The sequence below is a fragment of the Bufo gargarizans genome, chromosome 6, assembly GCF_014858855.1.
Source record: "Bufo gargarizans isolate SCDJY-AF-19 chromosome 6, ASM1485885v1, whole genome shotgun sequence".
NCBI classification, from domain to species: domain Eukaryota; kingdom Metazoa; phylum Chordata; class Amphibia; order Anura; family Bufonidae; genus Bufo; species Bufo gargarizans.
The window spans coordinates 115,257,339-115,318,286 of NC_058085.1; the positions used below are offsets into that span (position 1 = coordinate 115,257,339).

The 60,948-nt window shown below is 42.8% G+C and overlaps 1 protein-coding gene across 2 annotated transcripts; it reads right to left on the minus strand.

Annotated features, from left to right (window-relative positions):
* Positions 1-16,971: 16,971 nt before the first annotated feature.
* CDK5RAP3 (CDK5 regulatory subunit associated protein 3) lies at positions 16,972-57,361 on the minus strand. 2 transcript variants are annotated; one of them, XM_044299639.1, is made up of 14 exons: positions 57,290-57,361; positions 43,527-43,572; positions 42,507-42,638; positions 41,527-41,627; positions 39,950-39,998; positions 31,304-31,482; positions 28,158-28,294; positions 23,192-23,339; positions 23,028-23,117; positions 20,656-20,740; positions 19,553-19,641; positions 18,816-19,021; positions 18,518-18,689; positions 16,972-17,105 (listed from the first exon to the last, which is right to left on the minus strand). In XM_044299639.1, the coding sequence occupies exons 1-14, from the start codon at positions 57,293-57,295 to the stop codon at positions 17,040-17,042; spliced, it is 1,506 nt and encodes a 501-aa protein (XP_044155574.1). In that variant the 5' UTR covers positions 57,296-57,361; the 3' UTR covers positions 16,972-17,039. The 2 variants fall into 2 exon arrangements, with proteins under 2 accessions (XP_044155574.1, XP_044155575.1); XM_044299640.1 differs by lacking the exon at positions 57,290-57,361 and having other exon boundaries at positions 42,592-42,638.
* Positions 57,362-60,948: the final 3,587 nt, after the last annotated feature.

Sequence of the window (60,948 nt, forward strand, 5' to 3'; positions counted from 1 at the left end):
ACAAAAAATACTTTTTCTATGCAACATGTTTTTATTGTGCTAAATTACTAAAATGTAAAACAGCTGATTATTTGGTATCGCCGTCTTAATATCGACCTTTAGAATAAAGTTACTTTTAGCGTGCAGTAAAACAAAAATAGCACCAAAAGTATTAATAAAAGCTAATCCATTAATTGTATATACTCCAAAACACATCCCGCAAAAAACAAGCCCTCATATAGCTACATTGGTGAGGAAAGAAAACATAAAATGTAGGGTACTTTCACACTAGCGTTTTTCTTTTCCGGTATTGAAATCCGGTAAAGGGTCTCAATACTGGAAAAAAAAACTTCCGTTTTGTCCCAATGCATTCTGAATGGAAAGCAATCCGTTCAGTATGCATCAGGATGTCTTCTGTTCTGTCCCTTGTATGGTATTTGACCGGTCAGTATTTTTTTCAGCCAAAATTCCGGAACACTACCGCACTTGCCGGCATTAATTTCCATTGAAATGAAACCAAGTGTTCCGGAAATTGCCGCATCGCCAGATCTGGTTTTCCGGTCTGCACATGCGCAGTTCTTTCTAGCTTTGAAAAAATTCTATACCGGATCTGGTTTTCCGGATGATACCAGAAATACGAATCCGGTATTGCAATGAATAAGTCTACCGGATCCGGAAAAAATATATATCCGTTTGCATACGGATTTCCAGTTCCGGCAATGAAACTGCCTGCCGACCTTGGAATGTAAAAATAAAAAAATGCAGTTGGGAGCCTAAACTAGAAATAACTTCTAGAATTGCGTTAATATGATTATTGTAAAACTGATGGATATAACCATCAGAGATACCAACACCCATCTGGTGAATAGACTAGCTACTTATGTTTTCCATCAATTCATGTTCATCAGGACCTTCACCAGATGGCTGAAGAAGACTACCTGAGCGTCCTTACACTGTTCTCACAGAGAAAAACCCCTTACAAGTGGATGATATAGTAACCATCGCTTTCAGTAAACCCAAAACTGGATCAGCTTACTAAAACCATGGAATTGCAACAGAGGTAGCAGCATTCTGTTCAAGTTCAGCGGATCTATAAGATGGAGGGACCTGCATTTGACGTGTTGAGCGTACATAAACACGCTGGGTGAACATGCCAAACATTGATATCTTGAAAAGGTATGGTCACTGGGGGAGATTTACTAATCAAAATTTGCCAGAATTCTGTTGCAATATGCACCAAAAAATCCTGGCGTACATGCTTTACAACACATTTATTTATCAGTGTTTTTGGCTCTTTCAGATACTTTTGCGAGTCATCAGATAAGGGGCCTGGGGTTAGCGAAAAGGGGGCTTGGCGCAAATGTGGCGCTGTATGCCAAAACAATGGCACATTTGTTTTAGTAAACAAAGCCAAGAAATAAGTGGTGTAAACTTAGACCAGACAGTATATAGGTCTGCCAAATTTATTAGCCAGCATCAGCCATATGATAAATTTGGCACTGTCTACATTTACATTGTCTCACCTTTATGGTGCATTCGCATGACCGTATCCATTTTGCGGTCCGCAAATTACGTATGTGCAAAATACGAATGCGGTCTGTGTGGTGTCCTCATTTTGTTGTGGACCTATTGGCTTTAATGGGTCAGCAGTCCGCATTTCTATCTTTTGTGGAACAGACATATGGATGTGGACAGCACAAGACAGCATCCATATTTTGCAGATCGGCAATTTGCGGACTGAAAACTGGATATGGTCATGTGTATGTACCTTTAGTCTGTAATTAGTACATGTGGACCATTGTATTTACTCCTGTGCAAAGGCTTGCACTTTAGTATAGTGAAGCTAATGACAAATGCCTATGAATGATGAGGTCTGACCTTTGCATGTCCCATGGATCAAGGTCCATCTCCAGATCCTGCAGACCAGAAACCAGACTGTAGTTCCTCAATATGACAGATGCTCTTAAACATAGAAAAAGACTACAATCATAAACCATTTCACAATGGAGGTTCCAGTGTTGGATCCTCCTAGACACACACAACAGAATAAGGACGGTCATCTATTATATATAATATCTACATCCCAGAGTAAGGGCACTCATATGTACTATTTATCTAGTTATACTTTTTAGGCTGTGGCAAGATGCGCTCATCATGTTCTAAAATGATCTTGCGATGCCTTAAAGGGGTTTTCCAGGTCTTTAACACTGATTAATATCAGATAATTTGGGGTCCCTCCACTGATCCGCTGTTTGAAGAGGCAGTGGTACTGTAATTGGGATGAAGCTGCAGTACCATTCATGCATTGCCGATTACACAATGGCGATGTGCCTGTTCCTCATTGATGCATTTAGGAAGCAAAGGCTAGCCCATCTGGTCCAGTCCCACAGAAGAGCTGCTGCAGCACAAACTGCTGAAAAAGTTAAAGGGGTATTCCCATCACAGACAATGGGGGCATATCGCTAGGATATGCCCCCATTGCCTGATAGATACGGGTCCCACCTCTGGAACCCGCACCTACAATGAAAACGGAGTAGGGAGAGCTGTGGATGAAGGAACCTAGATTTTCCGGGGTCCGTCAACCACCAAGCGCTGTTCCCATAGAAGAGAATAGGAGCGCACCGCGCACGCACGGCCCCTGCTCTTATTCATTTCTATGGGGCAGATGGAAATAGCCGAGCCAGCGCTCGACTATTTTCGGCGTCCCCATAAAAATGAATGGAGGGTGGCCGCTCCGTTCTCATTGTAGGTGCGGGTCCCAGAGGTGGGACCCGCACCTATCAGACAATGGGGGGCATATCCTAGTGATATGCCTTCATTGTCTGAGATGGTAAAACCCCTTTAATGCTGCCTGTAATACAAATTGTGCATGGCAGCTTGCTGCATACCCACAAACCGTCAATGCTGTCTACAGAGGAAAAAACCTCGAATGGTCACATTAGTATCAGCACTGGACCATGGAAGACATAGAGCCAGGATGCAGCATGGGAGGAAAGCGTGATTTCTGAACAATGTTCTGTGGGAAACTTTGCGTCCTGGCATTCAGGTGGATGTTACTTTGACACGTAGCATCAAGTATATTGTTGCAGTCCAAGTACACCCCATAATTTTTTTGATTTTAATGTATGTTCATGAGGAATCCAGACCTCAAGTTGTGTCCCTAGCTAGGACCCATCTCTAAGACATCCATAGAGTGGTTTCACACTACATTTTTAAATATGCTTTTTTGTTTTTGTTTTTTTTTTAATAAAAAAACATCAACACAGCCAGGTATTACATGCTGGTGAATAGGGAACATTTTAGTGTTTTTTGGTCCCTCCATTTTCTTCAAATTGTAGGATGCGCTAGTTAAAACATTGTACAAACATTTATACATAAAAGGCCTTGTAAAAAAAAAAAAAACATGAATTTATCAGCGTTTTTACAAATCAAATAAACACCCCTTCGCAAAAAAAATGGAGTGTGGCAGTGCCCACAAGGCTTAATAGGAAATATGGACTGAGTTTGCCATGACTGGACAACCTCTTTAAACCAATGTTTCCTCCATCAAAACTAATGAAAGTGAAACGGGTTGTTTTGTGACCTGCAAGTTGCCGCAAAGTTGCCATATACATATAGGGATGTCTCAAGTGGGGTTCCCCCCTATAAAGTCAATATGCAATAATAGAGAATTTAGATAGGGGTTGTCTAGAACAAAACTTTTGCAAGCCAGCTGCCAGGGTGAGACTGCTAAAAAAAGAACCCTATAAAGCTTTTGAATAGGTCTCTGTTCCAGTCACTGCTTCCAGAACCCACTGGACCGGAGGTGTGATGTGGCACCTACATGCATCTGGTCTCAGTGATGCCATAGCAGTTAAGTGCAGTAAAGGCACACATCACCACCGAGGCCAGTGACTGGCCGGCAAAAAGTGGGGACCAGAAAAAGTGGAAATGGGAGAGGCTGAAACTAGGACTCATTGAAGAGGTAAGGTCATTTTTTGCAACCTCATCTTCCTCAGCTGCCCTGTAAAAGTATTTTTTCTGTTTTAGACAACCCCTTTAATTAATGGCTGATAGACCTTATAGCCTAGTTACTTAATGTATGTGCCAACAGATATTTGCCTTAGGAATATCCTCATATAATCCTTACAACAGAAATATATTTTGGCTGATGTTTACTCCTCATATCTCCCCATTCAGCAAGCTGTAAATATTTTTTGCCTATTCATCCATGGTCTATTATGTAATCTGTTCCTTGTAAATTAGGGCAGTAAATTCCTCCCATATTTATGTACAATATACTCACACGCACCCATGAACATAAGATAGACCGAGGAGCAGACTGAGTCAATAGAGGGGGGTGGAAGGGACAGGGAGGTTTCGCATTCTGTCTGCAGCTCAGTTTTGTTCTTTGACACTTTCATTGTTCCCTACACATCGCAGTGATGGACACACCAACAATCCCCCAATAGGAGAGGTGCCAGCTGTCAGCCCGGGTCAGGAGGCACCGGTGACAGACTTGTCACTGCTTCAGATGCTGCTTTGGTTTCATAGAGACTGCAAATGATCAACGTGAGAACTAAACACAAGTGTAAAACAGTACTGGTCATATATCAGAGGGCCAAGAAACAGTGCCGATGCTTTAGTGCAGGCACGTTATGCTAAATTTTGACTATTGCTTATTTCAGGGACTAGGTTCACACTTTCGTTGACGTTTCTGTGTTTTCGCACAGTGAATGTCGATGGCGTCTGACTTACCATGAGGGGCATTGCATTTTGTCATATTGATGGCAAGAATAGCACAGCATGCTGTGCTATCCCAGCCATCAAATGTGCCAGAACTGTGGTTGGAGGCTCTGAATGTAGCCTGCAATAGCAGACTGAACACGGAAAAAATATATACAAGTATTATTACCAGGGGTGGGATTCAAATTTTTAACAACAGGTTCCCTACTCAGCGGTGGATACGCAGCGCGTCACGAGTCATGACACATATTTACATACACCATATATATGCAACACAGTCACGACATATTTACATACACCATATATACACTACACACAAATACACTATATATACACTACACACATACCACTCAACTTTTAAAAAGCCTTAGGCCCCCTCTTTGTTATTACTGTAATGGCCCCCTCTTTATTATTATTATAATGGCCCACTCTTTATTTTTAATGTAATGGCCCCCACTTTATTATTAATATAATGACCCCCTCTTTTTTATTAATATAATGGCCCCCTCTTTATTGATAATATAATGGCCCCCTCTTTATTATTAATATAATGGCCCCCTCTTTATTATTAATATAATGGCCCCCTCTTTATTATTACTGTAACGGCCCCTTCTTTGTTATTACTGTAACGGCCCCCTCTTTGTTATTACTGTAACGGCCCCCTCTTTGTTATTACTGTAACGGCCCCCTCTTTATTATTATTATAATGGCCCACTCTTTATTTTTAATGTAATGGCCCCCACTTTATTATTAATATAATGGCCCCCACTTTATTATTAATATAATGGCCCCCTCTTTATTATTAATATAATGGCCCCCATCTTTATTATTAATATAATGGCCCCCATCTTTATTATTATTATAATGGCCCACTCTTTATTTTTAATGTAATGGCCCCCACTTTATTATTAATATAATGACCACCTCTTTTTTATTAATATAATGGCCCCCTCTTTATTATTAATATAATGGCCCCCACTTTAATAACAAAGAGGGGGCCATTACATTAATAATAAAGAGGGAGCCATTACATTAATAATAAAGAGGGAGCCATTACATTAATAATAAAGAGGGGGCCATTACATTAATAACAAAGAGGGGGCCATTACATTAATAATAAAGAGGGGGCCATTATATTAATAATAAAGAGGGGGCCATTACATAGTGGAGTACCGCTTAAAAAAGCTGCTCTTACTCTGTGGGCAAAATAGATGTGTTTCCCTGTGTGTGGCCACCTTAAATATTGTCATCAACCCCATCCATAACTCTTGTTTGGCTAAAAGAATCTAAACATTGGGTCAGGATGAGGGGAAGGTGGAGTAGGCACCTGCTTAGGAGAAATAATTAATACTTACCTCTCTCCTTCACAGCTTGTGGCATCCTGGTACAGGCGGTCACCAATGCCTCGCTCACTGTGCCTTCCCGCGCCGCGTCATCGCGTCATCTCGCGAGATCCGCCGCAGGAGGTCACAGTGAGGTACGTGACTAAGTCCTGCGTCGCACCTCAACTGAAGCCGCTCCCCCGGCCCCTCCTCACTTCGCCTGCCCAGCTGCCCTGCACAGTGCGCGTCACACAGGGCCTCTCCTCTCGGCTTCCGCTCCGCCCCCACCCCTATAGCTACGCCACTGGTGCAGGCGCAGCTGCAGGACCGGGTCGGGATCCCTGCTTCTCACCGGTCCTGCGAACCGCCTGTAATTTTAACAAACGGTTCGGCAGAACCGGAGAGAACCGGCTGGATCCCATGCCTGATTATTACTATACAATACAAAAGGATATTTCCACAAAGCATGGACATCTATATCTACCTGAGTTTAAGTGCAATGCTTTATGTTTTTTTTTGTAGACCGGCTATGCTCATCCTCCCCAGACACTCATGTGACAAAATTTGTTGGGTTTAAATACATTTCTAATAACCCCAAAGTTTTATATTTATTGCATCAATACATTTTATTTTTTTGATTTCTAAGCAGTAGTTACTCACATGTATACATTTTAATTTGATTTTTTTTTATAGCATTTTGCCCATTTACTAATTTTGTCATTAGAGCTGCATTTACAACCTCCCAAGTCAACCATAGCTCCTCCCAAAAATGACATCATCTCATGGACTCCAGCCTGACCTGTGAGCTATCAGACACAATTTAGGAGGACCTGAAGAGAATTCATGAATAAGGCTACATGCACACGACCGTATGTGTTTTGCGGCCCGCAAAAAAAACTGGATACCTATCCTTGTCTGCAAACTAGAAAAAAATAGAACATGCACAATTTTTTTTGCGGAGCAACGGAACAGACATACTGATGCAGACAGCACAGTTGAAATGAATGGGTCCGCATCCTATCCGCAAAAAAAACGGATCGGCCACGGAAACAAAATACGGTCGTGTGCATGAGGCCTAAGGAAGAAAGTTCCTCCTTTTTCCCCTGATAGTGTTATTCTTGCTCAGGGGCTCCAATACCAGACAATCTAAGTGGGCAGGAGTGGTACTTTTTCAATAAAAAACTAATTAATAATAATTTAATCTCTATACTATTATAATAATATAATCTCTAACAACTCTATTAATATGAACATACAAGGGACACAAATATTATTTACTGTCAGTCCTGATAGGTATTTTACTATATTGCATTAATTTCATTTTAGATCCACAGAGAATTATGTAAATGTTGAGAAATCTGTATCAATGGGTATCACTTTTATAAATGCCATCTACTACTCAGTAAAGTTCTCTGTAAAAAATTATTCACCTTTTTAGCCTCTTTTATGACTGTATCAGGCAACTGCATATCTAACAATCCCATAATATTAACAGAACAGAATCAGTACAAACAAAATGATATCCGTAATAAGAATATATATATATTAGCCCACCCGCGCTCCCAAACACTACCAGGACTCGGTATCCGTCAGATGATCGCAGCTAAAGTCCCTGCCACAGTCTGCTGCTGTGACTGTTAGGTTCAAAATATCATCAAGGTCTGATTTCAGGATATGAAGTCAGAGTAGGGACTAGCGCAGATCTGGATGCCTATATGGGTTGGGGGTGATTTGGTTTGTATGTCAGAGAAGCGTCGCTGACCTGCTTCAGATGGTAATCTATGTAACAAGTAAGCGTTGTCATTAATGAGGCTACAAGTGATTACCTGTATCAAGTGGCGATCTGTGGATAAGGTTCCAAGTGGTTAATTCTGCTTTAGATGGCGATCTTTACAGAGATGTTCTTCCTGTTGTTGGATCCGGATAGGTTCAGGCTCAACCTCGAGTGTGGGTGGCGCTCCGGCCGGTAGCTAATCCACTCACACGAGGGAACCCCAGTTGAAGTCCGGGAACTTCGGCGTGTGACGTCACCGCACTGTGTATGGAAGCCTACAGGGGACACAATTAATCCGACGCGTTTCTGAGCCAAAACGGGCTCCTTCGTCAGGGATAGTAAGGTGTGTCTCTCCTGCAGATAAATAGGCTACCGTTCCCATGACAACCACTGGTTTGTTTGGATCAGGAATATTTAACCCTATCTGTACTGTTTTGTATTTAGATTTAATTTAATCAAATGCAAACAGTTCAATCTCTTGATTAAGGCCATATGGGGCCAGGCTGTTTAATTTAAAGATCCATTTGCTTTCTTTTCTGGACATCTCCTTTATGTAATTGCCACCTCTCTTGTTAATGGGTACTTTTTCAATCCCTCCAAAGGTGGATCCATTAAATTTGCTTGCATGATACTGTGTATAATGGCGGGATAGCGGATGACCCTCAAATTTTTTGTGTATGTTTCTCACATGTTCTCCAATTCTTATTTTGAGTAGTCTCTTAGTCCTACCCACATATATTTTCTGGCACGGGCATTTTATATAATATATTAAACCTGCCGTATTGCAAGTCATGTAATGGTTGAGTTTGAAGGTAGACTCTTTTGTCTTAATTTCTGTAATTGGGCCTTTAATGGATTTATTACTCATTCTGCAGTTTGCGCATAATTTGCACGGAAAAAATCCCTTTTTCAGGCTGCATTTATTTGTAGGTAGTTTTTTTGTTGTTGTTGTAGTGGCAGAGGGTGCCACCATATTCAGGAGGTTGGGTGTCTTCTTGAATATAAATTTTGGGAGCCCTGTCATCATTTCTCCAATTTGTTTGTCTTGTCTTAATATTTCCCAATGCCTTTTTATGATTTTTTTGAAGGTAGATGCACCTTCGCTATAGTTGCTGATAATAGGGATGTCGATTATATGTGGGTTATTTTCATTTGTTGTTTTCTCAACCGGTTTGTTCTGCAGAAGTGCGCATTGATCCAAATTATTGATTTGCTCTGTGATAGGTGTCAATTTTCTTATATCATACCCCTTATCTATAAATTTTTTATTAAGTTTCATTACTTCGACTTTGTAATCCTCCACGTCAGTGCAATTTCTCCTAGCACGAATGTATTGACTGCGTGGGATATTGTTGAGCCAGGTGGGTAGGTGGCAACTATTCAAGGGTATGAAGCTGTTTGTGTCAGTTGGTTTATGATAAGTTTTTGTTAAAATTGAGCCATTTGAGATGGATATGGTCAGGTCCAGAAAGTTAATCTCGGTCCTGCTCCAGGTAGGACTAAAATTCAGATAAAAGTCATTTTTATTTAGATTCGTTAAAAATTGTTCTAATAAAAGTTCATCTCCCTTCCATATAAAAATCACGTCGTCTATAAAACGTTTCCATAGGACCAGATTCGCACCGATCCCGCCCGAGGTCTGGTAGGTTAGCTCCTCCCACTGACCCATATACAGGTTTGCGAAACTCGGTGCGAATCTGGTCCCCATCGCGGTCCCCCACGTCTGTAGATAAAAGTCGGATCCATACTTAAAATAGTTATGCTTCAAAATAAAAGTGATGCAGTCACCGATAAAACTAATTTGGTTCTCTGGCATCAACCTACCTTTCTTCAGAAAGTGTTCTGTTGCTTTTCTTCCTTTTTCGTATTCGATGACTGTATAAAGTGAGGTAACGTCCAGGGTTCCTAAAATGTAATCATCTTTCCATTCAATGTCCTTCAAGATCTGTAAGATGTATTTAGTGTCTTTAAGGTAAGCCGGTAATTTTTGTACATAGGGTTGTAGTAAAACGTCTACATATTTAGATAAATTGGTTGTCATGGGAACGGTAGCCTATTTATCTGCAGGAGAGACACACCTTACTATCCCTGACGAAGGAGCCCGTTTTGGCTCAGAAACGCGTCGGATTAATTGTGTCCCCTGTAGGCTTCCATACACAGTGCGGTGACGTCACACGCCGAAGTTCCCGGACTTCAACTGGGGTTCCCTCGTGTGAGTGGATTAGCTACCGACCGGAGCGCCACCCACACTCGAGGTTGAGCCTGAACCTATCCGGATCCAACAACAGGAAGAACATCTCTGTAAGGATCGCCATCTAAAGCAGAATTAACCACTTGGAACCTTATCCACAGATCGCCACTTGATACAGGTAATCACTTGTAGCCTCATTAATGACAACGCTTACTTGTTACATAGATTACCATCTGAATCAGGTCAGCGACGCTTCTCTGACATACAAACCAAATCACCCCCAACCCATATAGGCATCCAGATCTGCGCTAGTCCCTACTCTGACTTCATATCCTGAAATCAGACCTTGATGATATCCGTAATAACCCTGCAGGCCCCATCAGCAGGATAAAATGTATCCTGGGGGAGGTAAGGGCCTGCTCACATGATGCTTCACTATCCATGCCAAACCCAGACAGCCATTTGATTTGGATTTAACGGATTTCGAAAGAGCTTCCGTCAGAGTTTGTCAAGTTTCCGTTTTCTTTTCTCAACAGGACAGAGACGGCCTAATTTGCTCTGCTGTTGAACAGGATCTGTTTTTTTTTCTTCTTCTTACAATGCAAGTCCAAATCTATGGCAAGAGGATGCTAAAGGATGGGCATCCTGTGGTATCATCACATTCTCTCATATTGGTCACTGGAAGTTCTACATGGCACATTATGGCAAAGAACGCTCTGAGGATCTGAAAAAAATGAATTTTTGCTCTACATAAAGATGGCCTAGGCCAGTGATGGTGGACCTTTTAGAGACAGAGTGCCCAAACTGAAACCCAAAGCCCACTTATTTATCGCCAAGTGCCAAGCCAGCAATTTAACCTGAATAGCAATATAGTAACTTTTCCATGTATCATTTAGCTATAATAGCCTGCCTACATTCAATGAACTGCCTGTGCAATTGATAATACACACTGCGCTGACAGGAAAAATCAAAGGCATATTAGTACACCAAAGACTTTTTCAAGGGTGCGGGTGCCCACAGAGAGGGCTCCGAGTGCCGCCTCTGGCACCCGTGCCATAGGTTCGCCAACACTGGCCTAGGCTATAAGAAGATTGCCAACACCCTGAAATTGATCTTCAACACGGTGGCCAAGACTATACAGCAGTTCCGGTTTCACTCAGAACAGGCCTTGCCATGGTCGACTAAAGAAGTTGAGTGCACATGCTCAGCGTCATATCCAGAGGTTGTCTTTTCAAAATAGACGTATTAGTGCTGCCAGCATTGCTGCAGAGGTTAAGGGGGTGGGGGGGGGGGGGTCAGCCTGTCAGTGTTCAGACCATACATCACACACTGCATCAAATTGGTCTGCATGGCTGTCGCCCCAGAATGAAGCCTCTTCTAAAGATGAAAGCCCACAGTTTTCCAAGACAAGCAGACTAAGGACATGGATTACTGGAACCATGTCTGTGGTGTGATGAGACCAAGATAAAATTATTTGGTTCAGATGGTGTCAAGTGTGTGTGATGGCAACCAGGTGAGGAGTACAAAGACAAGTATGTCTTGCCTACAGTCAAGCATGGTGGCGGGAGTGTCATGGTTTGAGGCTGCATGAGTGCTGCTGGCTGTGGGGAGCTACAGATCATTGAGGGAACCATGAATGCTAACATGTACTATGACATACTGATTCTGAAGCAGAGCATGATCCCCTCCCTTCGGAAACTGGGCAGCATTCCAACATGATAACGACCCCAAACATACCTCCAAGACGACCACTGCCTTGCTAAAGAAACTGAGGATAAAGGTGCTGGACTGGCCAAGCATGTCTCCAGACCTAAACCCTATTGAGAATCTGTGGGGCATCCTCAAATGGAAGTTGGAGGAGCGCAAGGTCTCTAACATCCACCAGCTCCGTGATGTCGTCATGGAGGAGTGTAAGAGGATTCCAGTGGCAACCTCTGAGGCTCTAGTGAACTCCATGCCCAAGAGAGTTAAAGGGAACCTGTCACCGGGATTTGGGGTATAGAGCTGAGGACATGGGCTCCTAGATGGCCGCTAGCACATCCGCAATACCCAGTCCCCATAGCTCTGTGTGCTTTTATTGTGTAAAAAAAAAAGATTTTATACATATGCAAATTAACCTGAGATGAGTCCTGTCCCTGACTCATCTCATGTACAGGACTCACCTCAGGTTAATTTGCATATGTATCAAATCGTTTTTTTTACACAATAAAAGCACACAGAGCTATGGGGACTGGGTATTGCGGATGTGCTAGCGGCCATCTAGCAACCCACGTCCTCAGCTCTATACCCAAAATCCCGGTGACAGGATCCCTTTAAGGCAGTGCTTGAAAATAATGGTGGCCACACAACATTTTTTACATTTGGGCCTAATTTGGCCATTTTCACTTAGGGGTGTACTCACTTTTGTTGCCAGCGGTTTAGACAATAATGGCTGTGTGTTGAGTTATTTTGAGGACACACCAAATTTACACTGTTATACAATCTGTACACAGACTACTTTACATTGTATGAAAGTGTCAGATCTTCAGTGTTGTCCAAGGAAAAGATATAATAAAATATTTACAAAAATGTGAGGGGTGTACTCACTTTTGTGAGATACTGTATATTGGTTTATTAACCTGTGATTGCTAGCAGTTGTAGAGAGTACTTAGGTGTTATTTCATGCAACATGTCTCGTCATCCTGATATGACAAGTGGTGGCAGCTAAGGCTACTTTCACATTAGCGTTTTTTGCGGATCCGTCATGGATCTGCAAAAACGCTTCCGTTACAAGAATACAACCGCATGCATTCATCATGAACGGATCCGGTTGTCTTATGTCTTCTATAGCCATGACGGATCCGTCTTTAACACCATTTAAAGTTAATGGGGGATGGATCCGTGTTCTATTGTGTCAGAGAAAACGCCACATGGCAGACAGAAAAACGCTACAGGCATCGTTTTGGTGTCTGCTTGAGGGTCTGTGATCCGTGATCCTGACAATCTCATTTAATGTTCGTTTCAAGTGTAGGTCAAAGCTCTATATATTTCTGGGCTTGCCAGGAATTCAGCAGTACCTGCTCAAACAGAAAAAAATTGTTGTAAAACTGAGCCAAAAGTGAACCTGTTTGTACATCTGTACTTTAAACCAAAGTCTAACATCCACAAGCCAAAGACCTAATTGCACTGAAGTACACAAAGTGAGTACTCCCTGGGTACACATATTACAGACTGAGAAACTAGATATCATACCACTGCATTTACAGCAGGGTAATGGTGCTTTGGTTTCCACCATTACCCTGTGTACCTATCTACAGAATACACGACTGTTATATATTACATTTACGGCTCAGCAGATGTAAGTTATTATAAGTTGTCTTGAAAGAATATGATTTTGCAGCTGTCGTGTTATATTATAATTCAGGGATGGACTGGATATAGATCCTACAGGGAATTTTCCCAGTGGGCTGATGCCCATAGGGCTGCCCGTGCCCTCCTCTATGCTGCTGGCCAGGTACACACTACTGGGGGAACTATTGGGGTCATTATTGGAGGAACTCAAGGCAGCATACTGAAGGTAGGACCAGTTTGGTGTTGTGGTGCGCATCTCCCCTCCTAAGCCCCCTGCTCCATATTCATATTATGGAGGAGGAAGACAGAATGAGGCAGCTATTGATGGCCACCACAGAGGGACAGCTTCTGGGGAGGTTTTTGTGCTGCACTGTAGTATTTGGTGCTAGGGTATTACACTGTCAACTTGCATTGGGCCCATCTACTTGTGTTGCCCCACCTTCTGTCACTTTGGACCTACCTGCAACATTGGGGCCACTTTATGTTCCCAGTCCACTCCTGATTAGATGCATCGGACATGTACTGCACAGTTGTCAAGGCCTGTTTTAAATTTTCCTAAGGCCCCTTGCACACGAGCGAGTTTACTCACGTGTGAGAAACTTAGTGCACATCATTGCTCCATTTCCTTTTTTTTTTATTCTTTTTTTTTCATGAAAATGGTTATTTGAAACCTGTAAATTCATTAGGTCATTGAGACAGGCGAACAGAGATGGAGGCATATGTTATATTATAGCAGAAGCGTAATGAAATAAAAACAGGGGGAGAGAATAAATATATTAGCAATGTGACGACAGGACCGCATGACGCGTATCAGCACAACGAGACAGTCTACGCAGTCCATATAGACATACACAGTCTGGAGGTCTCTAGTGTGTGCGTGCTGCTGTTCAGCTAATTGATTGAGCAGCACAACAGACGTTTAATTAAAGGGAAGGGAAACCCAGTGTCACACAGGAGCAGATGGACTGAGCCCTAATTGGTAATTATCTTGTGTGTGCCAGCTGAGAAGGCACTACATCCTATGCAGAGGGACACAGGGACTGTCACAACTGACAGGTGACAAAGTCCAGGAAACAGAGGGATGCTGGGTACACGACAGACACCGGGAAGAGCGCTCAGGCCTTTCTGTGGGGGGATGGTATTCCATGCAAAGCAGGGAAGAGACCCAGAATAAGCTCACAAATTGGTAAATACACGGCACTTGCTCCTGGAAACTGGTGATAAAAAAAAATGACACTAGTTTGAAATAATGTCTTGGAAGACCAGGAAGAACGCTTGAGCCTTGTAAGTAAAGACCTGCCCTACAGAATACATTATAATGGTTATTGGGAACCATTGTGTACACAGATTGCCTGTGACTCCATTATTTTCTATGGCAGCAGAGCACCTTAGATATGTGGCATTGAGGACAATGTTTAACATCTGCTTGTATGCTGCCAAAAACTGAACCAATTGTAAGCTGCAGCCTTGGGAATAGTGCAGAGACAAAGGTATTTAATCACGTACGTCCTAACTACCTGATTATTTACAAGATAAGGGTAGCAGATACAGGAAACATTAGTGCCAATTCAAGTGAATATACATTTTTAGAGTGCTCCAAGTTTCTGACATGCTTGATGGTAAAACCTGAGTGCTGATTATGGGGTCACACCTGCATAGTGCACTATTAAAATTAGCTGGCTTATATAGACAACTAGAAGTATAAAATATGTGATATTATTTTAAGCTATATACACAAATAAGGCACCCTGCTGGCCCATAAAAGGCTCTCAGAGGCTTCTTTTGGGTAGTGAGGCTGTTGGTAAGAGATCTTGCTTCCTAGACCTGCCTCGAAGACATTTAGGCCAGTTGACAGACTGAGAGGGGAAGCATGATTGGACTAGGTAAAGCAGAATGGTCGGTTCGACAAATTATCTGCCATCTAGACCATTCTGACTTAGGGTACTTTCACACTTGCGGTAGGACAGATCCGACAGGCTATTTTCTCTTTCACTGCGAACTGCACCGGAGCTCCGCCCCGTCCCCATTAAAGTCAATGGGGACAGAGCAGTGGCACGGCGAAATAGCGGAAGGACGGATCTGTCAGGGTGAACACCCTGTCGGATCCGTCCTGCCGCAAGTGTGAAAGTACCCTTAGCTGTCAGGAGATGTTGGGATCAGTGGTTACGTGAGGGAACGCACACGCAGTGACAGGCTCCAGCTGGCCCAGACAGACCACCAGTAGAGGATTGTTGGATCAGACAATAAGCATAAGCAGTTTCAATGTCCACCATCCAGACACAGATGGCACCTTCATTTGACACTCTTGTCTCTTCCTGGACCATTTCAAGGTGCTCTGCAAAATAAGATTTGGTGTCGCAGCGCCCATTACGTGTCCTGCCACTGACAGCCAGCCACCGTCACCTTCATTTCCAGTGTTGTGAAAGGGAAAACAGCGACAAACCCAGGTTTTGTTTGGGATGCCACAACAAACAGTTTTGAGAATAGAGAGCATTTCAATACTGGTTTTGTGGAGCGACACACAAGCCCAACTGCTGGTGTGATGATCTGGGCAGCCAACGCATACGACTGTCAGTCACCACTAGTAGTGATAAGGGGGTCACGCACGATAATGCTCACCCACACACAGCAAGGGGTCCAATGTCCCCTCCAGATTGAAATAATTCCTTAGCTTAAACAACCTACAAATGTGCAAGATCTACAAACCCAGCTACAACATCTATGTGCAAATACGTTGCAGGATACCATACTGAACCTGTATTCCTCCATGCCCAATCATATCTCATCTTGTATCCAGGCTACAGGCGGCCCAGTAGGGTACTAGAGGCTCATTTTAATTGTACCATTTTCTCCAATAAACATATCCTTTTGTTCTAATTTTGTAATCACTTATATGGGTCATCTTATATTCACACGTATAAAGTACATGTATATACATACAGTCATGGCCGAAGTATTTCTCACAGAAAAGTATTGCAGTAACACATGCTTTGCTATACACATGTTTATTCCCTTTGTGTGTATTGGAACAAAACCAAAAAAGGGAGGAAAAAAAGCAAATTGGACATAATGTCACACCAAACTCCAAAAATGGGCTGGACAAAATTATTGGCACCCTTAACTTAATATTTGGTTGCATACCCTTTGGTAAAATGGCATAACCTACAAATCCCACTCATGGACCATGTTCAATTACAGACATCCAAGTCTAGGCTCCCATAACCCCTTTGTAGCCAAATCCCGCAGCGTCATTTGTAAACCCATCCAGTCAGAACCCGACAAACCATGGCTTCCCGCCCACTGGCAGAGCTGTACGACGTGCTTACAGGTATGGCTCCATGAACCTGCTGATTAATAGATGCCATCACTCAGTGTCCAGCTGGAGGGTGCAACTCCCCCCCAAGAACCGAGATAACGAGCAGCCAGAATAATGAGCAGTGACAGGTCACTCGTCATTCTGATGGGATGTAATTAGGGAGCCAGGAAGAGTAGAAAGGCGTGCATGACGCAGTGTGGTACTAAGAGAGAGAAGCAAGGAAGGAGATTTAATGTGTCATCCGCAGGATGGTCAAAAAGCATACAGGTTAGAGAGATAAGGTGAAGTGTGTCATTGTCATTTGCAAATGCTATCACTATAAAGGACAGGACACTTTTTATAACACCTTATAAACATGAGACTTTAATGCATAAACCAGAGTCTGAGGTCGCATGATGACTTTCAAAGTCCGGTGCCAATAACTTTTACTGGTCGGTTATTATATCTCCGAGATATATCTGCTTCAATCTGTAAGAAAAATTAAGAGATCATTTATTTTTTGTTCTGCAGCTACTCCATTTGTTGCTGATCAAAGTTCAAAGCTGTTACCTATAAGGCAGCAGGTTCTTGCTCAAAAAGTAAACAACCCACCATTTGGACATTTAGGCAGCCAACCACATCTTCCCATCTATACTTTGCATGTTTTTTTCTTTTCTTCTTTTAAAGGGGTTTTTCGGGAGTTTTACACTGATGACATATCCTCTGGATGGGTCATCAGTATCTGATCGGTGGGGGTCCGACAATCCGTTCAACTACTTGAGAAGGCACCAGGGCTTGCAATAGCGCTGTGGGCTTCTCCAGCTTTGTCTAGGCCGAGTGACATCATGTTCATCGGTCATTGAAGTGAATGGGGATGAGCTGCGATACCAAACACGGCCGCTATACAATGTACCACGCTGTGCTTGGTTTGCTGAGAGAAGGCTGAGGTGCTACTTTGAGTGCTGGTGCCTTCTCAAACAGCTGATCACATACTGAGGATAGGTCATCAGTAGGGGTGAGCGAATTGCACTTCGGATCAAAGATCCGAAGACAATTCGTTCCCCAACTTTGTTTTAACGCTGTACGAAGACCTGTCTCTACAGGGCATTAAAATGTATGCGCTGGGCAAAGACAAAAGTTCGAAGTCTTGTGAAGAACTTCGGGCTTCGATTGTACAACTTTGATTGTGACGAGTGGCAACTTGTTACTAAAGCAGACTGTTGGATTGTTTATTAAGTTGTAGAATCGAAAGTTCAAGTTCTTGAACCTCTGCGCAGCACATACATTTTAATGCTGTACGGAGACAGGTCTCTGTACAGCATTAAAACAAAGTTGGGGAATGAATCGACCTAGGATCATGGATTCAAAGCGTGATTCACTCACCCCTAGTTAGGCCTCCTGCACACAAACGTTTTTTTTCTTCTGTTTATGTTCCGTTTTTTTGCCTTCCGCATACGGAACCATTCATTTCAATGGATCCACCAAAAAAACAGAAGGTACTCTGTATGCCTTCCATTTGCGTTCCGTTCAAACATAGAACATGTCCTATTAAAAATAGCGTTTCGTGGCTCAATTCAAGTCAATAGTTCCGCAAAAAAAAAAAAGAAATGCATACGGAATGCTTCCGTATCCGTTCTGTTTTTGCGGAACCATGTATTGAAAATTTTATGCCCAGCCCAATTTTTTTATGTACTTACTGTTTAAACATTATTGTATGCTTCTGTTTCCGTTTGCAATCTGCAAAAAACGGATCACAAACGTAAACCAAACGGAAAAACGCAACGGAAACACTACTGAAACAAAAAAAAGGATCGCAAAACCATACGGTCGTGTGCAGGAGGCCTTATCAGTATAAAACTCCTGGAAAACCCCTTTTGAAGCCTAAACATACCACTACTTACCTGCTTCTGAAGTTCACGACTCCTCTCTTGAAGAAGTAAAAGCTTAGGTTCTAGATTCTCCCTCTCTTCCTGTGCTGACTTTCCTCTCTCCAACCATGCCTCTCTTTTACTCTCCAAGAGCTCTGCTTGCTTCAGGCGCTGTCGTAGCAAGTCTGTTACACGATCAACATACCTTTAACAAACAAGATATGATTTAATCTGATTCCAAAAAGGACGTTGAGCTACTAAATACAAAGGCAGAGATCTGTCCGTGATTCTAGCAAGCTGGAACTAAATAAGGAAAACAGATCACACTAACCGTGGAGATGCTAGAATAAGGAAAAGATGGCGCATCTTTACATCTGTTAAGCGTCCAGTTAATTCTTTAACATGTGATAATATGGCAGCAACTTTATTCCGGGTCTGTTCCTGCAGAATGGGTGGGGCTGTCTGGAACTGTGTAACGGTGACAATGTCAGTGTCACCATCAATACCCTGAAGCCACTGAGAGAGGAAGAGTTCCAACTGGCAGGGAGAAAAAAAAAAAAGAGAAATTAGAAGGAATGAAATTATTTAGAGAAGAACATATATGACAAATCGACACACAACCACAGTGAGAGGCTGAGATAGACAGGGATAAGACTGGGCCACATATTCATACCCAGAATGAATGCATGAATAAACAAAGTGAAGAGGAATGTGATAAGAAAATGTAAGATTAATATGCAGGACAGAGGTCAAGGCTAATAAATAAGAAAGATTATAATACAATAGAAGAATACATAGAACAAGGCGCAAAAGACAGAAAAGAGAGATGAGAGAAGCACAGGAAAGAAGCATGCTGCAGAACAAAGCTGAGGACCAAGATAATAGAACAAAGGGAATAAGAAGAAAGGGAGAGATAGAAGACAGTGAGAGGAGAACGATAAGAAAAGACCACAAGGATGTAAAACCTACTAGGAAAAGCATAATGCAAGGAGAAAAAAAACTAAAATAGGAATATAGAGAAACTCACAGGGAGAAATAAAGTGCAATGGTTTAAAATTGGACAGTCACCTCCATTAACTCATCAACAAACTGATTGCGAGTCTCTGTGTTTTCAAGCACAGTGAGAGCATCAGATCCTCGTGCCACACCTGCAGGGACTGAGAGAAATAGAAAAATCAGGATGACAGAAAAAGGACATCATAGCTTCAAAAAGCTGAATCTGATTCAACATCCTGTAAAAGATCAAATGGCCTTGGTCCTTACAAAAAGTAGGAGTGGACATAATACATATTCAGCCAACAGCCATTTCTCCTGACCCCCAGTATAAAATATGCTTGTTTATTTTAATGGGAGAAAGGAATGAGCTGCTGCCTGACCTAACAGAGGCTTATCTCCCGTGAGAACGTTGGACAACCATGAAGAAATCAGAAGGTATGTCCAAGTATTCTCCAATATGTATGGACAACTTATGTCAGCAAGTATAGACTAGAAACGTATTATCCAAATATTATCCAGTGATCTCCAGATGCTATAAACCTAATAATCCAGTAAAATCCAAAAGATAGAAGATATACTGTATTTTTCAAAAATAAAGAACATTCCACCATCTGAGAACATATAAACCAGTGGATTCCTATGAAAGTGCTGAACACAAGCTCAAGCTGAGAGGAACACAAATGGAGGAAGAAGTAACATCAGCATGAATGATGAAAGCTTATCTCAGTTATCCCTAGAAGTAAGAGATGAATGCATAAAGTAAGGAAACCTACAATGGATTATCCAGAATATGTACTAGGGTATAATCCAATGAAATATTCCTAGAAGACAGGATATGCGACTGCACCCTTCACCTCCCACATCCTGAGATAGCTTATGAAGGACTAAAGCTGGCCATACACATTCAATAATTGTCGGCAGAATGACTGTCCGATAGCTATCTCTCCTGTGTCCCCCATACACATACATGTTCTGGAGGCAGCTTATTTCCCTGGAGAACAAAAAGATCGGGCGAACTGAATATTATCTGTCGGGGAAGAGTCAGAAACTTCCCACACATATTAGTGTGTCAGCGGATTTGGGCAACAAAAGTATAATGTGTATGGCCAGCTTAATACCGTAACTTGTGCTGCTAGGTATATCATATGTTAGTGATGAGATTTTTCAGGTCTCACCATCATGCCCATCTTCCAGCACAGTGATGATTTCACAAGGCCCCATTTCTTCAGTGTCCCAGACTATGCCATCAGCTCCTGTAGCCTAACAGAACACAAAAAAACTACATAACCAACAAATTGCACAGTAAATGACAGTAAATTAATAAAGTATAATGTATAAATACACACATGTATATATATATATATATATAAAATTCAGGGGGCACTCTGGCTTCTGGTAACGTATGGACACGTTTCAATTGTTTTTATAAAAATAATAATAAAATTGATTAAGATACAATAAATACATGGAGAACACCAGTGTGATGGGTGGATGTCACGTGGTGGAAAGTGTGGTAAAGAACGTCTATTCAACCTCACGCTATTGGTGTATATTTGAGAGTGAGCGCTTAAGAGCGCTTAAAAATGAAAATGTAAAAATGTACTTGTATACAAGTGTGACAATTGAAAAACATATGTTATAAGTTGTCCGAGTTTTTTTTTTTTTTCTTTGTATGTTTTTAACTAGGCAAATGAAAGGACTTTACAATTGACTCATTTTATCTCCAGTTGCTGTTTTATCAGATTTCACTGAGGGTCACATGACCTGTGATGTCAGCTTCTCTCCCTGCTCGATGTTTCGTGCACAAAGCCTGAGAAATCACATATGAGTCTGTACAGGAGACGTCACTGGGCTGGCAAAGACGTCACTGGGCTGGCAGTTAGGATACAAATGCTGGGCACAGGAGCTCACAGACTAGAAGAGTTCTGCACAAGAACAGGTAGGGAGAATATCCTGTGTGTATCAGCAGTGCCATTGTACAGCTGGGACTTGTAGTCCTACATATACAACATGCTGCTGAGACTCCCAGCAGGCATACATGTCACTCAGGGCAGCACTTATATTCACTCTCTTTGCAGAACAGTGGGAGGAGCAGAGATTGGTGCTACTGCATGTAAACAAAGGGCCAGAAGAGAACCAGGGAAATAAGGAAATATATTTTTTTTTCCTTAGCTCAGTAATACATTGCTGCCCATCCGATTTACAGTGCTAAATATTTTTTTCATAACTCGGACAACCCTTTTAAGGTGAATTAATAAACCTTACAATACTATCCACGGGTGAACTGAAAATAATATCGCGTGTGCTGTAAACAACATTGTCTTCAGACCGGTATATAACAACAGTCTGTGGAGACATCATACTATTGACCAATAAGGATGTTAGTTATAAACATTAATAGGTCTAAATCGCTTATCCCCACTTTTTTAATTACATTTTTAAATTTTCATTTTTATTTTTCACTTTTTTAAGCGCTCATATGTTTATTGTTCTATATTCTATGATATATGTATTTCTTTTATGTGAACATCTCGAATATATACGCCAATAGTGTGGGGTTGAATGGACGTTCTTTACCACACTTTCCACCACGTGACATCCACCCATCACACTGGTGTTCTCCGTGTATTTATTGTATCTTAATAAATTTTATTATTATTTTTATAAAAACAATTGAAACGTGTCCATACATTACCAGAAGCCAGAGTGCCCCCGAATTTTATATATATATATATATACACACACACACACACACATTATACCACATTTACGAATACTTTGGGTAGGTCGTGGGGTGTGCACTGCTCTATCCTGAGGTATACTGGTGAAGCCACTAATTTTATTCATATTAAAATGAATAAAGTAGTCAGTTTTTTAGAGCTGTAGTGTTTTCTTACTGAACGTTGATTTAAAACAATGTGGTTTTCAATCTGGTTGTGGATATTTAGAGAAAAATGACATTAAAAACTAATAACATCATGCATTACACTCTCAGTTTCTGCGACTGTATCAGGTTTACTTTAAAAAGTCATTGTCCAGAAGTGAACTTCTATGGACCCCCTGTAACACTGCATTTTTTTCTGCAGCATTCCCCATGGATACCAGCTAATCGTAGCAGTTATCACGACCCATTTAACACCTAGTAGTGTCCCCAACGACACATGAATGATCGGGTGGCTAAGAGAAACATGGGAGAAATCATCTGTGTACAAAGACAAATATAGGATAAGGCTATGTCCACATATGCGGCTGTAATTCCAGTATTCTGTTCCGGCACAGGAATGGAATACCGGAATTTCCGTGTCTGGCATATGCTGGACACGACCAGTGCGACATCCCTGGATTTCCAGCATAAATACTGGCTTGGAAAGATATAGCTGCATGCAGTATTTATGCTGGAAACCCGGTGAACCCTGTTATAGTGAATGGCATCCATCAGGCACCAAAAGGTTAGAATATGGAACAGAATGGCAGAATTACAACCAAGGATGTGGATATAGCCTAAAAATCCCCTAAATATTTCCTCTGTAAATGATAGGAATCTTACCTCTGTTCCTGAAACAATACCCCAGTCTATTTCCTCTGGTGTTTGCAGAGCTGGAGTCTCTTTAGTTAGTCCCAAATCTCCCCAGTCAATCTGACAAAAATAGGACATTATAAGCATTGCAGTGATAGTAGCCATGAACATCTCAGGTATATGCCTACGCTTACATCTCCTTCTTGTGCGGAAACCTCTTCAACCTCCTTGACTTCTGGCCGCTGTACAGTCACTGGGGCTACTCCTGTCCGCCACTCATACACTGTGGTGTCTCCATGTTCCTGCACATAGCGGATTAGAGGAAGAGCCTCTTCAGGGGAGCTGAGGAAGAAGAAAGAATGACTCAATAATCAATACCTCATTATTTGCTTGCATTACAGTTTGAGCTCTTTCAAAATTGGTCACTTGATTTTCTGTGTAGATTTGTGAAATTAAAGGTCTCCAAAATGAAAAAAGTTGGTAAATGTTATTATTGGGATGATACAATGCTGAAAATAGAGGGTGTTGTTCCCATCAATATTACTGAAACCTTAAAAACAAACCTAGGCTACTTTCACATTAGCGTTCGGGGCTCCGCTTGCGAGTTCCGTTTAAAGGCTCTCACAAGCGGCCCCGAACGCATCCGTCCAGCCCCAATGCATTCTGAGTGGATGCGGATCCGCTCAGAATGCATCAGTCTGGCAGCGTTTGGCCTCCGCTCCGCTCTGCAGGCGGACACCTGAACACCGCTTGCAGCGTTCGGGTGTCCGCCTGGCCGTGCAGAGGCAAACGGATCCGTCCAGACTTACAATGTAAGTCAATGGGGACGGATCCGTTTGAATTTGACACAATATGGCTCAATTTTCAAACGGATCCGTCCCCCATTGACTTTCAATGTAAAGTCTGGACGGATCCGTCTGAAGCTACTTTCACAAAGTTTTCTAAAATATAATGCAGACGGATCCGTTCTGAACGGATCCCATCGTCTGCATTATATGAGCGGATCCGTCTGGGCAGACCCCAGACGGATCCGCTCTGAACGCAAGTGTGAGAGTAGCCCTAGCCTGTCATTTCTTTACTGCTGATATCCAAACACACACACACACTAGTGCCAACTGCATGAAAGGACAACTAAAGAAGCACTGCCACAATTTTTTTTATTCGTTGGCCTACTAGAAAGGTACACGATGTAAAATACATTTTTTGACCAGTGGCTGACAGGAGCAATACCTGCCTGGAGTTTGTATGTTTTCCCAGTGTTTGTGTGTGCTTCTTCCAGGACAAATACTTAGGTTAAAGGCTATGTACACCTTTAGGGGGCTATTTTTTTTATTATTGTATTGTACTTTTTTTGAGCTGAAAATCATATTTTTCAATTGGTCTTTAGTAACGATATGGAAACTTTTTGTGTAAATAGCTGAGATATTGTAGCAGCAGCCTGTGGATTTTATGTATTTTCACTCCCATAGTCCTAACTTTTTTATTTTTCCATTCACATAGCCTTATGAGGGCTTATTTTTTGCGGGACAAGTTATACTTTCTAATGGCACCATTTACGGTTGCATACCATGTAGTAGGGAGCGAGAAATAAATTCCAAATGGGGTAGAATTGGGAAAAATGCAATTCTGATAAAGGTTTTTTTTTTTTACACTGTACACTTTGCGGTAAAATTGACCTGTTATCTTCATTCTCCAGGTCAGTACAGTGCCAACAATATCACACTTGTATAATTTTTCTTGCGTTTTAATACTGAAAATAAAATTTAAACCTTTGAGGAAAAAACATTATTTTTTCATAACCATATTCTGACCACTATAACTTTTTTGTAGCTATGTGTAGGATGGGGCTGTGTAAGGGCTATTTTTTTGCGGGACAATCTGTTCTTTTCAGTGATACCAATTTTAAGTGTGTGCGACTTTTTGATCAGTTTAAAAAAATATATATATTGGGTAGTTGAAGTAACAAAAAATGGCAAATTGGCTGTTTTTATTTTTTTCCCCGCTACGCCATTTGCCGTATGCCATTAATATTGTTATATTTTAATAGTATGGGCATTTTCGCACGCGGCAATACCCATGATGTTTATTTTTTTTACTGGTTAAGTATTTTTATTTTAAGGCAAGGGTGGTGATTTGAACTTTTAGGTTTAAATTTTTTTTTTTATATTTGTAAAATCTTTTTTTTTTCCTTTTTTAAGTCACCTTGGGTGACAATAACTGGCAATCATTCGATTGCCCATAGTATTCAGTGATGGCTAAATAGCCAACATTGAAGACTTCATTTGCACTATATCAATACAAGACTGCAACCTAGTGGCCTGTATTGATATATACATATAATTGACTCTGAAGCCTGCTTGAGGCTTCAGTCATTTAGCGCAAGGTAACAGGATCCCCGATCTCAACCGGGGAAACCTGTTACTGGACCGGAAGCGCGCGACTTCCAGTTCCGTTCTGCGCAGATGCCGTGGTCACATTTGACCACGGCATCTGAAGGGTAAGATTTATGCGATCAGCCTTATGGCTGATCGCATACACGTGCCGCGGGTCTCTGCTATTTAAAATAGCAGAAACACCGTGGCTAAGGCGCCCGCTGCACGTGCGAGCGGGCGCCATGTTTAGGGATTGGACCCATGACGTACAGCTACGTCATGGATCCTTAAAGGGTTAAATAAGTGTTTATGACCTCTCAGTAGTTTAGAGATAAGGGTTATTAGATGACAAGCACAAAGTGAAAGAACCTTTTGTGATAGAATGGCTCAATACTTTTAATAAAGGCCAACTGAAAATATGATATTTAGCCAAAAATGAGTAACGTGCAACTATAAACAAAAATTACTACGAAAGGTGTACATTTAAAGAAGCACTCCAAGTAAAATTTTTATTCTGTGGTCCATTAGAAAGATGCATGATTCAAATTATAGTGAAGGTAAAAATTTTACTGCTGGCTGTATTTGTGAGTTATCCTCTCCCTTCTGGTCCTCAGCTGTGTCATATGACTGACACTCTTACTACGGTTGTTTCTGGTATCGAAATTTCAATGCCCAATTGACACTTTTATGCCAGTATCGATTCAGTACCGGGATGTTCATTTTTTCGATACTAGGCTGTGCTACTGAGCAGTCTAGTATCTCCTTTTATGAGAGAACATGGCGAAGGAGGGAGGGAATCACTCCCTCCTATGAAGCGGCCGCCACTGAGCCCAATGAAGTGAGCGGGTTCTGAAGCTGCCCAGACAACTGCCACCAATGAATGTGTGGCTAATTAATGCAGGAGGCGCTGTCTGAGCTAGTGACCTCAGCGAACAGCAGTGGCAGCCTCCTCCTCCGAAATGTTTTGTGTCCTCCCCAGCATCAGCCCGAGCCCCAGAGTCAAGCATAGCAGGTACCTGGCCTGGCCACTGTGCCACCAAAAATAATTAACCTTTAATACAGATACAGAAGGCGGGTGCCGGCGGTAGAATCACATAGCCAGCACCTGAGGGGTTAACTGCGCCCTGTCATAGAGGCCGGTACCTGCCTCCTGTATCTGTATTAAAGGTTAATTATCACTGGTGGCGCAGTGCACCCCCCCCCCAGTATTAAAAACATTGGTGGCGCAGTGAGCCCTCCCCCCTCAGTATTAAAGTCATTGGTGGCGCAGTGCTCCCCCCTCTCCCAACCCACCCAGTATTAAAATCATTGGTGGCAGTGGCCACAGGGTCCCCTCTCCCCTCCTCCTCATTGGTGGCAGTTTCTGATCGAAGCTCCAGCAGTGTAATCCTGGGGCTCCGATCGGTTACCATGCCATCCAAGACGCTACTGAAGCCCTGGCTGCCATGGTAAGCTCACTGCTGCTGTGTGTACTATGCACAAGGCAGCAGGGAGAGTGTGAAGTCCTGTTCACCCTAATAGAGCTCTATTAGGGTCAATAGGACAAGGGTTCTAGCCCCTAAGGGGGCTAGTAGTTAGTAAATAAAAAGTAACAAAAAATAAAAGTAGAAAAAATAAATTATAAAGTATAAAGTATAAATCGCCCCCTTTCCCAATTTTACATATAAAATATATAAACAATAAATAAATAAACATATTACATATCGCCACGTCTGAAAAGTCCAAACTATTAAAATATTTTAAAAATCTCCTATGCGGTCAATGCCGTAACAGAAAAATAAATAAATAAATAAATAAAAAAGGCGTGATTTGCAATTTTTTTTAGCCACCTTGTCCCCCCAAAAAATAGGATAGGACTGTTCGATTATGGCCCGGATGTTCCATAAAATGTGAAATGCACGTGGCTTTTTTGGCGTTTTAGTTTTTTGTGTGGTATCGAATGGTATCGAGTATCGCAATATTTTTTATGGTATCGAAACCGAATCAAAATTTTTGTATAGCAACAACCCTAACTCTGACTCTCCTGACACAGCGTCTCATGTATGCACAGGCAGTCAGTTTCCTATTCATTCCTATGACAGACAGGGTGAATCTCATAGGAATGAACAGAGAAACGGACTTCCTGTCCACACATAAGACGCTGTGTCAGTTGAAAAGTCAATGTCGGTCACATGACACAACTGAGGACTAGAAGGGAGAGGATAACAAATAGAGCCAACAGTAAAAATATTACCTTCACTATAATTTACATCATGCACCTTTCTAAGGCTACTTTCATACTAGCGGCACGGACCTCCGGCAGTCTGTTCCGTCGGGTGAACAGCCTGTCGAATCTGTCCTGCCGCTAGTGACTGTGTGCCTCCGGACTGCCGCTCCGTCCCCACTGACTATAATGGGGGCGGAGTTCCGGCAGCACATGGCGAGAGGCTGCCGGAATAAATGTCGGACATGTCGTAGTTTTATTCCAGCAGCCTCTCGCAGTGCCTCGCCAAAAATCTGCCCCCGCACCCATTATAGTCATCGGGGACGGAGCGGCAGTCCGGAGGCACACGGTCACTAGCGGCAGGATGGATCTGACAGGTTGTTCACCCAACGGAACAGCCTGCTAGAGGTCCGTGCCGCTAGTGTGAAAGTAGCCTAATGGACCACAGAATAAAATTTTTTGTTGGAGTGCTTCTTTAACCTAAGTATGTGTCGTGGAAGAAGCACACACAAACATTGGGAGAACATACAAACTCCATGCAGATATTGCTTCTGTCAGGTTGCAGTTCACAGCTTGACTGCTTACCTATCACAGACAAATGACACACAGGCTTGGTACAGCTGGATTGCGGGCATGAGTCCGGCAGCATCTGATCCTACTTGTTTTAGGGCTGCTGGGACATCACAAACCAACATCTGAAGTTCCTTACGAACATCCTCTCCCTGCATGAGAGACAAAAGTATAGTGGAGCCACAATTTTATGAAACGTGTAATTTTTATGTAATGTGTAAGGCCCTTTTACACAGACTGAGGATTGGGGCAATTATCAGGTATACTGGATCACGAAAACTGCCCTGGGTACACGCGCCGCTGATTATCTAATCACATCTTTTATGTGGCACACAAAATCATTAACAGGGTTTTCCGAGTTATTTTTTTGTTCTTTGTATATTTCTAACTAACCAAATGTAAAGGCTTTACCATGCACTTACTGCATCTGTAGTTGCTCCTTTCTCAGATTTCACTTAGGGTCAGCTTCTCTCGCTGCTCTACTGTTTCGTGCACAAACCTGAGAGAGCAGAGATGTGTCTGTACACCAGAGGTCACTGTGCTGGCCACGCCCCCTGCACTGGCTGAGCTGCTGCTGTCTGCCCTGTGTCTCCCTCCCACTGGATACTTCAGGAAATATTAACCCCTTCAGGGGCACAGACTCAGGGCTGAAGGCTTTACTGAGTAGCTGCAGAGAGTGAGGAAACAAATGCTGGGCACAGAAGCTGACAAAGGAGTTCTGCAGAGCATTGCACAACAGGTACAGAGAAGATCCTGTGTGTATCAGCAGTGGCATTGTACAGCTGGGACCTGTAGTCCTACACATACAACATGCTGCTGAGTGTCCCAGCAGTCAGACATGTCACTCAGGGCAGGACTTATATTCACTCCCTTTGCAGAGCAGGGGTAGGGGCAGAGAATGTTTACCTGTAGTAACAACAAAGGGTCAGAAGAGAACCAGGGAAATTAGGAAATAGATTTTCTTTTGCCTAAAACTTGCTTAGCTCAGTTATATATTGCTGCCCATCAGATATACAGTGCTATATATTTTTTTTTCATAACTCAGGCAACCCCTTTAGGTCAAATGCCAAACATATAATATACCTGCTGTCAATTGTGTATGGAGACTTATAGGCAATACTTCATGGGAAAATAATATGCAAACAGATATCTCTCAAGGAAAGTGTCACCTTGTGGAAGAGGCTCCCTACAGGTCAAAATCTGACTTCTTAACAAGCCTTGGGACATGACCAGGGAAAATAGACAAGCCATATCAGCAATATCCATCCATAGACAGTTGCTTCAGGGTGTTTGCCCCTCTCCAGGACGGAGTAGGATTCTGGGTGACTGAGTGTGATGCCTTGAATGCATTAGGAGACATGGCACACTGTCTAAGCTGCATCCAAGGCATTACACTCAGTCAGCCAGAAGACTGAAGAGGGGAAAACACGCCGAAACGACTGTCTATGGATGGATATTGCTGATATGGCTTGGCTATTTTCCCTTGTCATGTCCAAAGGCTTGTTAAAAAGTCTGGTTTTGACTCATAGGGAGCCTCTTCCACAAGGTGGCGCTAGCAAGATGGCTCTCTTTCCTTGAGAGATACCTCTTTGCATATTATTTTCCCATGAAGCATTGCCATACAAAATTTGCATATTGTTTGTTCGCCCATAGGCAATGAGCTTTACCCCTTTCTCTGTGTTGGTTACGTGTATGAAGGGGGCTAACTGCCTGGCTCAGCGTCTGCAGGAGAAGAGGGCTGGCTTAGGTAATGAACTAAGCCAAACACTTAGCCCCCTTCATACACCTCACAGAGAGGGAAAGGAAGCTCACTGCCCACATCAGAACAAACAAGAACGTGGAGGTTTCAGGTCCATGGAGAGGGCCTGGAATTATGCCAAAGAGGAAGTGTTCAAAGTTAAAGTACATTAATAAGTTTTATTGTTTTACATTTTTACAGCATTAAAGATAGTTTTATATCATTGGACCACTTCAAGCTGATGATGGACAACTCTTGTGGTGCTTATCTTCCATGGACTGAACATGTCTAATTGTATTTCTGAAAATGGCCTGAATCAGGGAAATGTTAGGCTTCAGTGGACATCACCACATTTTGTGGGATCTACAGGAATTTATCTAACATGTGGAGCCAGCTTTTCATATTGTCTCCTATTTCCAAGATTAAAGAACATTTGTCACCATGATCAACCCTATTAAACTACTGCCGCATCTGCAGTGAAGCTGTCAGAGTGGGGACAACCGCAAGAGATCTTCACTGCGCCGACACAATTGAGATTTCATGGCCAGGCATCAGAGCAGTCAGGATGCCTGGCCCTGTCAATTTCACTTGGAGGTGGAGCGGCAGTGTGGAGAGGCAACGTGTAGAAGCGGAGGTGAAGTGGTGCTCAAAGGGGCTAGGCCAGGTCCTCACTGCTCTGGGCACAGCATTTGCATATAACTAAAATAAGATTTTCTCTGCATCGTTAACACCGATTGCAGAGAGAAATTGCTTATTTTAGTGACCATGTTCAATCCTACCATCACAGTGACAGACACTTTTTAAAGAGGTTGCTTCATCTGAGACAATGGGGAAATATCACTAGGACCCAGACCTATATTGAGAACGGAGTGGGCCAAACTGGTGGCTCGAGGACTCTGGTCCAGCCACCTCGAAGTGCTCTCCCCAAAGAAGTGAATGGGAGCCCACCGCACGCAACTGGCCACTGCTCCCATTCACTTCTATGAGCCCGACGGAAAAAGCCGAGCTGGCTGTTTTCGGCGGCCCCATAGAAATGAAAGGAGGGGGGCTGCACATGCGCCCTCCACCATTTTCGAGGCTCTGTTTAGGAATTGGTGCGGGTCCCAGCGGTATGCCGCCATTGTCTCAGATGAGATAACCCCTTTAAGGAAAGCTATCCAGGATGTGTGCTAACATATTCTCAGCTTGGTAGATGAAGGTGTATTATGCACATGAGAATGATTCAGAAAGTGAAGTTTAGGTCACTGGATTTTTAAAGTGAAAACTGTTCCCTTCCAAGTAAAATATGTCTGCATTTTAAAGTAATGAATAAATAAGTGCCCTAATAACAGGTCACACACGTATACTAATCTACATTCATTTTTACAATGCAGGATGTTTGATACCTGCCATTACTACCAATAAAAGCATTCCGTTCACTCACATTGATCCCATAGCGCTTGCAACTGCTGTAATACTGTTCTCGCTGCTCTGCTGCTCCCTGCACACATTCCTCTGCTCGACGCTCACACTCCACAACAAGCTGCTGACACCGAATCATCTGTTTCTTCAAAGCCGGGATTTCATAGCTCACATTGCGCATCAACAGACTGCCACACTCCGCTAGAGAGGACAGAAAGCACATTAGTCAGACTTTACAGATGTCTACACTGCAGCAATAGCTTCATGCAAATATAGTTTTAATGAAGAATTCCTATAAAAATTAGTAATTTTCTCCATATAAAACTTTATCATAAGTGGTTGTTAAAATTTAAGCAGGTACAGGCATTTTTCGACCACTGCAGATCTCTTGTGAAGTCTAACAGCACATGGAGCAGTGGAGTGTACAATGCAGGCTATTAGTGTGCAGTTTTCATAAAGGTATAGCGTCAGATTTTTATTTATTTACTGAAATAGTCAACCAGCTCAAAAGGGGTTGTGGCATTTGTTTGATTTATGACAACAGTAAGGATCTCATGACTGGGTCCTTAAAAGGGGTTTTCTGTGAGGCAGACATTGATGGCTTATCCTCAGGACAAAACGTTGTGTTTGATGGTCTCTGAGGGCAGGTCTTCAAAATTATAGGAACAGAGACCCACACACTAACATATATAAATATACACATATATATATATATATATATATATATACACACACACACATACACACACTCACCTAAAGAATTATTAGGAACACCATACTAATACGATGTTGGACCCCCTTTTGCCTTCAGAACTGCCCAAATTCTACGTGGCATTGATTCAACAAGGTGCTGATAGCATTCTTTAGAAATGTTGGCCCATATTGATAGGATAGCATCTTGCAGTTGATGGAGATTTGAGGGATGCACATCCAGGGCACGAAGCTCCCGTTCCACCACATCCCAAAGATGCTCTATTGGGTTGAGATCTAGTGACTGTGGGGTCCATTTTAGTACAGTGAACTCATTGTCATGTTCAAGAAACCAATTTGAAATGATTCGAGCTTTGTGACATGGTGCATTATCCTGCTGGAAGTAGCCATCAGAGGATGGGTACATGGTGGTCATGAAGGGATGGACATGGTCAGAAACAATGCTCAGGTAGCCCGTGAGATTTGAACAATGGCCAATTGGCACTAAGGGGCCTAAAGTGTGCCCAGAAAACATCCCCAACACCATTACACCACCACCACCAGCCTGCACAGTGGTAACAAGGCATGATGGATACATGTTCTCATTCTGTTTACTCCAAATTCGGACTCTACCATTTGAATGTCTCAACAGAAATTGAGACTCATCAGACCAGGCAACATTTTTCCAGTCTTCAACAGTCCAATTTTGGTGAGCTCATGCAAATTGTAGCCTCTTTTTCCTATTTGTAGTGGAGATGAGTGGTACCCGGTGGGGTCTTCTGCTGTTGTAGCCCACCTTTCTTTCCCATTCTGACATTCAGTTTGGAGTCAGGAGATTGTCTTGACCAGGACCACAACCCTACATGCATTGAAGCAACTGCCATGTGATTGGTTGACTAGATAATCGCATTAATAAGAAATAGAACAGGTGTTCCTAATAATTCTTTAGGTGAGTGTGTGTATGTATGTATATATATATATATATATATATATACATACACATACAGTACAGACCAAAAGTTTGGACACACCTTCTCATTCAAAGAGTTTTCTTTATTTTCATGACTATGAAAATTGTAGATTCACACTGAAGGCATCAAAACTATGAATTGACACATTTGGAATTATATACATAACAAAAAGGTGTGAAACAACTGAAAATATGTCATATTCTAGGTTCTTCAAAGTAGCCACCTTTTGCTTTGATTACTGCTTTGCACACTCTTGGCATTCATTTGATGAGCTTCAAGAGGTAGTCACCTCAGGACCACACATGGAGTACTGTGTACAGTTCTGGGCTCCTGTAAACAAGGCAGACATAGCAGAGCTGGAGAAGGTCCAGAGGAGGGCATCTAAAGTAATAACTGGAATGGGGCAACTACAGTACCCTGAAAGATTATCAAAATTAGGGTTATTCACTTTAGAAAAAAGACGACTGAGGGGAGATCTAATTAATATGTATAAATATATCAGGGGTCAGTACAGAGATCTATCCCATCAGCTATTTATCCCCAGGACTGTGACTGTGACGAGGGGACATCCTCTGCGTCTGGAGGAAAGAAGGTTTGTACACAAACATAGAAAAGGATTCTTTACGGTAAGAGCAGTGAGAATATGGAACTCTCTGCCTGAGGAGGTGGTGATGGTGAGTACAATAAAGGAATTCAAGAGGGCCCTGGACGTATTTCTGGAGCTTAATAATATTACAGGCTATAGCTACTAGAGAGGGGTCGTTGATCCAGGGAGTTATTCTGATGGCCTGATTGGAGTCGGGAAGGAAGTTTATAGCCCCCTAAAGTGGAGAAAATTGGCTTCTACCTCACAGGGTTTTTTTTTTTTTTTTTTGCCTTCCTCTGGATCAACTTGCGGGATAACAGGCCGAACTGGATGGACAAATGTCTTTTTTCGGCCTTATGTACTATGTTACTTAGTTGACACACCTTTGACAGCGATTACAGCCTCCAGTCTTCTTGGGTATGTTCCCACAAGGTTTGCACATCTGGATTTGGGGATTTGTCAGGTTGGATGGGGACCATTGGTGGACAGCCATTTTCAGATCTCTCCAGAGATATTCGATTAGGTTCAAGTCAGGGCTCTGGCTGGGCCACTCAAGAACATTCCAAGAGTTGTCCCTAAGCCGCTCCTGTGTTGTTGTGTCTGTGTACTTAGGGTCATCATCTTATTGGAAGGTGAAACTTGCCCCAGTCTGAAATCCAGAGCACTCTGGATCAGGTTTTTATTTTGGGCCTCACTGACCAGGTGATTTTTTTCATTGCCTTCCAAGAACTACAATTTTTTTTTTTCCATCTATGTAGCTGTATGAGGGCTTGTTTTTTTTGTGGGACAAGTTGTAGTTTTTAATGGTGCCATTTTGGGGTACACATAACTTACTGATTAACATGATAACTATATTCTCTGGGTCAGTACGATTACAGCGATACCAAATACATATAGTGTCTTTTTATGTTTCACAACTTTCGCGCAATAAAACCCGCTTTTTTATTTTTTTGTTTTAGGAAAATATTTTGGTATTGCCGCTTCCCAAGACCCATAACTTTTCTATTTTTCTTTCTACGGAGCACTGTGAGGGTTTACATTTTTGCAGGACATCTTGTAGTCATTGGTAGTGTTGAGAGTGAATATTCGAATAGCGAATTTTAATCGTGAATATCGCCACTTCGAGAATTCGCTAATATTTAGAATATAGTGCTATATATTCGTATTCGCGAATAGTGTTGAATATTCTAATTGCGAATTTATCGTGAATATATTACATTTTTCAATGACTGGAGATCACGAATTCTCGAATTTGCTTATTTATGGGGAATATTTGGCCCAAAAAAAATATATAAAAAAAAATAAAATCGCTAAATATCACGAATTTGATGATTGCCTATGCCGCTCCTCACTAGTCATTGCTATCATTTTGGGGCACAAAGAAAAAAGCAGCAATTCATTTTTTTTTTTTTTACTGCGTTCACCGTACATACAGATGCAGAGATACCAAATATGTGGAGGAGATGTTATTTTAACCATTTATTTTTTCCAGTCACAACTGTAATTTCCAATGGGAAAAACATTTTTTATTTATTTTTTATTTAATGTCTTTTTTTTTAACCATTTAATAGTCCCACAAAGGAACTACAATAGGCAATATTTTAATTGCTTCTAAAATACAATACACTATTTCTTTAGTGCATTGTATTTTAATGTCAGTGCTTTACTGATATTCACCAGCAGGCTGCGCCAGAGAAGTATGGCCTCCTGGGAATCTAGAGGCAGGCCTGGGGCCTTCACTAGGCCCCAGCCTGCCTGCACTGACATTGGCACCCCGCAATCTCATTTGTGGGGTGCCGATGGCAGACAGGGAGTCTGCTACCTCTAAAACCAATTACATGCTGCAGGTGCTATTGCCAGCGACAAGAAATGCGTTAAACAGACCGGATCGGCGCTCCTGCTGGTGCGCGTCATTAGACCAGGAGCGCAGCTGTTATGTTACGGGAGATCTGTGCAGCGCTTAGACTGAGCCATCATCAAAGGCAGAAGCCCAGCATAAGACCCCTTAGTGACTGTCTTAAAAAAAAAGTATTGGTGTTTATTAAGAGGTTAAGATTATCTCTGTACTTTGCTCTATTCAGCTTTCCCTCAACCTTGACAAGTCTGCATGTCCCAGCTGCTGAAAAACACCCCCACAGCATGATGCTGCCACTACCATGCTTCACTGTAGGGATGGTATTGGGCAGGTGATGGACAGTGCATGGTTTTCTCCCGACATGACGCTTAGAAATGAGGCCAAAAAGTTTCATCTTGGTTTCATGAGACCAGAGAATCTTGCTTCTTATAGTCAGAGTCCTTTATGGTAGGGATCGACCGATATAGATTTTTTAGGTCCGATACCGATAATTTGTGAACTTTTAGGCCGATAGCCGATAATGTATACCGATATTATGTAAATTTTCATTTTTGAAAAAAAATATAAAAAATTCCTGCTGAAAATGAATGTTTATTGTTAATGTGTATTTTTTCTTTTTTTTGTAAATCTTTCTTTTTCATTTATACTTAATATATATATATTTTTTTTTTACTAACTTTTAGCCCCCTTAGGGACTAGAACCCTTGTCCTATTCACCCTGATAGAGATCTATCAGGGTGAATAGGAGCTCACACTGTCCCTGCTGCTCTGTGCTTTGTGCACACAGCAGCATGGAGCTTACTATGGCAGCATGGCAGCCAGGGCTTCAGTAGCACCCTGGCTGCCATGGTAACCGATCGGAGCCCCAGCATTACACTGCTGGGACTCCGATCGGAGGAGGAGGGGATCCTGTGGCCACTGCCACCAACGATCAATAGGGGGGGGGGGGGGTGCGGGGGGGGCGCACTGCACCACCAATGTTAGTTAATACTGGGGTGGGGGTGGGGGCCGCGGGCGCACTGCACCACCAATAAAAAAAAATCTCATTCATTCATATACAGGAGGCGGGAGCTGGCTGCAGAATCACATAGCCGGCTCCCGACCTCTATGAGCAGTAGCTGCGATCCGCGGCACCTAAGGGGTTAACTACCATAGATCGCAGCTACAGCTCATAGAGGTCGGGAGCGGGCTATGTGATTCTGCAGCTCCCGCCTCCTGTTCAATTTGAATAAATGAGTAAGTTAACATCATTGGTGGCGCAGTGGCCATAGCTCCTCCCCTCCTCTTGTTCCCTGTTCTCCCATTGGCTGCAGCGGCAGCAGCACAGGGGGAGGGAGACACTGCTTCCTTCTCCCCTGTGCTGCAGAGGGAACACGGAGAGCGCTGTCAGCAGTGCGATCCGTGTTCCCGATTCGTTATCGGAATATCGGCAAAATAGATGCCGATACCAGTTAAAATCCTCAATATCGGCCGATAATATCGGTAAAACCGATAATCGGTCGATCCCTACTTTATGGGGTTTTTTTTGGGCAAACTACAGACTTTCACATGTCTTTTACTGACGAAAGGCTTCTTTCTGGCCACTCTTCCATAAATCATCATAAAGCTCAGATTGGTGGAGTGCTGCAATGATGGCTGACTTTCTGGATGTTTATCCCCAGGATCTTTGGAGCTCAGCGAGAGTGACCATTGGGTTCTTGGTCACATCTCTAACCAAAGCCCTTCTCCGCCAATTACTTAGTTTGGTGTGGCAGCCAGCTCTAGGAAGAGCCCTGCTTGTTCTAAACTTCTTCCATTTAAGAATTATGAAATCCACTGTGCTCTTGGGAACTTTCAGTGCAGCAGAAAGTTTTGAGCTCTACTCCAGATATGTGCCTCCACTCACTCCTGTCTGTGCTCTACAGGCAGTTCTTTCCTCCTCATGGCTTGATTTTTGCTCTGAAATGAGTTATCAGCTGTGAGACCCTTATATAGATAAGGGTGTATCTTTCCAAATCATAGAGATGACTCCAATCAAAGTAAAGAAACATCTCAAAGATGATCAGGAGAAATGGAAGGCCCCCAGAGCAAAATATCAAGGGTCTGAATACTAATGTATATGCAAGATTTTAGTGTTTCCTTTTAATAACTTAGCAAAAATTTCTAAAATTCTCTTATTACTTTCTCATTATGGGATACTGAGTGCAGATGGATGGAACAAAACTTGATTTTATTTTTACATTTTAGCACAAGCTTGCAACATAACAAAATGTGAAAAAAAAGTGAAAGTGTATATATGTACAGTTGTGGCCAAAATAAATATTGGAAATTGGAAAAGTTGCTGCTTAAGTTTTTATAATAGCAGTACATCCTACAACTCTGCCAGTCACTTATACTCATTTTATTGGATCCTGATTTTTTATTATAATATATGTTGTTTATAGTGATAGCATATTCTATTTTTATATATTTTTATCCTTTTTATTTTTATAAGTCATTTTTAATCACACATACAGATATATCGCAACTAATAGAATAATAATCAAATAAAAACGCATCAACCTGAAAAAAACCGCAACGAAAACGCAATAGAACCGCATCATGGCGAAAATTACCCATTGATACTCCGATTCCGGACTACACAACCGGGACTTGTATAATACCCTATAAGTGCTTTAAAAGGAGGAGGTTAGGAGTGCCCGATATCACCACTGAGGAAGGGACTGGAACTGTCCCGAAACGCGTCTGGGCTATCAGACACTCTGCTGAAACCTCCATAAGAAGGACTTTTTGCATGGCCATGCGATAGAAAGGAATCTTCAAAAAACTACAACCTCGAGACAATTCAACTGCCCTAAAACATCTGAGTGAATACAGAGACCGGACGAAGTCCCACTCGTAGCATCGCGAGATTGGGCTTGATTGTCAGAGCCTGCAAGCCGTGAGGACGAGAGCGTGGTCTCCAGCTCACCTCTCACAACGGATCAAAGCACAGATCCTGGAATACAGCATTATAGGAGGTAAGACTCCTTATTCCTCAGGAAGGACTATCTCCCATATAGAGGTACAAGTCCAGCGGCTACGAGAAAGTATACCCAATACAGCTAACGGCCGGAGTATTTGATACGGTGCACGGCACATTGGTTGATGTGTTTTTTTCTAAATATTAGAGGAAGGACGTATAAGCGTGCACGATCTCGCAGGGCTCCACCAGGTGTCCCCTTTTTCACTATATGATTGCACCATTATTTTTACATTTATAAACTGTACTCACATTTCTAGCATCACTGTGGATTTTTCTTAAATATCATGGATATGGTTACCTACCTTTGATTTTTGATCACACAATATTGGTTTTGTATGAACTTGATTTGTCACTCACTTAGTAATTGATTCACAAGGATACCGCTGGAGCACCATTTCATGTTTTTTCCTCCATCAGTATTGGAACGTGATATCCCAACAAGTGGTTTACACATGGTCGACCAGTTTGATATTATATGTTATTAACATTTTAATAGTGGATATTATTAATTGTTTTATTTTATTGTAATATTTTGACATTTTAATTAATAAATCTGACTATTTGCCATAGAGTGAGTGCTCACTCTCCTATTTTCTAAACTCCAAGAAGTGATTATGAAAGAATGGGTTGCTATCAGTCAGGAATTGGCCCAGAAGTTGATTGAGGGCATGCCCAGTCGGATTGCAGAGGTCCTGAAAAAGAAGGGCCAACACTGCAAATACTGACTCTTTGCATAAATGTCATGTAATTGTCGATAAAAGCCTTTGAAAGTATGAAGTGCGTGTAATTATATTTCACTACATCACAGAAACAACTAAAAAAAAGGATCTAAAAGCAGTTTAGCAGCAAACTTTGTGAAAACTAATATTTGTGTCATTCTCAAAACTTTTGGCCACGACTGTATATATATTGTGGGGTTTCGCACTGGTAGACAGGATTAGCAGACGCAGTATAGAGGCAACCACAAGTTCTTCGGATCAAACAGTTCAGTGTTTTATTCACACTTTAGGCAAGTGAATAATCAAGCAAAAAGTCACCTTGCGGTGTTGGTGGTAATTCACACCATGCGGCAATTCTGCCTCAAAGAGTCCTTGACCATAGCAGCACCAACCTGTTTTCACGACAAACAGGTAGCAAGCCTTCATCCAGACACAAGACTCCCAGATCCCAACACAGAGACCTGGCTTCTGAACCCAGCTGCCTATTTAAAAGGACAGCCAGATGATTTGACCTCACCTGGCTGTAAATCAGCCCAGCAGCACATGCTGGGAGGAAAATACCAGTTTTCCCAGACAAAACCTCTCAATGTGTCATTATATATATGTATATACACACACTCTCACAACATAACTTGGTATTCTGTTCCTATAGAATGCGGGAATCACCGGATTCAGCATACGCCAGACACCAATGGCACCCGACAGATCCTCTTCCACTTTATGTGGGTCTGTCATGAATACTGGCATTCTAGCGGACAAAATACCAGTGCATGCAATGGTAGTTCATCCATTTTTTTTGCTAGAATCTGTGGACCTAGGCTAAAAATAATTTGAAACACTCACCTAGATAAGTATTATCCGCCTGATATAGAGATATCACTTCTTGCCAATCCTGTAGCAAAAAAATAAAAACAGTGGCTATGTAACAAATGTTTAAAAATCACCTTTAAGCAGTAAATAAGATTTTCTGCAATCCCACCTTAGGTAACATATATTCTGTTCAAAGACTATGGACACCGGCAGGGGCAAACATTTTAATTACTGCATTCTACTCATTTTGGGCTATAAATCATTTTTTCATTTGATCTTTATTAAAAAAATTATCAGCCCTTTTCTCTGTACAGATGGTCAGTCTCTGTGTATTTGAAGTCTCATCAGATAGAAGCCGTGATGTGTAGCCCTTACCTCTGAACACCTTACAGCACATAAACACTTATTAAAGTAGGTTCACATATACGGCAACAGCTCCAGTAGTATGTTTCAGCAAAGCAACAGACTACTGGCGTTTACTGTATCAGCATGGCTGAATACTGCCGCACACCGCGGGATCCCCACTGACTATAATGGGATCCAACATAAATACTGGGTATCAGCTGGACAAATACCACTGCAGCGGTATGTGTCTGGCTGAATGCTGGCATTTATGCTGGATCCCCATAGGATCTCATTATAGTCAAGGGCAATCTGGTGGTGTGTGTCAGAATCCAGCTATGCCGAATACAGACTACCAAAGTTGTTGCCACAGATGTGAACCGACCTTTAAACTAAATTCTTATCAAACTGAGAAGAATTGGGCTATAATGAGTGTTTATGAGCTGTCAGGAATTCAGAGATAAGGGCTACACATAGGCCGTCACGGCTTCTGTTTGACGGGACTTACTGTGAACGGAAACCCTACTACTCTGCAAATGCACAGAGACTGACATCTGTACAGAAAAGAGGGCTGAACATTTTTATTAAAGACCAACTGGAAAAATGATTAGTAGAATGCAATAATAAAAAAAAACTGCCCCAAAAGATGTCCATATTCTTTAACAGTAAAAATCTGCCCTACAGCCCAGATGCCTAACACAGAAAATGAGAACCAGGCATGTACAAATAGACTATAAGTGTAGCCCCTGGCAACAATTCTGATTGCAGTTGACATATTTCTAGTGTATGTTACCCAATTAGCACTAATGGGTACCACCACCCCTGCTGTTCATTTGAATTAGTTTCAATAAATAAGAGCAATATTGTGCAATGTCTAAAATGTATAGATTTGCTTTACCTGGAAATCAATCACATAAGCCAGGCAACAAGTGCCAGACAGTGATTTGGCTACATGCAAACCATAAGCAAATTAAATACAATATGGGCATTCTGGTTTCACTGTAGGCTTGAAATAATCAGACGATGACTGTACACAAAAAGTGGTATTAGGTTGTACTGGTTATGTTAACCCCTTAGCACTGTAAACAAGTAGCATTTTTCCATTTTAATCCCTGCCTTCCAAGAGCCATAACTTACTGGAGGACAGAGACCATTTAGTTTTGTTCATCATAGAGCATGCATGCCTTGGAAACTGAAGGTACGCTTTATTCTACAAACTCATTTTATCAGTATATGTATCATTATTGGACATATGTACAATTTCCTACCTTCATTCTCTGAGATGAGTATCTTCCAAACAAGTTTCTGGAGGCAGCTTCTGTTCCCTTTAATATCTCAACAATTTTTAAGCAATGGAAGTAATTAATATCTGGAATAAGTGAAAAAATATAAAAACAATACATATAATTACTCTGAGCTCATGGCATACCTTCTCGTCATGTATATCTCTTCCAGACAGTAAATAGCAGCAGGAACAAATGCATCGGACAGCCAGCCAATGCCTGGTCACACAAGGCAAACATTTGCAAAAATATTATTATTTTTTTACTGTCAAAAATGCTTATAATACACCATTAGTGCATACAGTGCTTTTATATTTCACGCAAAGAACTGAATTCTGCAACAGGAAAAAACAAGAACTCACGTGGCTGCAATTTAGAAATCCTGAGGGGAGCTTACATGCAGATTAGGTCTCATGCACACTGTTGTTTGGGTCTGCATCCAAGCCGCAATATTTGCGGCTCAGATGTGGACCCATTTACTCCAATGGGGCCGCAAAAGATGTGGACTGCACTCCGTGTACTGTCCACATCCGTTGCATGGTCCCGCAAAAAAAAAAAATAGAACATGTCCTATTCTTGTCCGTTTTGCGGACAAGAATAGGCATTTCTCTCATGGGCGGCCTGTTCCGTTCCACAAATTGCGGACTGCGAAACACAGCACGGTCGTGTGCATGTAGTTTTGGTCCCACTGAATGGGGCTACTCTGTGGGTGCTTTCCATGGCAGTGTAAACCAATCTGATTTCTGCAGCAGGTTCCACAGCACAAATCCATGGCAGATATTTATGACGTGTAGATTCAGCCATGTGAGCATACCCAAATAAGCAAACCAAATTTACCTCCAACAATCCTGACAAATCTGTACAGCTCTAGCAATATTAAACCCTGTTCATGGTCATTCCTATGTCGTTTGGCTGTATAAGCGACTGAGTATTATGATATAGCACCAGTATCCCCAATATCTCACATGTTCCTGATAGGAGATTACGGATATCCTCATGTTCTGGCATGTCTTGGAGTGCTTGATTAACCTTTTCTCTAATCTGCAGTACCTTGCTCTGCCACTTGAGGGTGCAGTGCCTTCGATCAACCAACCAATCTGCAAAGGAACAGAATAAACAAAAGTCAAACCATTTATTTATTTGAAGACTTTCCTATTTTTATTTCACGTCAGAAAACGAACCACTAAGTGCTAAGTGACAACAGTTCTAAAATGAGGGACAGTACCTGTTTATTTATGCAAACCAGTGATTTCACTCTCAAAGGGGTTGTCCGCTTTTACTATATTGATGACCTACCCTCAGAATAGGTAATCAATATCAGATCAGCAGGGCCCGTCTACCGGCACTCCCACAGATCAACTGTTTAAAGAGTGTATGAGCAATGCGCTGCGTTCTTTTCACTGTTTACCTGCTCACAATCGACATCACAGTGGAGAGCAGTGCAATTACAGCTCCGTCGTCTCATTCACTTTAATGGGACGACTCTCACCTATTCACAGAGCTGTAATCACACTGCTCGCTGCTGCAATGTCAATGGCGAGCAGGTAAAAAAAGAAAAGAGCGATGTGCTATCTCCAAACAGCTGATCGGTGGAGGTGCTGTGTGTCGGACCCCTGCTGATCTGGTATTGATGACCTATTCTGAGGATAGGTCATCAATATAGCAAAAACAAAGAACCCCTTTAAGGTGCTTCATATGTAGGTTAACAGCAACAGGCGGTCTACGTAAGCCATTTATTAAGCTGATATTTTACACTGAGCTGCCCATTGGCACGTCATTGCGGTGCTCAGCTTGTTAAAGGCCTTACACTAACAATCTGAAACATTGCTGATAACTTGAGGACAAAATAAAGATAAAATCACTGATTTGCATGAACAAGCAGGTGCTGTCTCTTCATTGGATGTATTTATCAGATTGTACGTTTGCTCAAATTTTTGACATTTTTACAGCAATTACCTTTCTTAACCTGAAAAACATCTACTCACCCAGCAATTTGCTGGTCTGGATGTCAATTGGCACATTTTGTATGTCCTGTAAACAGAATAACATAAGAATAGCATAAGTTTAATGTAGCTCCTAAATATAAGTTATACTATTCTGATAATAGGCCATCAAGATCTGATCTGTGGTCGGTCCAACCCTAGGACCACAACTGATCAGCAAGCAGCTTGTAGTCGTCCTTGTAGGCAAGCCAATACATACAGTTGTGGCTGCACATGGCACTGCAGCTCATTTCCATGCTGTGACCCTCATCACTTTACTGGGTTGTGGGGGTCCCATATCTGATGCCAACTGATCAAATATTAATGGCCTAACCTAAGGGTAGGCAGTTAAAATGAAGGACCCTTTAATGTGAGAAATGAATGGGAGATGGACACTCATCCCCCTCACTGATATCAGTGGGATCCATTCATTGTCAGCCTGAAATTGGATGGCTTGATTCATTTTTCCATCACATTATACACTGCTTGTTTCCATGGTTACGACCACCCTGCAGTGCAGCAGCAGTGGTCTTGCTTGCACACTATAGGAAAAAGCACCGGCTTCTGTGGTGGCCGGGAAAGCACATAGGCTGGTGCTTTTTCCTATAGTGTGCAAGTATGGCCACTGCTGCTGCACTGCAGGGTGGTCGTAACCATGGAAACGAGCAGTCTATAATGTGATGGAAAAATTAATCAAGCCAGCAAAGGAGGCAATATGGACAATCACAATACATTATTGAGTTGCTTGTATTAACATAGAAACATAGAATGTGTCGGCAGATAAGAACCATTTGGCCCATCTAGTCTGCCCAATATACTGAATACTATGGATAGCCCCTGGCGCTATCTTATATGAAGGATGGCCTTATGCCTATCCCATGCATGCTTAAACTCCTTCACTGTATTTGCAGCTACCACTTCTGCAGGAAGGCTATTCCATGCATCCACTACTCTCTCAGTAAAGTAATACTTTCTGATATTACTTTTAAACCTTTGCCCCTCTAATTTAAAACTGTGTCCTCTTGTGGTAGTTTTTCTTCTTTTAAATATGCTCTCCTCCGTTACCGAGTTGATTCCCTTTATGTATTTAAAAGTTTCTATCATATCCCCTCGGTCTCTTCTTTCTTCCAAGCTATACATATTAAGGTCTTTTAACCTCTCCTGGTAAGTTTTATCCTGCAATCCATGTACCAGTTTAGTAGCTCTTCTCTGAACTCTCTCTAGAGTATCTATATCCTTCTGGAGATATGGCCTCCAAGTGAGGTCTCACCAGTGTTCTGTACAGCGGCATAAGCACTTCACTCTTTCTACTGCTTATACCTCTCCCTATACATCCAAGCATTCTGCTAGCATGTCCTGCTGCTCTATTACATTGTGTTCCCACCTTTAAGTCTTCTGAAATAATTACTCCTAAATCCTTTTCCTCAGATACTGAGGTCAGGACTGTGTCAAATATTCTATATCCTGCCCTTGGGTTTTTACACCCCAGGTGCATTATCTTGCACTTATCCACATTAAATTTCAGTTGCCAGAGTTCTGACCATTCTTCTAGTTTTCCTAAATCCTTTTCTATTTGGCGTTTCCCTCCAGGAACATCAACCCTGTTACATATCTTTGTGTCATCAGCAAAAAGACAAACCTTACCATCGAGGCCTTTTGCAATATCACTTATGAAGATATTAAACAAAATTGGTCCCAGTACAGATCCCTGTGGAACCCCACTGGTAACATGACCTTGTTTTGAATGTTCTCCATTGACTACAACCCTCTGTTGTCTGTCACTCAGCCACTGCCTAATCCACTCAACAATATGGGAGTCCATGCTCAATGACTGCAGTTTATTGATAAGTCTTCTATGTGGGACAGTGTCAAAAGCCTTACTAAAATCTAGATATGCGATGTCTACTGCACCTCCACCGTCTATTATTTTAGTCACCCAGTCAAAAAAATCTATAAGATTTGTTTGACATGATCTCCCTGAAGTAAACCCATGTTGTTTTTCATCTTGCAATCCATGGGATTTTAGATGTTCCACAATCCTATCCTTTAATAGGGTTTCCATTAATTTGCCTACTATTGATGTCAGACTCACTGGTCTATAGTTGCTCGATTCCTCCCTACTACCTTTCTTGTGAATGGGCACGACATTTGCCAATTTCCAATCTTCCGGGACGACTCCTGTTACTAATGATTGGTTAAATAAATCTGTTAACGGTTTTGCTAGCTCACCACTAAGCTCTTTTAATAATTTTGGGTGTATCTCATCAGGCCCCTGTGACTTATTTGTCTTCACTTTAGACAGCTGACACATGCATCAAACGATTTTTTACTCATCCTTTCTAGTGGAGGTCCTTCTCCTTCTTTTTCTTTTGTAAAAACTGAACTGAAGTATTCATTAAGGCAGTCGGCTAGCCCTTTATTCTCTTCTACATACCTTCCGTCCTTTGTTTTTAATTTAGTTATTCCTTGTTTTAATTTCCTTTTTTCATTTATATATCTGAAGAATGTCTTATCCCCTTTTTTCATAGACTGAGCTAGTTTTTCTTCTGCCTGAGCTTTAGAAGTTCTTATAACTTGCTTGGCCTCTTTCTGCCTAATCTTGTAGATTTCCTTATCTTCATTGCTCTGGGTTTTTTTATAATTACAAAATGCTAGCTTTTTATTTTTAATGATTTGGGCCACTTCTGCTGAGTACCACAGTGGTCTCTTCCTTTTTTTGCTTTTACTGACAAGTCTAATGCAATTTTCTGTTGCCTTCAATAATGCACCTTTTAAGTAGTCCCATTTCTCCTGGACTCCATGTAATCCGTTCCAGTCTGATAAGGACTCATTTATGACTAATTTCATTTTTGAAAAGTCTGTTTTTCTAAAATCTAAAACTTTTGTGTGGTGGGACTCTTTCACAGTTCTTATATTAAACCACACTGACTGGTGATCACTAGATCCCAAGGTTTCGCCTACAATGACATCATATACCGAATCCCCATTTGTGAATACCAAATCCAAAATGGCCTCCCTCCGGGTTGGCTCCTCAACCATTTGTTGTAGGGATAACCCCAGTAGGGAATTTAGAATATCTGTACTCCTGGTAGAACTTGCTATTTTGGTTTTCCAGTTTATATCTGGAAGATTGAAATCTCCCATAATGATAACTTCTCCTTTCATTGTCATTTTAGCTATTTCTTCAACTAGTAGATCATCTAGTTCTTTAACTTGACCAGGTGGTCTATATATCACACCTACACGAGTTACTGCATGATTAGCAAACTGCAACGTAACCCAAACTGACTCTATGTTGGCCTCACCAACTTGTATTAGGTTCGATTTAATGCTATCTTTCACATACAGGGCCACTCCTCCTCCTTTCTTGCCTTCTCTGTCTCTTCTGTATAAAGAGTACCCTGGTATGGTTATGTCCCAGTCATTTCTTTCATTAAACCATGTCTCCGTAACAGCCACTAAATCTACATTCTCAGATGCCATTATTGACCCAAGTTCATTGATTTTTTTACCTAAACTGCGAGCATTTGTAGACAGCATTTAACTTTGTAGACAGCATTTAACTTTCACTACATAAGAAATGCTATTTTCTGAAGTGAGACAACCCCTTTAAAAAAAGCAGATTGGAAAGAAAAAGATTAAAATTTTGATTTAAAACATAACTTTCACATCCCACTGATATAACGTACATTGACTTTGCTATATACAAAGGGGTGACATCCAAAACCATTACAATCCCTACAGAAGCATCCCTGAACACCTCAGCAGCAAGTCTGACGACTTATTCCATACAAAGTTGACTCATATCATTGCCTCAATAGACAGGCCACCCAGGGGTCTGGGAAAAAGTTGAGTAAGCAAGTTCACATCACCATTATTTTTGTCAGAAGAACAGAAAGATAAAAAAAAAAATATAATGATCCTGAGCATCAGTTTTGCACAGTTGGCATCCGTTTTAGCCATTTCCGGCAGAGATCCGTTATTTTAGAAGGAAAAAAGTCCTTCATGCAGGAAGCCAAAACTGCATGCAGAAACCTGACCGTGTGGCTGTACCCTAAGGCTGAGTTCACACGAGCGTGACAGATTTGGTCCGGATGCGTTCAGGGTGCGTTCAGTTAAACTCGCACCATTTTGCAAGCAAGTTCAGTCAGTTTTGGCTGCAATTGCGTTTAGTTGTTCAGTTTTTTCCGCGCGGGTGCAATGCGTTTGATGCTTTTTTCACGCGCGTGATAAAAAACTGAAGGTTTACAAACAACATCTCCTAGCAACCATCAGTGAAAAACGCATTGCATCCGCACTTGCTTGCAGATGCAATGCGTTATTAACGCAGCCCCATTCACTTCTATGGGGCCAGGGCTGCGTGAAAAACGCAGAATATAGAACATGCTGCGATTTTAAAGCATTGCAGAAGTGATGCATGAAAAAAAATGCTCATGTGCACAGCCCCATTGAAATGAATGGGTCAGGATTCAGTGCAGGTGCAATGCGTTCACCTACTGCATTGCACCCGCGCAGAAATCTCGCCCGTGTGAACTCAGCCTAAGAGATATTACTGAAACAGATGTAATTAGGAAATGATTAAATATTCCTGCTGATACTTTAACTACTTAAGACAACTCATGCTGCTGTGCTCGGCCCCATCAACGTTGAGAGGATCGGCAGCGTGCATGCTCCACTCAGACTCCTCTTCAACAAGGCCCCTAATCTAGTGATCAGTGTGTGGCCCTACTGATTATACATTTATCACCTGTCCTCCATATAGGGGATAAGCTTGTATCACCTTAGGCACACTGGACCCCATTTATCAAAATGTTTTTTTTTTGTTTTCTGTTTTTCCAGAGCAGAAGGGGGCATTTGACTTATATGAAAACCTCCCCAGCACTCCTGAAGGACCCGGCTTCGCATGGGTATATTTAATCTATTTCATTAAATCTTTGTGTGTGTCGTTAAAAGATATCGACAGTATCCACTATAACAGTGACATCTACAGCCCCCCCCCCCCCCACAGTGCCCTGTCTCCTAAAATGGGACCTCCACAGCAGCTAACCCCCTTAACTTTGACCTTTACAGCAGCCTGCCCCTTTAACAGTGAGTTCCACAGCACCCCACCCCCTTGACACTGACCCCCACAGGGGCCCGCCCCCTTAACAGTGACCGCCACAGGGGTCCGCCCCCTTAACATTGACCATAGGTTACAGTCCCCTTAACTGACCACCATTCCCGGCCCCCTTAACAGAGACCTCCACAGCAACTGCCCCTTTAACAGTGACTGCCAAAGTACCCTGTTCCCTTAACAGTGACCTCTACTGTACCCAGCCCCTCTAACAGTGACCTCCACAGAGCTCCGTTCCCTTAAAATGTGACTTCCACAACACCCCACCCCCTTAACAGTGACCTTTACAGCACCCGCCCCTTTATTAATGACCTCTACAGTACCCCATGTCCTTAACAGTGATTTCCACAACACTTCACCCCCTTAACAGTGGCCTCTACAGCAATCTGCCCCTTAACACTGACCTCCATAGCGTACCGTCCCCTTAACTGAGACCTCCACAGCAGCCTGCCCCTAGGGTAGCCAGAGGTCCGGTTTTAGGCCGGACAGTCCGGCTTTTAGACTCCCTGTCCTCCGTCCGTTGCAAGGCCTGGACAGACACTGGGATTTTGAACAGCTCACTCAGTGCTGCTGTCTGAGCATGAGCTGCAGGGAGAAAGTCACCCTCCCTCCCACCCCTGCAGCTGACAGAAGTTGATTTTTACCTTCATTTTTTCAATACCCGTTAGCTGCGAATTGGGAGGGGCGTGGCCTAACCGAATAGGGATCGTGGCTTAGCTGGACCTGGAGGCGGGGTTTTTAAGTCCATCTTTTGAGGGTGGCCTGAATGGCCACCCTACCTGCCCCCTTAACTGTGACCTCCACAGCACTCTGCTCCCTTAACAGTGTCATCCACAGTGCCCTGCAGCTTTGAAGCTGACCTACAGCAGTAAAGAAAAATGGCTGGGTTGTTATGGAAACTTGGTGTTTAACTGTGTGTATGTGGAGACTAAGGACCTGCAAACTTCTATTGGCTGATAAGGGATATGTGACCGTGTGTATTGCAGTTGAGATATGAAAAGACCTGCAGGCTTCTATTGGCTAATATAGGTCATGTGATGTGCCATATTTGCATTTTTTGGGGGTAATATCTCAGGAACGGTACGTACTAGAGAGCTGAGACACGATCTAAAATCTTCCTGGACACCTGATGTACCTGTGTGCCAAATTTTGTGATTGTAAATGCAACGGTGCGGATTCCTTTAGCGCAGCGGTACTCAACCATTTTCGTCTAAGGGCCGCACTAGACATGATATAAATGTTGCGATCTAGAACCAGGTAGCTTTGCCAGAAAGAAATACAAACACTGTGAGGGGGCACGTGTGAGCATTACTACTGTGAAGGGGCAAATATCTGGGCATTTTTTCTGTGAAGGTGGCGCATCTGGGCATTACCCCTATTAAGGGGGCATATCTGGGCGGGCATTTTTTCTGTGAAGGTGGCGCATCTGGGCATTACCCCTGTAAAGGGGGCACATCTGGGCGGGCATTACCCCTGTGAAGGGGGCACATCTGGGCAGGCATTACCCCTGTGAAGGGGGCACATCTGGGCAGGCATTACCCCTGTGAAGGGGGCACATCTGGGCAGGCATTACCCCTGTGAAGGGGGCACATCTGGGCATTACCCCTGTGAAGGGGGCACATCTGGGCATTACCCCTGTGAAGGGGGCACATCTGGGCATTACCCCTGTGAAGGGGGCACATCTGGGCATTACCCCTGTGAAGGGGGCACATCTGGGCATTACCCCTGTGAAGGGGGCACATCTGGGCATTACCCCTGTGAAGGGGGCACATCTGGGCATTACCCCTGTGAAGGGGGCACATCTGGGCATTACCCCTGTGAAGGGGGCACATCTGGGCATTACCCCTGTGAAGGGGGCACATCACTGGCCTGAGTGATTTTGTGTCGAATATCGCTGAGGTCAGTGATTGGATGGTGGTCACATGCCACATACAGCTACGTCACCACTGGAGCCTATAGCGCAAACCTGAGGTGAGAACCTCAGCGGCAGTGATCGAAACAGCAGGGGATTAAGTGGTGATTACACAACCCCTTTAGAGCTGCACCGTGATTGGCTGCTGTGTATAACAATGACAAATTTTCTGTCAAACAGTTTTGATCAATGAGACCCAGTGTGCTGTCTTATACACAGTGCAGCATGGACTACACCTATCAACGGGGTGCACTCTATGTAGATAAATCTGCCTAAGGCGGTCAGTATTTTTCATCGGTATTTGGGCTTGTTCACACGAATGTGTGCTGCCTGTTTCCGTATTGCGGACCGCATCATTTCAATGGGTCCGCAAATCCAGAGATGCTGAACGGAAGCACGGAATGGAACACTACGGAAGCACTATGGAGTGCTTTCTAGGGTTCCGTTCCTCCGCACTGCAAAAAAGATAGAACATGCTCTATCTTTTTGAGGAATGAAGAGATCACAGACCCATTCAAGTAAATGGGTCTGCAATCCCCATGAGCCTGCACAGGCTTCACATATTCGTGTGAACGAGCCCTTTGTAAGGCAAAACAAGGAGTAGATCCAAAAGACAGAAGAGGCACAAATGTATTTATTTTACTCATTTATATAGCGCTGCATATTCCGCAGCGCTTTACAGACATTATAACCACTTGCTGTCCCCAATGCGGCCCACAATTTAAGTTCCCTATACGTGCACCTAGAGGAAAAACCTACAAGCTCCATGCAGATGTTGTCCTTGGTCAGATTCAAGACTAGAACTCTAGCGCTGCAAGGCACCAGTGCTAACCACTGAGCCACCGTGCTGCCCAAATCTTTCCATTATACATTACTCACAAAAAGTTAGGGATATTAGGTTTTTGGGTGAAATTTCAGGATGACCCTAAAATGCATTCTAACCTTTACAGGTAAACTTAATGTGACCATCTGTAAACTTTTGAATGCACATGTCCAACTGTTCAATGTTTTAGTACTTTTTGAACAACTTGCTGTTCTCTAACAAGGAGCTTAAAGGCAAAATTCACAACAGCTGTTTGATCCATGATCCATGATCCATCGCCCAATAAATTTCCTGGTTCAATTAGAATTTGTATTTAAACAGTCCTCCTCATCATGCTGTTTTTGACATCATGAGACCAAGACGATGCCTAACAATTGATTAACAGTACCTCGCCATTGCAAGGCTTCAAGCAGGATGTTCGCAAACGGAAGTGGCCACTGAGCTTAGAGTGTCAAAGAGTGTCATCAGCAGGTTGCAACAGAGATACAGAGACTGGAAGTCACAGAAAGGCATAGAAGTGGACGTCCTTTGGGCACGTCCCACACCGATCACTGCTTCATTGTAAACAATGCCCTGCGAAACCGGATGATGAATGCCACACAACTTCAGGCACATTTAAGAGAGGTTAGAGGCACCCAAGTGTCAGACCATTCGAAAATATTTACATCAGCGTGGTCTGTGTACTAAATGACCTGCAAGGGTACGTGATCACAGGAGTCATCGTCTTGCATGGGCCAGAGAGCATCTACACTAGACAAGGGACCAGTGGGCCTCAGTGCTGTTCACTGATGAAAGTAGATTCACGCTGAGCAGAAATGATGGCTGCAAACGATGTTGGGGAAGTCAAGTAGAGCGCAATACATCAGCCACAGATGAGCCTTTGGTGGCGTTACAGTGTGGGCAGGTGTGTCTAGACAATTCAGAACTGCCCTACACTTTGTGAATGGTACAATGACAAGCCCATACTACTTAAATAACATTAATCTAGTCATTGTGCCTCTGCATGAACAACACAGGCCGAATTTAATCTTCATGGAGGACAATGCACCAGCTCACCAAGGTCTGATCATTAGGGAACGGCTGCTGGAGACTGGGGTACCTCAAAAGGAGTGGCCTGCACTTTCTCCAGACCTGAATCCCATTGAAAACCTATGGGATCAGCTGAGTTGCCGTGTAGAGGCTGGTAACTCTGTACCCCAGAACCTCAATGACCTGAGGGCCGCCCTTCAAGAAGACTGGGATGCCATACCTGAGCAGACAATAGGTCGACTTGTGAACAGCATGAGACGTTGTTGTCAAGTTGTAATTGATGCTCATTTTTGTGGGGGTATACCCACCACCGTTGTTGGCTTTTGTTTCAATAAACTGAGATGAGGAAATCACCATTGCTGCTTCTACTTAAATGCCCTATTTTCATGATATAATATCACTGTAGTGTGAACTTTTTACACTTTCCATACATTTCACCCGAAAGCCAAATATCCTTAACTTTTTGTGAGTAGTGTCCTTAGAGTTACTGAGGAAGGGGTGTATACCCTGAAACGCGTTTGGGCAAGTTGGGACAGTGAGTCTTCTTTTCCCCCGATACTACAAGTGACCGAGCAGTGACTACGCCGGTCGGGGCGATTCGGAGAATTAATCTCGCATCTGAGGTGGTGTTCAGAAACCTAAAGAGAGACGTTACTACAGCTACAATAGCTTCAGCTGGTGAGTCACGTGAGACGTCACGCTTCGACTCTATACCACGTGGGACGCCGCGTTCAGCTGTGCTAGGCTGACATTCCTCTCGATTGCAGCGAGACTATTACAGGCTCACGGTAAGAAGTACCTATTGCCATTTTCTCCAGGACTTGATTGTACCATCGACTCCCCTGCTCTGGAGGCCTGAAGTTGGACATTGTGTGGCAACATTGCTCCTATTGATTTCTTCTATCCACACACCTTCTATACCGCTATTAGGTGTTTGTGGATACATTGAGACTGATTGCTACTGTGGGCAGTGTCCCATTAACCCCGGAACTCTTGTGTTTAAGTAGGACCCTCAGGTTAATTTTATGCTGTTTTATTGAATGAAATGATGTGGTTTTTTATTTAATAGTATATCTGATGCAAGTGATTCTTATTAAATATCAATTAGATAATATTTTATTCTGACTGCCGTCTTTTGTTCCCATTTAAGGAGTGCCCCTCTACTTTTTATTCTATTTTTATCTACTATACGGTCTGGGTGGACCGAGAGGTGAGCACCCATTTCCATTAGGGTCTATAGGTCGAGCCGCCGGTTTCCAATTTTAGTGTCCTTTCTTCTCCGTAGGTTTCACTTCTGGCTTTGGCTTAGAAATGCTGATGAGAAATACTGACTGTGTGAAAATGGCCATAGTGATTTTCCAGGACTTTCATACTGATGGCCTGTCCTTAGGACGTGCAGCATCCCCTTAATTGTTTACCAGGCACAGCACCCTACATTTTCTTGTGGCTGTTTGTGGTACTACAGCTTAGTCTCATTCAAGTAAACAGGACTGAGCTGAAATATCAGGCATCGCCTCTACAAAATGTGCCTGGACACAGCGCTGCGGATCACTGAAGCACCATGGCCCATTCAATAAGCTGATTGGCCTGGAGTTGGACCCCGACCAATTTGATACTGGTGTTTCAGACACTGCAAATTTTCACCCGAAGAAACTCATAAAACCAGTTTGCTTTTCCTCAACATTGAAACTGCAACACAAAGAATGAAAAGGTGTGGAATAACGGAAATCACAGGATCGATAGACATGTCAATGATATTCAAGTGCTAAAAGACCTGCAAATACTCAAAACCTCTCAATTTATTCAGTATCGAGTATGAGTGCCATGCATAGAAATACACGCACTTACATTCCTTGGCATGCTATCAATGAAGTTATTAATGGTTGTCTGAGGAATACTCTGCCATGCTCAATGCACTTGGGCACACGAATCATCAAGATCCGCTGAAGGCCGCTCACTTTGCAATTGCCGACTAATGACCTCCTAGATGTGCTCAATGGCAGACAAGTCTAAAGATGCTTTAGGCCACAGAAGTAGGATTACAACATGCAGGCTGCTCACAGTAGCACGAGCAACAGGTGGCCTGGTGTTGACCTGCTGAAAAATGGCTCCTGGGACTGGAGAAATATCCGTACCACTGGTTCCACAACCAAATCAATGTGATGTTAAGCTGTTAGTGTACCTGAGAGACTAGAGGGGTCTGGTTACTGTACATTATGCCACTCTAGGGTTGTTTCGATACCCAAATTTTGATTCGGTTTCGATAATATATAAAAGTATTGCGATACTCGATACCATGCAAAAAAAAGCCAAAAAAAGCTGTGTGCATTCCGCATTTTATGGAACGTCTGGCCCATAAACGAACAGCCCTATCCTATTTTTTGGGGGGACAAGGTGACTAAAAAAAATTGTGAATGGCGCTGCTTTTATTTTTTTTTCTGTTACGGCGTTCACCGCATAGGAGATTTTTTTAATATCTTAATAGATTGGACTTTTCGGACATGGCGATATGTAATATGTTTATTTATTTATTGTTTATATATTTTATATGTAAAATTGGGAGAGGGCGTGATTTATACTTAATATTTTAATAGGTTTTTTTTTTACTTTTTATTTAATAACTATTTCCCCCTTGTCCTATTCACCCTAATAGATCTCTATCAGGGTTATTAGGACCTCACACTGTCCCTGTCGCTCTGTGCATAGTGCACACAGCAGCAGGGAGATTACCATGGCAGCCAGGGCTTCAGTAGCGTCCTGGCTGCCATGGTAACCGATCGGAGCCCCAGGATTACACTGCTGGGGCTCCGATCAGAAGCTGCCACTGCCACCACTGAGGAGGAGGGGACCCTGTGGCCACTGCCACCAATGACTTAATACTGGGGTGGGGGGAAGGGGTGGGAATTGCCGCGGACGGAGCGCCTTGTCGGAGGTCGGCAATGTGTTTCTGACGCCTGTATTTGTAATGTTTTAAACGTTAGTTATCATTGGTGGCGCAGTGGCCACAGCCCCTCCCCCTCCCCAGAGGGGAGTGAGGGACTGCTTCCTTCTTCCCTGTGCTACTGAAAGAACATGGCCATGCTGAGAGCAGTACGATCCATATCCTCTGATACTAGGCTGTGCAGTAGCACAGACTAGTATCGATAAAAGGCAAATCCCAGTATCGTATCGATATCGGGACAAAAGTATCGATTGGGTATCGAAAATTCGATACCCGAAACAAGCCTATGCCACTCCACATCATGATCGCAGGAGCAAGACCAATGAGTTGTTCCTTTATAAAGCCCTCTTCATGGTATTGCCCACGTGGTCTTCAGACCAATTTCTGGCTATCATTGTGTCTGAGACAAAAGCTGGACTCATGGTTGAAGAGGATAGACCTCCATCCCAGCCTCCATTGCCATCGTGCTGTGCACCGCGATAGCATTTGAGAGTGGTGGCGTGCGGTCAACTGTAGGTGGACGTCTGGCTCATAGCCCAATGTTATGCAAATGCCTTCTAATGGCTCGTGTAGACACTGTTTGCCACCCTAGGCTTGGTACATCCAATTTCACTTGCAGTACAGAATGGATCACTAAGTGCCATTCTTCTAATCAGAGGTTCTCCTCTTGTTATCATTCCAGTTCATTCTTCTCCCAACCACCAGGACATACAACATTGAAGAGTGCTGACATCTCGGCCTCGGCGTGTAGTGATCTGCCGGAGTGATAAACCGAGGTCTCTCAGTTCAAGGATTCTGTACTTGCCAGTTTGAGACAAGTTTTGATAAATAGCACGTCGCACAATCATCTCACACGACCTGATATGATTTTTTTCAGGTTTTGTGACTAAAAAACTTTTTTTACCTGCCTTCTATGTCCCCCCCCCCCCCCCCTCATGCTATACATAGATCGGAGCTAGGTGCTTGAAAATATGATTGTCTGCAGATCTTTGTGACACCTGCTAATTAGTCGATTTCCACAACCTTATGGCTTGTCCTTCTTGGTGTTGTAATCTCAATGTTGAGAAGTGTAGTTGTAAAGCCTGGGGTCTTCATAGATATGGCAGTCGTCCGACAGTTATATTTACGCCATAAAACCGGTGCAAATAGGATGATAAATCTGTCCCACTGTGACCAGTTAACGTGTTGTCAACGTTTATCATCCTGAACACTCCCGTTAAATTATAACCTATGGAAAATTCTTACTTATGGCCCCCTTAACTTGTCAAAGTCCTTGAAACCTTTAGACCCAGCCAAACGACACTACTGGAGGCAAGGGACAGAGATCAGCAGGTGGCAGAGGATTAGTAAGGCCTGGTTCACACTATGTTATAATCCTCTGCTAGGCTTTCTATCAGGGGTATAGCCTTGATTACCTGAAAGCGGTATTGGAAAATATACCAGGACAGGTACTCACGTGGACCTTATTCAAGCAACAAAATCGTGCCACAAAAAAACGTGCACTAGGTTGCGGTCTATTACAGGCCGTCTTCATAAGAGAGGAGCCCCCCCTAAACCTTTCCCAGTCCGAGGGGCCAAAAAGTCTTACTCAAGCAAATGGATCAGTGTATGGGTGCGAGTATATACCCCCAAGAGAAAGCCCTGCGGGGATACAACACAGTGTGAACACTGCCTACGGTGAGTAGTAGAAAAAAACAAAAAATAAACCTGCCCCTTGGACCCCTCTCTTCTGAGCCTGCCAAGAAATACAGACTAGACCTGACTGACATGAGGCGCCACAGCTGTGCTGGGACTTCTAGTCCTCTGACAGCTGGACGCCACAGGCAGGCGCACACCCCGCCTCCATCTTTTATAACTCCCCGAGACACAAGACAATGCACTCTTCATCAAATAACGTTCCCCCCCGTGGGCAGCGAACACTCCCCGCCCACTCCCCTCACGGACAGACCTGCATCCCGGCTCCGGTGACTCTTAGGACACGTGTACCGGACGCACGGTTTTCCACCAATTACAGTTAGAGTGTCGCTAAGCAAGCCCCGCCCATACACGGAACCAGCCAATGACAAGAAAGAAAGGGACCTAGGCGAAGAAGACGGAATGTTAAGTTGTAAAGGCGGAGAATTAGCGCTAGAGGGCAGTGTGGCGTGATGTTTATCTGGGCTCTGCGCTTATCCTCGTCGTCCATGTTTTTCCTTATAATATTGCTTTGTGACTTGAGCTCTTTGTAGATGAGATGATGGGACTGTAATCATCTATTCTATTATGTATAGTCATACAGTCGCTGCCGGAATAACATTTAGCTGCTGTGATTTGTGTTTTAGGTAGCTACATGTATTATGGAGTGATCTATTTTTCTTAGTTTCTGGTGGCTTTTATTTGTATGTCAATAAATGGTTGATATTTACTAAAAACTGGGAGAAAACAGGAGCGCTGAGCTGAAACATGGGATGAGGACATTGCTGAGTGGGAAGCAAGGAGATACATGAAGCATACCTCCCAACTTTTAAAAAGAAGGAAGAGGCACACTATGGTGGCAAGTTTTGTCCACACTAGGCCACACCTGTAATTCTGCCCTAAACACCTATTTCCACCCAGTCCCTTAAATGGACCCCCCATAATAATTATCCCCTTTATGCCACTGCACAGTATTTATACCCACATTGTGCCCCCTTCACAGATTATGCCCAGATAGGTGCCCCCTCACAATAGTAATGCCCACATATGTGCCCACTCAGAGTAGTTATGCACAGATGTGTGTCCTCTCACAGTAGTGATGCCCAGATATGTGCCCCATCACAGTAGCAATTCCGGGATATGTGCCCTCTCACAGTAGTGATGTCCAGATATGTGCCCTCTCACAGTAGTGATGTCCAGATATGTGTCCTCTCACAGTAGTGATGTCCAGATATCTGCCCTCTCACAGTAGTGATGTCCAGATATCTGCCCTCTCACAGTAGCTATGTCCAGATATGTGTCCTCTCACAGTAGCTATGTCCAGATATGTGTCCTCTCACAGTAGCTATGTCCAGATATGTGTCCTCTCACAGTAGCTATGTCCAGATATCTGCCCTCTCACAGTAGTGATGTCCAGATATGTGTCCTCTCACAGTAGCTATGTCCAGATATGTGCCCTCTCACAGTAGTGATGTCCAGATATGTGTCCTCTCACCGTAGTGATGTCCAGATATCTGCCCTCTCACAGTAGTTATGTCCAGATATGTGCCCTCTCACAGTAGTGATGTCAAGATATGTGGCCTCTCACAGTAGTGATGCCTAGATATGTGCCCCATCACAGTAGCAATTCTGGGATATGTGACCCCTCACAGTATCAAATCAGTGTCATTCACTTGAATAGAGCTTGTAGCAATACATGTGCTTCCCGCCAAAAGAACCCCATCTAGATGAATGGAACTGAAATTCAGTCTCAGAAATTTCTGCAACAAAATTTGCAATTTGTGAAGACCCCTAATCCTAAACCCCTAATATAGGCACGCGCTCCCCTAAGTCAACCGTGGTCCTCACAGAAAACATCTGCGACTACCTAGGCCAATCATCGAGAACCTGCCGCCCATGTCCCAGACCTAGTTAGAGGTCACATGAATTTTGCTCTGATGTTTCTTTTTTTGGGCTTTATTCTCCCTATAGTGAAAGAGATGCAAAAAATGAGAAGAGCTACATACAATAAGCTGTGTTTTAAAAAGAAGTAGAAGAACAAAAAATGCCACAGAATGAAGAAAAATGCCAGGAGCATAAAAATGCTCATGTGTCTTGTCTAGTGCTTCATATTTCCCATAGACCTTCAAATGGTGTTTTTACCACAAAAAGGCCACTGGAATTCAAAAGTGCAAAAAACTTTGGGGGTCATTTATTAAATAGAAGTATACCTATAGTAGAGGTATTTCTGGCGCAGATTGAGGTGTAAAGGTCCTTCGCGCCGCAATCTGTGACTTTTTCCCGCTCACACAGGTCTAAAAAAGTGGCAGGGAAGGACCATTTTCTACGCCTGTTAGATCCCTATCGTGTGCCTCCCGTCATTTTTTTTTTCTTTTAGTCCCTGTAGACGACGTTGTCCACAAGAATAGGACATATTCTATGTTTTTGCCGGCAGTTGGACAAACAGATGCAGACAAGACAAGGTCTGTTGTCCGCATCTTTTGCGGCTCAATAGAAATGAATGGGTCCGCATCTGATCTGCAAAACATGTGGATCAGATGCAGATCGAAAATATGGTCGTGGAACTGGGGCCTAAAGGTGCCAAATGGACCCCACTGACTTTAATGGAGTCCATTGGATTTCTGTTAGGGATTCCAGCATTTACCGGACAAAGTAATCCTGCATGCAAGACCTTTTTGTCGAATATTTTTGACAGAATCTGCAACAAAGACCAATAATGGAGCCTCTGACATAGATGTGAGCTCAGCTTATATAATACATGTTAAAGAGGTTGTTGTCTGGGTGTTTTCTATTGATGACCTATCCTCAGGATAGGTCATCAATAGATCGGTGCAGGTCCGACACACGGCACCCCTGCCGATCAGGTGTTTGGAGAGGCTCAATACATCATAAAAATATATGTCATGTAGCCAGGGGCGTTTCTAGGGTCTCAAAAGATCCCCCCCCCCCCCCCCCCCCCCGCAAACACTAGCACTGAAGACATTTTACTGTACTTGCTATACAGCAGCACGTGCCTCTCACATCCAGTGCCTCCCAGGTGACGTCTCCTCTGATGTACATCTTCTCTGTCATCATCTTCTCCATTCAGTCCAGACAACCACTCTCAGCCGCCCCGTCTCTGCAGAGTGTGACACACAGACATCTTAGCTTCCTCACTTTTCTGTACCCCCAAATACTATCCTGAAGAAAAATTAGTGCCATACAGATAATCTTCCCCATAGTAATAGTGCTCCTCATAGTCCCACCAATAGTAATTCCCTTCTAGAATACCCTCATTAGTAATACTACCCCCTACAGTGCCCCCAACAGTGATGGTGCTCCCCAAGAGTGCGCCCATTTGTAGAAGAGCCCTCCAGTATTAATAATGCCCTTACAGAGCTTCCAGTAGAAATAAGCCCCCCTATTGTTCCCCCAGTGGTAATACAGCTCTCTGCAGACCCCTCAGTAGTGATAAGGCCCCCATAGTGCTCTTAGTAGAAATAATGATCTAGAAGTCCCTCCTATAGAGCCCCCAGTAGTAATAAGAACGCCTAATGGATTTAAAATGGCCCCCAGTATTTATAATGCCCCCTACTGTTATAATGCTCACCCTGAAGTGCCCTCAGTATTCATATTGTCCCCTACTGTTATAATGGCCCTACAGTGCCCCCAGTATTTATATTGTACCCTACTGTTATAATGCTCGCCCTGAAGTGCCTCCAGTATTTATATTCCTCAGTTTAGTGTCCTCAGAAATTATAATTCCTCAGCCCCTCCACCATACAGTCCCATGTAAATAACATTATTTCCCTCCCTCCGCCATAGAGTCCCATGTAAATACCATCACACCATCTCTCCAGCTTCCTCAAATATACAGTCCCATGTAAATAACATCCCTCTCTATCTACAGCCCCTCCAAAATACAGTCCCGCGTAAATAACATCACCTCCTCCC

Coding starts and splice junctions, on each gene's coding strand:
- CDK5RAP3 (XM_044299639.1), bottom strand. Junction 23,340..28,157: donor GTGTCATTTGTCTGTGATAG/GTAAGCAGTCAA, acceptor CTTCTTCCTCAG/CTCCCCTGAAGAGGCTCTTC. Junction 23,118..23,191: donor TTTCCGCACAAGAAGGAGAT/GTAAGCGTAGGC, acceptor TATTTTTGTCAG/ATTGACTGGGGAGATTTGGG.